This window comes from Sarcophilus harrisii, chromosome 3, assembly GCF_902635505.1.
Source record: "Sarcophilus harrisii chromosome 3, mSarHar1.11, whole genome shotgun sequence".
Classification (NCBI taxonomy): Eukaryota; Metazoa; Chordata; class Mammalia; order Dasyuromorphia; family Dasyuridae; genus Sarcophilus; species Sarcophilus harrisii.
The window spans coordinates 350,263,208-350,335,296 of record NC_045428.1 but is presented as its reverse complement, the minus strand read 5'-3'; positions in this window follow the sequence as shown (position 1 = coordinate 350,335,296).

The window sequence follows — 72,089 nt, the reverse complement described above, 5'->3', positions numbered from 1 at the left end:
GTGTTACTAACAACTAAAATCAAAATGTAAAGAAGCTCTATATGAGTACTGTCAAGTCGCCTTACAGGGAACAGATGTCAAAATGAAGGTATGCTAAACTTGAAGCTACTCACAGGGATTGAACCTTCAGGTAGAGTAGGTGAAGATGCAAGGAAAGAAATGAAACTGTGGCATGGCAGATTTCTGATGGGAAGGACAGACTCTTTCATTGATGTGTCAACAGAGAGAATTTTTGGCTAAAAGATAATTTATGATCTTTGGAGAAAAAAATTGTGAAAAAATGGGAGAGGTGCTCCAAAGATGAAGAGTTATATCAATTTATTAAAAATATTTGAGTTATGAAATTGTAGGCCAGCTACTTTGACTTAGATTCCTATCAGAATATATAATTACAATACTAATGAACATCTATAAAAATAAGCTGTAATCACTAAGAGTTAGCATAAATCAACCAGCCTCTGAGGAAGGCCAGCCATCTACCCAACTGCCACCCATAGAACAAGCAAGCGCAGTCTAACTAAAGTGGGAGAGCATCCTTAGGAAAAGACAGAAGAGACAACAACTGCCAGTCATATCAAACTACTATTACCACCTTGACAACTATCTCCTCTTGGATCCTGACAGAGACTGCTCAGGATCATGAATCTAAGAGCTTTAAATTTCTACTTAATACCCACAGCCATCATCCTGGGAAGCAACTCCTACAGAGATGAAACCTTTCAACTTCTACAGGTGCTAGAGAAACATTTAGTAAAGACCCAGAAAAGAAAGTTCTTTTTATCACAATCCATGGTACTATCAAATGATTCAACCCTGTAACTGATGTGGTTATATGAATGGAAATGATATTGAAGAAGAGGCATTGCTGTCTGATTTGATTCTGTACTTTAAAGACCATAGGGCCTTTTCATCTGAACCTTTCTATTTGTGTTATTTCCCACCATTAGAATGTGAGCTTTTTAAAAGCAGGGATTATTCCATTTGTATTTACTGTGCCTTGTGCATAGAAGTGCTTGAATAAATGCTTACTTCATTCAACGACAGGTCATATGGATTAATTTAATTTTCTTTTTTGTCAAGGTTATAAAACTGGTAGATAAGGCTATGTTTTACTTGGACTTTACCTGTATTTTAGCAAGTACTTCATGAAGACCTCTCTCTCTCTCTTTTTTTTTTCCTCTTGGAGGTAGTCTAGAAGATAGCTGAATTTGGAATTGGATGAATAGGCAGACCCAAGAGTAGGCAGCAATACTTGAATGAAACCCAGGTCTCAATTATAGATGACTCAAATGGCAACATGGCATGATTGGTTAAAATGCTGCAACTTAGCATGATTTGTACACATGTAATGACATAAAAAGCATCACCAAAGACATGAATTCCTGGGAAAAGGGGGCTGGTATGTACAGAAAGGGAGAGAGAACAGATGGATAGACCATGTGCTTTATCAATACCTACAAAATATTAAAAGACCAAGAGCAGGTTGGGCTGGATATTTTAGGGAGGATTTATTAGGCCAAGAATACCACAAGATAGGAAAGTATAGATGGGTTGCTATCAGAATAGTATTTATATTAAGGTGATATATATTAACACTATGGCTTCATTAAAACACTGAAATATTATAATTTCTAGATTCATAGAGTCATAACATTTCAGACCGGGAAAGAATATTCAAAGTTTTCTAATGCCAACACTGACAAGAAAACCGAAGCTCAGAGTTTGTGACTTGCCTAAGATCACACAGGACCGTCTGTATTTCCATACACGTTGTCATGTTAACAGCACTTCAAATGACAGCTAGAAGAAGGTGTTTTTAAAAGTATCTTCATTTAGGAGGCAAATGCTTACACTCTATAGTATCTTTTCTCCCAATGTGTCTTGTACATGGATTATTATATGCTATACTTTAGTATATAGGGTAGCAGTTTATTTTAATTAGGAAATTTCTCCCATCAAAGAACTATATTTACTAATTTTTAATATTTTATTGGAGCTGTAAATGATTAAGTTTCCCTTGCTATCCAGGAGTAGCAGCTAGGATGCATTTATGAAGCATACATATCATCATTTGAGGATAACATGGAAGTAGAGATGTCAGTCCCACAAGCACTCCCCCTGTTGTCTTCCAGAAGATCTGATTTGAGCTTTTGTTTCTGATTTCTACTTGTCAAGCAGCATCAGGCTAGAGTCTCTCTGGCTTTCTTAGGGTGTTACTAACGACTAAAATCAAAATGTAAAGAAGCTCTATATGAGTACTGTCAAGTTGCCTTACAGGGAACAGATGTCAAAATGAAGGTATGCTAAACTTGAAGCTACTCACAGGGATTGAACCTTCAGGTAGAGTAGGTGAAGATGCAAGAAAAGAAATGAAACTGTGGCATGGCAGATTTCTGATGGGAAGGACAGACTCTTTCATTGATGTGCCAACAGAGAGAATTTTTGCTAGCAATATTCTGTGAGCAAAACACTTAAGAGAATGTATGTATACAATAGTTTAAAAAAACAGGGTTACTGACACAGATGCCAATTTGGTAGGGCATATGGAACATTTACACTTGCCTTTTTCTTTCTTGCTTGCTACAGCTGGTGCTGATTTAGTATGTGAAATTTTACTAGCAGGAGTGCTAATCAAGACAGAGATTCTGTAAGGATTTAGTCATTTATGTAGGGGAAAACTACAGGGATCATTAAAAAGTAGAAGATCATCTCACGGAGGAACATTATCATTATCGACCTCATTTTTAAACTAAACAGAGACAATGGTACTGTAAGTGTTGCTTTAGCTGCAGAGGACGTCAGAATGCTTCCCCTAGAATGATTTCAGAGGATAGTACCCACAATAGAAAGTTCGGATAGAGGAATGTTAAATATGTTTAAACTTTAGAAGTGTGAGAAGAACATAGGGGCAAGCAATTAGTGGCAGAGTTAAGTTAAATTTCTTTGTTTTGCAATTCACCACAGTTGTTCTTTGGAAATCCCAACGTATTTTAATTGTTATAATGATATAAAGGGAAAAAAAAGTGAAATTTTCCTTATCTTGCTCTGAGGTTGTAAAAGGTAACTTATTTCCAGTTACACTTGAGGGGGAAAATCATTGCAAAGTCCAAATTTACATTTTAAAAAATAACTTAAGATTTGCAGAATTTCAGAGCACAATTAAAAAAACTTTCACAAGTAGCAACAGAATCGTTGCTCTATATTAAATATGTTGTACAGGTGGCTTGGTAGTATGGGAGACCTGAACAACAGCAACTAGACATCTGCTGCTGGAGGAGACTTGCCACATAGCAGAAGTGGTATTCTCAGTCCCCTGTGGAAGGGTGCCAGCTGCCTGGGCCTTCAGCATCAATTACTGAAGAATCAAAAATGTGGTTTTAGAAGGAGCTTTCCATGGTCTTCTTTCCTCTAAGTAAAGGGCTTTATAGGTTATGGAAAGAACTTAAAGTGAAAAGCCAGTGTAGTATTGTAAAGTGAGTGATAGATTGTACTCTCAACTGCCTAGGCTTGCCACTCCCAGGAAATAGACATTTATACTGGCTCTAGCCTTGACTTCTTTGGAATGGTTTTTCAAATTCAGTATAAATGAATGTCCAAAAGCAGTTTTAATATGACAGATATTAAAGCCTATTAATAAATCAAAAAGAAAGAGTAGAAAAGAAGCAAGGTATACTAAAGGGATGTTTTTTTGAAGTAACAAAACATTTTGTATTAAATTATCTTTACCTTTTACCAAATATTTGCATTGGAAATATTTTATAATCTAAACATAGCCTTTCCTTTATTTAGTCTAAAATGACTTTTCCCCCCCAAAAAAGGTCTATTGTGCACTGGACTTTCATTTAGAAAGCCTAACTTTTGAGCCCAGTTTCAACAGCTCCTTAATTATTATAATCTTGGGTATATCATATGACTTCTTTCAACTTCTGCTGGATAAAAAAACTTGCATTACCTATCCTCATAGAGATCAAAAGAGACAAATGTAAAGGGATTTGAAGTCATAAAGCATTATATAAAAGTGAGTTATTTAGGCTTAAGACATTGAGGATTAATCTGTCTATAAGCATTTATGAAGTGTCTACTATGTGTCAGACTCTATGCTAAGCTCTAGGAATACAAAAAAAAAGTAAAACAATCCCTGCTCACAAAGAGCTCACAATCTCATGAGGAAAACAATAAACACACACACACACACACACACACACACATGCACATACAAGCTGTTTAGGACTTAAAGGAAGGTGATTTGTATTGTAGCCATGGTCAACCAAATCATTACATCAAAAATTCTGAGGATGTATTCTGAAGTCTGTGAAGAAGAAAAGAAAATGGATTAAGTATATATGGATTTTATTTTTTAAAAATGCTAGTTTTTTCCTTCCTATTTTCTTTCCAACCTCAGAATCCCTGTATCATTTCAGATCCTATGAGGTTGATGAGTCTCAACTCTATCAATGAATCAGGATTTTAGACAACCTGTTAGGAAGTACAGGATTAGAAGTACAGTAGAAAGTCAGATGGAGGAATGATATGCTAGATACCATGGAAGAGGACAAGGAAAATCTATCCGTGTGATCTGGGGCCACATCTTCAGAGAAGGAGATAGTCCTATTCATGCGCAACATGACTACCAAAGAAAGTATTAACCATTGCAATTTAGCTAGAAAAATTTCTTCAGGTAAATAAACTAGGATAATAATATGTAAGAATAACTGACAATTATATAATACTTTAAAGTTTGCAAAGCATTTTAGGAGTGGAGGGTAGGGAGAGAAGAAAGGGTGAAAGAAGGGAGTAATTGCCACATTTTCTGGGATCTCATACCTAGAATTAAAGGTTGGCAAAGTAAACTCTAGAAAGGTTTAAATATCATCAACCTTATCAGATCAAATCCCCTGGCTAATGAACCAGAACTGGTTGAATAGCCAATCTAAAAGAGTGGATCAGCTGATTCATATGATAAAATTAGACTGAAGTGGGCAATCAGGAAGGAAGAGGCAGCTAAGAAAGAGAAGTTCTCTAAAGCAGAAGGACTAAGATTGATTGATGACTTGTCATTTCCCCTTTTAATTGTTAATGTGACTCCTTGTCTTCATTTTCCTCCTGTGCAGACAGGATTTCTTGTTGTTATTGTGAAAACACACAACATTTAGGAAGGATTAGATGCTATGACCAGGGAAGAGTGCCAAGAAAAAAAGAAAAACCTTCTTTAGTGATTTTATCTTGAATGTCATCTACCTCTCCTATAAAAGGATCAAATTGCTACATGGAGGAAAGAAGTCTGGCTATAGAAAGTTTGCCAGTTTAAAAAAAATATCAAAATAAAAAAATCCAAATTTATATAAAAGGGCAAATTGCATGGGGCACCTAGTACAGTAGAAAGGAAGCTGGATTTTGCCTCTTCTCTAGATGGGTTACTGATGTAATCTTTCTGAACCTGTTTCCTCATCTGTAAAATTAAGGATTTAGGCTCTATCATCTCTCAGGTCCTGTCTAGCACTAGAACTGTAATCCTAGAAACCCAATCGAGAGAAGAGATGTGTTGGCAGCTTTAAACAAATATATCAGTTAGCCATGTCGTAAGGATTGCTGGGGTAAGAAGGTAGTGTCACTAGGGGGTATCCAGTTGTGCCCTATTGCAAGATACTTTTCACTTAGAAACAAGTGATAATTTTTATTGATATTATATTGATTTTAGGAATAAAATAATAGCAAAGGAAAAAGATAGCCAGTACATGGGAAGTTAGATTAAAAAAAACACAAACCTTTTTTGGGGGGGAGAGTTCTTAACTACAAAAAAAGAAAAACATTAATTGTTGATGTAAAAAATCAAATATGTTTAAAGATTTTTCTCTATGTATTTTATTTAAAAAACAGATGTTTAAATTATAGTGCTTTATAAGGACTCTGCAGTGTTTTCCTTTAGTAATTCAAATAAAGCATATTTACTTTTAGAAATAAACCTTTTCTGTAGCTACTTCGATTGAACAATGTTTGAAAATGTTATTAAGGTGGCTATTCAAATAGAAAATATCTCTTGCATTAATGCCCTATTGCTCACAAAAGTTAGCTTAAAGATATTGGGAAGATTTTGTTTACTAACATTTCAAGTAAGATTTGTTCACAATTCAGCAAAATTACTTGACTTTTGACTTTAGTTATTTGCTCATATTCATGAGTTTTCAGGGAAGAGAATTAAAAAAGCCTCCCAAAGATACTGGGAAAAAATACCTTATTCTTTTAAAACCCTCTGGTTTAGTCAGTTGATAATAATAGGCATCTTATAGAAACTATTGAATTCAAATATGATATTTGGACTGTCATACCCAGTTTTCTTTTTATTTTCATATGCCCTGGCATCATTACTTAGTGTGGTCATTTGTTATATGCTGTGTAATTCATATTATGTATCAAATGATACTATGTATGTTATTTAATTTTTTTAATCTTTCAAAGCACTGTATATATGTACACACATACACATGCATATATCTTTACTGCCATTTAATTAAAGTATTTATTAATCACCTATTCTGTGTAACATAGTATTGTAAAAACTAATGATATATGAAAACAAAATAAAAACTGCTCCTATCCTCAAGGTGCTTACGTTCTGCTGGGAATATATGTTTACAAAAATAAATTGAGGAAGAAACCATTAGAAACTAGGGAGATTGAGAAAAAACTTTCTGTAGAAAGTGACACCTGAATTTAACCTTACACATTTCCTATGGTAATGAATAAAAATTCAGCGTTTCAGAATCATAGACTAGTAGAGCCAGAAATAACCATAGAGCTATTTTAACAAGGGTTCTTCACCTAGGGCCTTTTAACTTTTTTTTTTTAATGAATTTTTTCCCCCCTGAGGTAACTGGGGTTAAGTGACTTACCCAGAGTCACAGCTAGGATGTGTTAAGTGTCTGAGGTTAAATTTGAACTCAGGTCCTCCTGACTTCAGGACTGGTGCTCTATCCACTGCGCCACCTAGCTGCCCTTGTTTTAAAATATATTTTGAGAACTATTTTCAATAGAACTCATTTCCTTTATAATCCTATGCATTTTATGTTATGCCTTTAAAACATTCTGAGAAGGAAAGAAGGAAATAAGCACTTAAGTGTTTACTATATGCCAGGCACTATGATAAGTACTGACGATAAGCAAAAAGGAAACAGACAGTCCCTGTCCTCAAGAAGCTTATTCTAATATCCTGAGAAGTCCCTGTCTTCACTAGACTGCCAAACAAGTCCGCCACACACAAATACAAATAAGGTAAGAGCCTCTGATCTAGTACAAGTACTTCATTTTACACATCAGAAAGCGGTCTGAAGGAGGTAAAGTGATGTCTGTAAAGTTGCATGCATCTGTAGGTACATCTGGAAATGTCTATTTTGTGGCATTATTCAGAAAACATCCTCAGATAAACTGGATTTCTTTAATTGTTGTTTCCCAATTCCCTTATGCAAGCTATATGTCAACCTTACAAAATACTATGCATAGAGAACCATAAAAATGGAAATGTTTTATTTTCACTTTGTTGCTGTATGAGGAGAGGTGAAAGAGATATTGCTCTATGTCATCTCTGAGTCTTTTACCTATGTGCAAACACACTACTTTCCTTCTCACCCCCAGAGAACAGTAAATTATCTAGTATGTCTGAGACTGCATCCATAACTTTCCCAGGACATTTGTGCCATCATGTAGTAATTGTAGCCATGTCACAATTTTTCTGATGCTGTTAATTTCCTCATGACTGTTGATCCTCAGTCAAATTTCTGCCAGCCAGCGGAGCTCACCATAGATTAAGAGCTGGAAGGTACCTAACAGATGATCAAGTTTTGAGACCTATAAAAGTAAAATTACCTTTGTAAGGACAAACAGGCCTATATATTGCCAAGCTAAGGTGAGAGCTCAGATTCTCAAACTATAAATCTTATGTTCTTTCCCATCATACACTGATGACCTTCCCTCCTTTTTGTGGCTAGGGGCACTTGGTTTATATCCATAAGAGATTTAGGGATTCCAGGAGGGAAACCAAGAAGGCAGCCTATGTTAAAGGGATGGGGAATAACAAATACACTCATTTTTTGGTCGTACAACTTCAATTCTCAATCAATTCCAATGATGCTTTCCTGACTTTAACATAAAATATAAACTCCTTTGTTGATCCTTTAGAGTCAGCTAGATGGGGCAGTGAGTAGAGTTCTGGGACCTGGAGATAGGAAGACCTGAATTAATATATGGTCTTAGATATTAGCTGTATGACTCTGGACAAGTTGTTTAATCTCTGTTTGCCTGTTTGTAATAATAACATCTATCTTCTTTTTTTCTTTTAATGGGACAGATAATATTTTATTTTTATTCCAATTTTAATATAGTCAATAGGCACTGAAGGAAGATATACTGCAATGCTATTCCTTTTTTTTTTTTAAATTAGAGTTTTTTATTTCTCAAAACATATGTATGGACAATTCTTTAACATTAGCCCTTGCAAATCCTTGTGTTCCAGTTTTCCCTCCCTTCCCCCATGCCCTCCCCTAGATGGCAAGTAGTCTAATATATGTTAAACTTGGTTGAAATATATAACATCTATCTTTTGCAGTTGTGAATATCAAATAAGATAATAATTGTGAAACTTTTTAAAGTTTGTTAAAGTAACTGGTACATACTAAATTCTACATAAATATTATTCTTATTATTATTATTACCTTCTACAACCTCATTCCAACATGGTTTTCCAAACTCTTTGAATGCTACTACTTCCATTGCTCTGTGATCCAGTCCATCTAGCTTTCTCTTTGCTCTTATATTCAATAATATATTTCCAGTTTTGGTGTCCTTATATAGTGGCTGTTCCACATACTTGGAATGCTTTCCTTCCTTATTCCAGCTTCATAGAATTATTTTCTTCCTTTGAGGCATGGATTAATCACCTAATATATGGAAGCTTTCCTTATCTAGTTCATGTATGAATGTATATGCATGTATATATGTGCACATATGTGTATATCTATAGGTATATATGTATATATAGGCAATATATAATATATTGTATTATATAATATATTACTCATGTATACATGTTTACACACATAGAAACACATATCTCCTTTCTTTGTGTACTATCACCAGGACTTAACAAGGTGCCTGCCATATACCAAATGCTTAATAAATGTTTTTTGATTGACTTCATATTCGGGATTGTTTCATTTTTTTGTTCATATAGCCAGTGCTTAGCACATAGTAGGTATTAATGAATATTTTTTTTCTTTTTTGCTTGATTGAGTCATTTACTAGAAATGAAGTGTTAGACTGGAGCCAGATTGTGAAGGACTTTTAAAGTTTAATTCTTTGCTAAGGAAGACATAAGAATGATAACAGTGTTTCACAGCTGACATTGGGATTCAATATAGGAAATGTAGGAAATAGAAGGTAGACACTATGTATACAAGAGTCTTAAGGTATGCTCACAGAGAAGTGCACATCACCAAATGGACAATTGGAAGAATAATTCAACTATATAGGGATTACTGTTGACTTTATAGACTTCATTTTACCCCTGAATTATCTCAATGAGATAGAAAGAAATTATTTTTGGAGTCAGAAGACCTGAATTTAAATTCTGAGTCAACAACCTTTGTGATCTGAGACAAGTCACTTAATTTCTCTATTCTTCACTTTCCATAAATTTAAAGATCTTTATGGCAAATATTCTATTTTGACATGAACTCAAGCAAGTAATTTCATTTTTTTTATTTACTTTTTTGATCTGTGAAATGAGGAGGTTGGACTAAAATATTTTTTAGGTCTGTTCTATTTCCAATATCTTATGATTCCATAAAATTCAGCCTTTCAATTTTTTTCTAAGTAATGGAATGTAAGAAACTACCCCCATTTGGTAGATGAGGTACGTAACTGAGGCCCAGAGAGACCTGATAAGACAACAGTAGAACTGAGATTCAGATTCAGATCCATTGCTGCTTCCATTATGTTACATTGCAGCTCAGTTTTTCCCTTAATTTCTTTCAATCTTCAGCTGAAGGGGATGGAGTTGATGATCTCTTAGGTCCCTTCCTACTCTAATTCCTATGAGGTCAGTGGACACAGCAAAGCTGCCAAGTAAGTGTATGTATAAAATGGTAGCCTTTGTGAGAAAATATGTGTGCATGGTGCCCGAGTTGTTTCTGTTGTGAATGGCTGCCTTCAGAACAACTTTGGTATTGAAAATACGTAAGGAGTGAAATGTAAGATCTGAGGAAATGTTGCCCATTTTTTCAGGGCCAGGAAAATCCTGACAGCACTCCAGGAAGAAATCACTTGCCAAAACATCAGCTTGAACAAGTGGTTCCATCCAGCTCAATTGTAACGCCACATAATTTATGCTGGAGTGGCTTTTGGAACAACAGAGAATGGCATGTGCCCATATTGAGGAGCATAAGATTGGAAATGTTGGTATTACCCTCATCTTCACTTCAAAGATTCTATTGCTTCAGATATTGAAAGCAATCAGGTAAGAATCTATTAGGATAATGACACTTTGCTGTTGAGAAAAAAATGCAGGAAATTTAAGAAAAAAATCAAACCTCTCTTTTTTCTTTTAGACTCTCCTAATGTCCAGAATCCTTATTCCATAAACAGAGAACAATTTGTTAACATTCATTTGCTAACCCTGCATCAAACATCTATTATTTACGAGATATGTTTATTAAGCAACTAGAGACAGATAGATGATATAATAGATAGAGCTCTGGAGTTTGAATCGGAAAAATAAGAAATCAAAATCTAGACTCAGATATTTTACTAGCTGTGTGACCCTGAGCAAGTCACTTAACCATGTTTGCCTTGGTTCGGACCTCTATGAAATGCATTGAAGAAGGAAATAGTCAACCATTCCAGTATTTTTGCCAAGAAAACCCCAAATGAAGTCACAAAATCTGGGGCTCAATTGAAAAGCAACTAAACAACAAAAAAATTGTGACTATTTTTGTGCCTGTTCTATTTCACTTTGCATTAGTTCACATGTTTTCTTCTCATGATTCTCTAAACCCTTCCCATTTTTATGGTGCAAAAATATTCTATGACATTCACATTACAATTGGCCACTTTTTAACTAATAATTTATTTAAAAAAATCTCTTATATGTTTATCTCTTTAAATTAAAACATACATCTGTAAGGCAGATCGGGTGGAAACTCTATAGGTTTGAAAAGGAAAAAATGTGAAATGTTATTTAATTGTGAATAATGGGGCAATACTAACATGAAATTAATCATCTGAGCACCAAATAAATTGTTCTAAATTTCTCAAGATTGGGATAGTTTAATCTTATTATGTTTCTTCTCAGTTCTAAAATTTTCATATCTGTGATAAATTTAATCACTACCTTCATCATCATAACTCACAGAAGCACCAGTTATTAATTTCAAGATCAACAGAAGACAGTTGCTGCCTTAAAGGAAAATTCTTATGAGGGTTGCAAATGTTCTAATAGGAATTACATTGTTTAGGGTTAAAGGATACAACACTCAAAGAGTCTGTCGTTTAGATCTGTGTCATAGACGTGAATCTCAGAATAGCCTTAGACAAATTGTTTAGCACCCAAGTTTTCCCCCCAGTGCAATCTGGTTCGTAAAATAAGGTTGATAATATCTCCCAGGCAATTTTATGTTATCAGGCAAGGTTACTATTTACTTATATCCTTCAATGAAAGCCTTTTAGAATAAACCTCTATAATTATGCTAATATTACTTGAAAATGAAGCTCAGTTAAATTTTTTTAAGGTTTGATATGTCAAAGGGAAAGGAAAATGAAAATTACCTTGATTCTGGTTGTTTAAATCTTGGCTTATTTCTTTCATTTTTATTTATGAAAGAGTGAAGCAAACTCAGTTCTCCCAATTATTAATGAAAGATAGTATGTTGACTGGGTATTTCAACTATTGAAATTCCAGCTAGAATAGAGATGTTAATGCTGACAGTCCCTGCAAAAACTACCTTGGATTTCCAAAGATAGCTGCCATATCAACATTCTGTGCAGATATTCCAGTGGAAGCTAGATCAGCTGCGAAAAAGGAAGTCCTTGCATTCCTTAAGAAAAAATAAAATTAACTACCTAGAAAATTTGTCAGGTGGAGCATTGATTTCACCATTCTTACTTTGAACTAAGACACTCAGCAAAACTGGCAATCAACAATTATCAGTTAATGAGTGAGATACCCAAGTGTTCTGCTTCCCAGTGACAAAAACTTGTGTTTTGGCTGACTAGATGAAAATGTTGCTTTTACTATATCAATTCAACAGTTAACTGATATACTTTGGGTTTCACTATAGAAAGCACTAGATGCCAGCGTTTATCTTAAAAGACCTGGGAGGAGAATCCATTATAAAAGGGGCAAAAAACCATCTAGAGTTGAGTTTGGAATCTCTTTCTCTTCACAGAAAGCCTTTTATCTCCTTTTACATCGATGTACCTTTTTTCTTCTGTGCTCAGGCTGTGCTGAATGCTAATACTGTAATACAGTCTACAATTTTCAATGTATTTGCTGTGGATTTCAAGTGTTTGCTATAGATTCTGAGTTCTTGAGGAATTTTTCCTAACCAAATTGCATGGAATATTTTGGTATATCTATGGGTTCTGGACACTAATTGTTTGTAAAGAAATACTGGAATCATAATGTGATGGTCTAAAGGTTTCTCAGCTGTTTCTCTCTATGAAAAATAGGTAATGGAATATTTTGCACGTGACAAGTCCATATTTTAGAGGCAGCACATCAGTGTTGTGTAAATTTTATGAACAACTTCTATTATCTTTGAAACCACAGAAGCAACAAACAGTTATAATTATAGCCTGAAGAAGCTATAGTGTTTCAAATCTGCCTACAGTAGTGGTATTACAAGGAAAATGTTCTGTGTGCCTGCAGCTCTCACTGTGCTTAGTGACATCACAATTATACTACACTTTAACTGAAACTTCTGTCCTTAAACAGAAACAGCTTGTCTAAAACCTGAGGTTATTTTTTTTATCCTTCAAAATTCTTTGATTCTTCACCAAATAAAAGGGGTAGGAATGGTAAATATTGTAGTTTACTCCTTTCTTTGTTACTATGTGGCTGCCTTTGCGATTAGTAAGTTATAGGTATTCTCTGGAGTGCCACATGGGGAATGAATGTACATTATTTAGAATTTCTTTATATGCATCTGCTACTTGTCAACTCATGATCTTCTGATCCTTGAAGATTTGACAACCCTGTGATTTGCTATAATGGAATTACTGAAAAGTTATCAACAAAGGCATTGCCATGCAAGAATGCAAAGTAACTCCTCAGATGTTTAGAGGAAAATCAACTTCAAAAGGGAATGAGAGATCTCAAAATAATACCTACCTCTTGCATATTTTGGGTTTGGGATGCAGCTCTGTATGGTTTTCATTGTGATCAGTGTGAGTAGACTTGTATACTTCAACTTTAACTTTTTAAAAAATTGGTATTTATTTTCTTGTAGTTATTCATCAACAACTCACTTAATTTTCTCTAAGAGTAGATTGCATCTCAGTAGACACAGCAGCTGTTTCTTTTCTTAGCTTTTTAAAAAAATCTAATTTTAAAAGAAATATATTTTAGGTCAACACTTAAACTTTAAGACTCATTGTATACCAAAGAAGTAGCTTTGTAAAGAGGAAAATTTCCAATGAGGATTATGAGCATGTGTAAAAAAAAAAAAAAGAGGGGGGAATATTTGAATACTTAAAGTTTTTTCAATAAGCACATAATTGTCTTTAAAAAAAAAAACTTCTCTAGATATGAGTTGGGTACAGAATTGAACAGGTAGAGTATAATGAATGGGCTAGGTTGCCTAAGGGAAATTGCAGAGCTCCTTAATTACCCCAAACTTTTCTTTAAAATGAAGGCTCACTTTTAAAAATACAAATATTTTGTCCATGTTGTATGGCTATTAGTCGCAGAATGCTTTATTCTCCATAGAATAAAAATTGGATAAAGCTCAATGGACTAACTTATGGTAGGTGTGAGCAGGCTATAATGCATTCACGAATGGAGATAATATTTCCACTCCCTCTCCACAAATCCCCTGCATCCCTTGGAGCCCATGTTGAATTGAAGTTAGTTTTTTCTAATTGTTTCTGGGGACAAATTTGCTCAGTGCTGAAGGACTTTGGAATGACAAAAATTCTTTGGTCATCTTCTCATCCCCTCATAATGGGAGGGGGAAAAGGGAGTGTGTATTAAAGAAAGAGTATTGGTGCCTGAACCCAAAAGAACAGTCCATTAAGTAGACCTCAAAAAGAAAAACTAGCTTCTGTCACTAGCTCTGTGTCCATCGAATGTGCAAGCTTTTCTTGTACTTCTTATGCAGTTATGGTACCTGCTCTCACTTGACAAAGGGTACATATGCTAGTAAGGCAAGTGTGAACTTAGGCCTTGGACCCCTGTTTTCTAATACACTTGTATTTCATTCTCTGAAAAAGGGTGAACAAAAAGTGATTTTCAGATGGAGTTTTCTGGACTATCTAGAGTTCAAAAGCTCCCGAGTCCTGAAATTAGAATCGACTAAAAACAGAAAAAAATGTTTGCAACTACATCTTTTTCAGAGAAAAATGATCACTGAGAGGAGAATGTCCTAGTTTGTTAGAAGACAGATTTTGAGGGAATTATTTGGATAGTGCAGAACTGAGGTGAAATGGTCATTTAGTCATCCTACAAAACATAGTTTGTTTCAAGTATTAACAATAGGAATCAACAATATGGATTATTGTTTCATATTTTAAGTCTTTATCAATGCATTCTTATATTTGTCTTGTGTGTGTTTTAAGTGTGTGTGTGTGTGTGTGTGTGTGTGTGTGTGTGTATAAAACCACCTGATACTTGGTACATTGAAAACTTTTCTCCTCCTTTTAGGAACAATTTAGATATGAACCAAATAAGCTTTCTCTGAGTAATTTTCCCCCTACCCCACCCCCCTAGAATTTCAAGGGGAGAATAAAAGAAACTGAAAGAGCTTAATCCCACTCTTTGGAAGTAAGATTTCCCCAAGAATGAACACAATCCATGTGAGGCTAGAATTGGGACTTTTTAGAGGATATGCCTAGCTTGGTAACCCAGTAAATAGAGTGTTAAGCCTGGAGTCAGGAAGACCTGAGTTCAAATACATCTTCAGATACCAGATATGTGACTTCAGGCTAGTCATTTCTGATTTAATTTTTCTCAACTGTAAAATGAGGTTAATAATAGCACCTACAATGTATTGTGGTACTGTGAGGATAAATTGCTCTATTACTTAGAGGTAGATATAGGGAGGGAAGCACCTTAGAGACAAACTGAAGAGACTCCCAGGGGTTGGGCAGAGTACTTACCAGGATAGTTGCTTTGCCAACAAATTTGTGATAATTTGTGCTGTTATATATTTAGGTATAGAAAGAAATAGTTGTAAAATTTATTCTATTTAAAAAATAAAATATGAACATTAACTGTATAATCTTAATGAGTTCATATTCAATATTAGAACGGAGGTCAGGAAGTACCTGTGTTCACTACCTCCAATTGTTTTTAGCTGTATGACCAGAGGCAAGTCACTTTATCTTTCTGAGCTTGTAAAATGATTCTAATATCTGTGGTTTTATTAACTAACAAAGTTGTTGTGGGGATCAAGTGGGATAATATTTGTAAAATGATTTGTTAACCCTAAGGCACTATATAAATGATAGTAGTTATTATGAGTTTTCAAAGATAGTGACTAGTGGCTTCAGATTTTATGTAGCTATGACTTTCCTTCCTCATCTGAATTTACCTCTTTCAAATATTCTTAAGTTATTCCTTCTATTATTTTAGTGTGAATTTTTATCCATCCACACAACACATCCTAGTAAACTGACTGGAGGTAACTATCATTAATATAACAGAAGGGAGATTTCTAAATGTACCAGTCACATCCCATTGAACATTTAGACAAACTTATGTTTGTTAAATGTGTAAGAAGGGTGTGCCATAACTCTGCTTCAATAATTACAAAGTGCCTGGAATTCATGATTGAATGAATCAATTAGAGGTATGAACTAGGTGTGAACGTGGGCTAGATATCTCTGTTGAATTAATCAATCAAAGGCATTAAATTAAGTTCAGCCAGTGTTGTTAATCAAGTGGGAAGGATGCTTATGATCATAGATGAGATGAAATGAGATAGGAAATGTATTGGGACTGGCCTTTGTCCCATGATCCATAACTGGGTGACTCATAGGTCTCCTATAAAGAAGTAAGCTAGTTTCAAACCTGGAAATTGAAAGGCGAACCTGGAAAGGACAATTCCAGTCAAGTACCTGAAAGAGAATTGCTTGGATGGGGGAGGAGAGCCTCTGTCTCTTCCAACCCTCCTCTTCTCCCCCAGTCCCTTTAAACAGTGGGGAACAAACTTTGAAAGGTCTGGTCATCAATGTCTTAGTAATATCACCAGAACATTAGCACTGGCTTCAATGTCTGCAATGGAAGTTGAGAACAAACTAGATAAATTGAGAAAAAGCAGTCTCAGGGCTCTACCAAGGAGCCCAGTGGAAACTGTACCTGGGCAGCACTTCTGAGACTCCACAAAAGGTGAAATGAACTATAAGCAAACAGCTATGAATCACCCCTTTACTACATATCCTTTCTGAGTCTGAGTCTACTTTTCCCAGGACTCTGCATGTCTTTATGGGAGAATGTGTCATAAGCCTTTTGAGAGATGTTTGTATCAACTGTTCTTAACTCTACCATAAAAGCCCCCATCTTTTTTTTTTTTTTTTTTTTAAAAAAAACTGTCTTTCTGGCTTATTGATGTTAATTTACTATCATGAGCAGACATCATCTGGTGAGATTTTGTGAGTTAGAGTTCTAGGGAACTATGAATCCCTTAGGACTTATCCCTAGAAACTCTAGGGTATCTATTGTAGCCATCTTCTGGAAAGCCAACCTGTGGCAATTGGAAATTGAGATAATAATCTCAGAACATGTACTACAAATGGATGAGGTAATTTTAAAAAGTCTGTTAAAGAAACAAGGATTGCCTTGCTTTAAGATTTTTTTGGTTTTAAGCTACAACTAGGGGGAAATTCTCATCTTTATATATGTTAGGTTGTCTCTCACTTTTATCACAGGATTATTGAAGAGAGACAGAACAGGATTATTAAAGAGAGACACAAGAGACATCTCTAGCATCTTCTCTCTCTACCTTTCTTCAAGGGAGATTTTAGGTTCACCTAGGAAAAAAAACAGAAGTGATAGGGGCCAGAGGCCACCACTTTTCTCCTCTCAGAGAGAGGGAATGCTGGAATAGAATTATATCTATCAGTTGCACTAAATATTAGTAGTCTAGAGAATATGATTGTTCAAGCTAGACTTCTGATTTCTTTTAATTAAAGAGGAAGGAGAACCCTCATTTCCTTCCTCCTAAAATACTAATTCTACAATGAATACACATAGCTGATAGCAAAGAAAACTATTTATTCAAGAAAATGGTAAAACAGAAGTCAGAGAAAATATATACAGAAGAATATATACTGGATAATATAGAGTAAAGGAGCTTTCTCATTGGGAAAGAGAAAGCTCAACCAAAAGAGAATCCCACATCTCACTCAATGGGATGGTCCCCAAAGTCTATAGTATATTAAGGTATGGATGGATATGTGATGAACACTGCTTACTCCTCTTATGTCAGCTTCTTTTCAGAGTCATCCTCCTTTCAACAACCTAAAGTGTGATTTGTGATTTGTCACTGTTCATTTTTTCCCTTGAAGTTAGCAATAGGAAATGCCCAAAGCTGTTGAAGACTCTCTCTCTCATGAGACTCCAGAACTTGAAGAGTCTAAATCTCTCTTTGACATCTTACATGCTCCATATGATATCTTATTCATGCTCAAAGCATTTACTTGGCTTACTAGTAATGCTTTAAAATTTTGCAAAGCATTCTCCACACAACAACCCTGTGAAAGTAGGTATTGTATGTCCTAATCATTCCCATTTACAAAATGGAAGAACTTGGGGCTCAGGCTGAGATCCATTTCTCAAGGTCACATAGCTACCATATGTCAGACCCAGCATTCAAACCCAAATTTCCTGACTTCAAATTAAGTCCCCTTTTCATTAAACTGCATCATCTTGCCTCTTAACATTTATATTGCTGGTAACTACTTTTTTTTTTCCATAGGCGTGTCTTATAATTCTAGGAAAAGGAGTTTGACTATAATCGGGACTGAGTATTTTAAAATTTTATCTGTCATTAAAAAAAAAAAAGCCTAGGGAATCATCAAAGCAAACAAACATTAACCGTCTGTAATTAATAACATTTTGGCAAATTTCCTTTTATACATTATATTTCTTTTGCCATATACTTTTTTTTTACACTGAAAATTGTTCTGAATATTAGTTGTGGTTTTGGGCTTTTTTTGACAGTATTTTGTTTGCTTGAAGATTTATTTCTATGCATGTATGTGACATATATTAAAAATAAAAAGTGTCAAGCTCATTTTTAAAGGAGGAAGTTTGACTGAGAAGTGAGAGGATAGAAAGTTACATTCCATGAAGGAGAAAAACGACATGTGGGATGACTTGGAAGTAGAGCAGAAAAAGATGTGAATGGGGACAGGAAATGCCCTGCACATAAATAAAAATATTTGTACAAAAATAAATATATCATCATTTCTCTGTGAATGATTTCTCATGTGGAGACAGGATAAAGTTTTTGGATTTTTTTTTAAAACCACAATCCCATATGGTAATCAAAACTCTTAACAGATTAGTCTTAAAAACTGAGAGAAGGGACAAATTTATGAAACCTTTACATCTATGATTTCCAATTTCTTTTCAGTTCTCAGTCTTAGAAATATTCACTTTGAAATGTATTCTTTTTATAATGCTCCTTTGAAATGATATCTTAAATTGTGTCTAGATAACAGTGAGGATCTCTATGACAGAAAAGAATGGTAGTATGGGGATAACTGAATTACTAACCTGTTTTTGTTTATTTCTTTAAAGATTACCTTTTGAACATAGTATAAGCCAATGTTTTCATTCCTGATTCAGTTCCCAAACCACTTCCCTTTCTCTTTGTTCTTTTATTAGAATATAAATATTTTTATATAGTGTCATAAGTGGATTGTCCTATTCATTTCCAAACCCTGCAGCATCATATCAAACAATAGGCAGAGGTACTGATTATGGCCCAGATAATGTAGTTGTTAATGATCAAGTTGATGTTAAAAGCCATCACTAATCATTGACATAATTCTTAGAACATTATACTGTAGAAGTGCACCTTTTGTGTGGCAACAGAATGACAAAATTGAAATGTTAAAAGTTGAGTGTCTGAATAATAGCCTGTGAAATCATTTAGACAAGAGCATTGTTGCTGCCATTGTAAAAGGACTAGAGAGTGACAGAATGAGACAAAAACAAAATGGAGAAACACCACAATGTCTCTCCTTTCAGGTTTGAAGGGAGATGTAAGGTAAAGAGGATTCCTATTTGTCTGTTTCCTCTCTCTCTTCTTGGAGGGTCTTCGCCTAACAAGAGAGCACCCTCCTCTGGCAGCTTGCCAAAACACGAAAGCCTGTCTCATCTTCAGATTGGCAAGTACACAGCGAGTTATGTGGGGAGGGGGATGGTTACAGAGCCCTGGCTGGAAAGCTTTGCCCCACTACAATTTTGACTGAGCAGAAGTGAACCTTCATTGGTTATACGATGTCTTCTTTCTCCAAGCTTCTGGCACAGATCTTTGAAGTCACAAGACCTGGGAACTGGAAATAGTTATCACAAAATCGCTTCACAAAGGTAGATCTCTTCCCAGTGAATTTACCAGCTCTCTCTGGTGCTTCAGAAAGACAGCTTTGTTGTGTCACATTGGATTACAGACTTAGAACTGGAAGCTGTCTTAGAGGTCACCTTGTCCAACTTGCTCATCTTATAAAAAAAGAAGCTAAAGCTGAGGTAATTTCTTGTTCAAGGTCAGACAAGGAATAAAGAAAGGAATTGGAATTCAGGTCCAGGCCTTTGACTCCAAATTCAATATTCTTTTCACTGTACCATCTAATCTCTCAAAATGTTGCTCTTGGGTAAGACCAGGTCTTTTTAAAATTTTTCCACCTGTGACTCCTTTTTGCTCAAGAAATTTTATATAAATATAGAAAATAGGTATACAAATCAAATATTTTAATGGTAATCTTGCCCTCTCTTTTTTATTTATTAAAGCTTTTTATTTTCATAACATATGCATAGATAATTTTCAAAATTCACCCTTGCAAAACCTTGTGTTCCAAATTTTTTCCCTCCTTTCCCCCCACCCCCTCTCCTAGATGGCAAGTCATCCAATATTTTCACAATCATCATGCTGCACAAGAAAAATGATATTAAAAAGGAAAGAAATGAGAAAGAAAACAAAATTCAAGCAAACAACAAAATAAGTGAAAACACTATATTATGATCCACATTCAGTCCCCAGTTTTTTCTTTGGGTGCAGATGGCTCTCTTCATCACAAGATCATTGGAACTGGCCTGAGTTACTTCACTGTCCAAATCAAATATTTGCTGATAATAAATAATAATTTTATTACTCCTACATCCAGTTACATGACTCCATATGGGGTTGCAACTCATAATTCAAGAATTTTGGGTTAGACTATTAGTTCCTGTTACTAATGATTGATCAGGAGGCAGGCATTAGTGAGGTATATAATAGAAAAGAGGGAGAGCATAGTGGAAATAATAGTAGGGAAGAGAAGGAAGTTCTTGCCTGGTTAGCTCACTTGGACAGGCTTGCTCAGGCTATTGGAGCCAAAATTATACATTTAATCTGGACATGTTGAGTTTGGGGAAGAGAAAGTGCAGAGAAAGGACATGATAATTTTTTTAAACTACTTGAAAGGCCATCCTGTGGAAGAGAAATTATTCTTGATTTGTTGATCACAGCAGAACAAGCAATACTAAAGGAAAGTTGCAAAAAGCACAAATTTAGGCTTGATATCAGAAAAATGTTTTTAGTTATTAGAGCTATCCAGAAGCTAAGTGAGCTGCATCCCTTAACTCAAGGTTTAACTCAAGTAGCACCTCATTTGAGTTGTAATTTTCTCTACCTAGTATCTAGGACTTAAGTATTACTTCCATGATCATTAATTTGTTATGTATATATCTTGCATTTACTTTTCTGTGGATGTGTATATTTCTGCTGACAAATATTGTTATTCTTCCCGATTCTATATTCAACTTTCATATATCTATATCTATATATCTATATATATTGATATATATCTATATCTACATCTACATCTATATCTATGTCTGTATTTATGTCTATGTCTGTATCTATATCTATCCCTTTCTCTCATTGACAAAGCCAACCTGTTGCCTGGAATTTTGCAATAACCTGTCTGACTGGTCTAATTCAAGCGTCTCCATTTTTTTCATCTATCTTCAGCTTAGCGCTTAAGTGATTTTTGATAATGCACTGTTCCAATATCATCACTTTTCCTGCTCAGTGAACCCCAATTGTCCCCCTTTTAACTCCAGGCTCAGATATAAATTTCTCAGTCATCTAAATGCTCTGCATAACCTAACCCCTTAATACCTTTCTGGCATTCTTATACTTTCTCCCCTCCATGCCCAGCACAGTGCAAGTACAAACCTATAGATTTGTAAATTTTATATATAAAATGTTCATACAATGCTTGCAGGTGTTCAATAACTGTATAGAGAATATGTAAACAAAAATATTGCTGTAGAATTGATGGTGCATATTGATAAATTGCTTTCCTCACAATAAACGTAAGGGGGTGAGGTGAGATTCTTAATCTGAGTCTTAACTTAGAAGGAATCTCATGGATAGATTTCAGGAAGCCTGTAAACTTAGATGGGAAAAAAATAAAATTCATTTCTACTAACCTTTAATTGAAATTTAGTGTTTCCTTCAGTTATTGAAGCATTATTTTGGAAGGGGGTCCCTAGGCTTCATCAGATTGCCAAAGGGGGCCTCTGATACAAATGGGTAAGAATGCTTACCTTGTGGGAAAGATCCAGGAATTATGGTGGGAATTATACAGAAAGTTAAGGCTTGATGTAAGGAAAATTTCCCAGTAGGGATATGCCAAGGGGATATGAACCATCAAGTTATAAGTCATCAAGAAGATGCTATGGCAGCCCTACGTGACCCTTGCTCTTGGGCCCCTCAAAAGCAACTCTAGGTACTTGGTACGGCAGATATGTTGCATAATATTTTGTTCAATTTTTAAACTTTAAATATATTTAATTTTAATATTCATCTCTCCCCATCTATGCAGAAGGCAAACGTCATATATGTGGAATCATGCAAAACAAATATTCATATTAGCAGTGTTGTTTTAAAAAAGGCAAGATAAATAAAATAAAAAAAAAAGTCTGCTTCAATCTGTACCCTGAATTCATTAGTTCTTTCTCTGGAAGTAGAGAGCATTTTTCATCATAGGTCCTTTGGAATTGTCTTGAATCACTTTCTTGATCAAAGCAGGTAAGTCACAGTTGATCAAAGTTGTAATGTTGCTATTACTGAGTATGATGTTCTGGTTCTGCTCATTTCACTTTGCGTGAATTCATATAAATCTCACTTTGCATGAGTTCATATAAATCTTGTCTAAACCCCAACCCTGTCATTTTTTTGTACTATAATATTCTTCATAGTCATATCATAACTTGTTCAGCCATTATGGGCATCTTCTTTCTCATTTTCCAATTTTTTGTCACCTCCAAAAGAGCTACTATAAAATTTTTATATGAAGAAGTCCTGGTCTTTTCTTTTCTTTTTTCTTTTATCTCTTTTGAATACATCCCAAGAAGTGCTACTGCTGGATCAAAGGATATGCATAGTTTTTTATATCCCTTTGAGCATAGTTCCAAATAGTTTAACAGAATGGTTAAAGCAGTTCACAACTCCACCAACCATGCTTTAGTATACCTATTTGCCCACAGCTCCTCTAATATTTATCATTTTCTTTTCCTATCATGTTAGCCAATCTGATAAGTGTGAAGTGGTACTATTCAGCCAGTATATATCAGAGATAGCACATGAAGCAAGATCTTTGAGGCTATTTATTTAATTTAGCATGCCTCCAGTACATCCTTTGCAGTTGTTATTATCTATCTCACTTGGCAAAAATGGTAGACTTGGAGATGGAAAGATTTGCATCCTGCTTTAGAACCTTGTTAGCTGTGTGATCCTAGATAATATATAGCTTCTTTAAGCCTCAGTTTCCTAATTTGTAAAATGAGTATAATAGTACCTACCTCATAGGGTTGTTGGGAGGATCAGATGAGATAATATATATATATATATATATATATATATATATATAATTATCTGCACATTTTAAATCATTATAAAAATGTTCTTCTTATGAGCAACCATTTTGGAAGAAAGGACCTCTATATCTTCAAATTCTACATTAGCCACCAACTAGCTGCTACCAATGTAGTTGGCAAACCAGCCTAGTTGAAGCTGAGCTGAGAGAAAAACAGGAGACAGGATGTTCCTGACAGATGAAATCACTTCAGTCACCACTTCCCTTCAGATTTTGATAAAGATTGTCCAGGTGTCTGGACCTAAGAGCCCTGGAAATAGCCATGCTCCTCAAAACATTAGTCTTTATTCTAGATTAGCCCTTTTAGTCATAACTGAGGGGAGAAACCTTTCAGGAGAAGGGGTCCAATAACTTTACTGGCTAGCACACTAGGTAGAGCCAAGATCCCTGGGAATAGAAACACCAGACCACTGGCCTTGCTTCCAGCCTAGTCCCAACAGCTATAGCCTAAGAAAGCAACTTATGTGGAGATTTACCCTGGTAGTTGTGGGAAGGCACTATCCTCCAGCTAATTTAGCAGCTGCAGGAACTAAGGACTCTGAAAAGAAAGTTTTTGTTACCAAAGACCTAAACAAACAAAGAGAAAGGCCAGATAGATGTGGTCTTATTAATGCAAATCACATTAAAAAAAGAGGCATCAATAGCTTCTCAGCCCTTTTAAATTCTGAGGAACACAAAGCTTTAAATCCAACTTAGAACTGAACTCTCCAACTCATGTTGAAACCCTTCATTAGCATGTAAGCTTCTTGAGGGCAGAGATTTGATTTACTTTTATACTTCTATTCCAGTACTTACCAATGGATTCTTACATGTGAATGCATTCATATTCATTCATGCATTAAAATATCCACAGATATTTTGATCCTTGTGGGTTTTGAAAACTAAACCAAATAATTAATGTTATAGACTTTTAAAGAGATGACTTTTAAAAAAATCTTTCCTTGTAAAACACTTATTGCCCCAAGAATTTGGACACAGAGAAACTGAATTGCTAAAGATATATTAAAATCAGATCTACTTACTGTTAATGAATTGGGGTATATTGACAAAAATTGCTTCCAATCCTAAGAAGAATAAATTGCTTTTTTGGAAAAAGTAATAAAGTAAGCCTAAATCTGTCTTTTGTTGTGGGAATATTGTTTTTCAAAGTTGGAACTTTTAAGCTTTTGTCTGTTGAAATTTTGTATCTCTTTTCATTTACTACTAAATCCCCCATTTCTCTTCCTTCCTTTTCTCCTATGGAAGCCTGGATTTTTCCATTCTGCATTTATTTAGTAACTATTCTGTGCTAGACTCTGAGCTAGACACAGGAATGAACATGATACGAACATGATATAGTTCTTGCCTTTAGGATATTTTTTCCCATCAAGAGCTTTGTTTAATAGCTTCTTTTCTGGATCTAGGTTGTTATGTTTTTAAAAAAATATTATTAATTGTTATATTTTTCTGATTATACATGCATATTAACTTTTTAAATACACATTTCTTTATGAATCATGTTGGGAGAGAAAAATCAGGACAAGAGGGAAAACCATGAGAGAAAAAAAATAGAAAAAAAGTGCACAAAGGATGTGTTGATTTACATTCAATCTCCACAGTTCTCTTTCTGGATGCAGATGGTGTTTTCTATACAAAGTTTATTGGGATTGCCTTGGATCAATGAACTGCTGAGAAACCCAAATCTCTTGGAGTTGATCGTTTCACAATCTCGCTGTTACTGTGCACAATGTATTCTCCTGTTTGTTATTTGAATGAACTGTTTATTTTTTTCTTTTGAAGCATACAAGTTGGAGCATCTCTTACATCTCAAGAGTATAGCAAGATCAAATGCATTTTTTTTTCTGGTATACAGGAGATCAGAACAATTGTGTTTAAATGATTATGTACAGATACCTCACGTATCAATGATTTTCTTCACTTGAGAACTCCTTCTGAATCAACCCAAACGGTCACCTTTAGGTGACTTAACCATCTTAGAGGGATCAAATGACTTACCAACAAAGAGCTAGCAAGTGCTCTTCTAATTTTAACACAGTTTTTTCTGCTTCCATTTTCAGTCCTAGATGTATTTGCTAGTTTAGTTGCCTGCGTTTCAAAGAAATTGGGTTCAGAGAAGTCAAGCAAGTTACTTGACTGGAAGAGGCAGGTTGACTTGCCTGTGGTCAGAGGCAGGAATTGAATCCAAGTCTTTCTGATTTTCAGTCTAACACTGACTGCATCCACTTTCCCCATACTGTGATTACATACTAGAGAATCTTGCTTTGAAGAGAAGCCAAAGCTTGAATTTGTAAGTCATGCTTAAGTAAAGGTAATATGAGAAGGTATTGTAGAGTTATAAGAAGGGAGTTAAAAGTGGGGCAAATGGAATCAAAACAGGGATTCTGAGAAGTTGAGAGAGAACCCTGTCCCTCTCCTACTGCCAATGTTTAGATCTATCCATATAAGTTTCTGAACTCTGGTTCACCCAATACTAATTCTAATGTCTGTGGGAAATCCAGACATGCAGTTGCTTGCTCCCAAAGAGTTACATTAGGATCTGATCCAGTCACTGCTAATGTATCAGGGGGATGCATTGGCAGTAAACAGATCTACTCCTAATATAACTTGAGGGGGAAGCTTAGTGCATTAGCTTTGCCATTTGAATTTTTTTGTTTGAAAAAGCACATGGATTATTTGTAGTTCACCAACTAAACCTAAGGGGCTCTAATAAGACCATATACATTATATGGCTCAAAGGATTTTATCGAAATAATATCTGAGTCTGCTAGCTTTAACAACATTTTATATGGATATATGAATGTGTCTTACATAGCATATAGAAAGGCTGCACAGAATGAAATTTTATATTTCATTCTTGGGTATTAGAGCAACATTACTAGGAGGAGAAGGAAAACCAAAAAGAAAAAAAGATAATTATGGCTTTTGATATTTTTTAGCTCTTCTCAAAATTATTGATCTAAAGTAGTAGATGATTGAGGTAGATTTATGGGACTCACTGCAAGAAGGCTTCTTTTCAAAAGCAAGTAACTTGTGTAGGGGCCCCAAAATTCTCGATTTTGATCCAGCCACCTCAAAGGCAACATAGCTCAGTAGAAAGAGCAACAGTGACTTTGGAATCAGAGATTTGTCTCATCTCTGTCCCTTTGAACCAACAGGTCTCAAACCCATCAGTGACTTGGGAGGTTGCCTACCACAAGCATGTGAAGACTTCCCTCAACAGAATAGGCAGATGAGAACAATTTATTCCAGTGAGCATGAAGGTGGCTAAAACAGGTGCTGTGGAACACTTAGAGCTTGGTCATAGATGCTAAGATCATCCACTGCACCCTGGGCGATGTCTCACTGTCCTGACTTTTGGCTTGATACCAGACTTGGATGACTCTGGAAGAGAAAATAAGACTGATGTCTTTGTGCAACTCTGCCTCATTTAAAGCCATTTCACACACAGATCGAAACACCATCCCATGATGTCATTGTCCTCTTTGAAATGGAAGAACCTTTCTTGGTCTTAGTTTCCTCATCTGTAAATTAAGAGCATTGGGCTAGATCAGAGGTATCCAACAAGTGGTCTGTGGTTGAATACAGCCCATAACACTCTTGGATGTGGCCTGAATCAGAACAAAATGTAATTCGGAAACATTTAACAGAATAAATAAAAATGTAAAAAAAATTTTTTTAACTAAGTCAATATGCAGTCCATAAGGATTCTTATGTGGAGTTTGGTGGCTTCTCTTTTTGAATTTAAAAGCACTAGATTGGAGGCCTCTCAAGTCCTCCTTAAGCTCTAAATTTGTGATCCCAAATAAATTTAAATGTTTGTCAATCACATATACTCATTCACTGAGAGTTTATGCCCCTTTTCTTATAATTATGTTGGCAAAGCAGGCTAAGGCTTGCCTTTGTGTGTATATATGTGGCTTCTGGTGCTTACAATTAATAGAAATTATGCAATTACCCAAGTTGTCATAACTGGAGGCTTGTTTCTGAATTACTTGTTGAATTGGTTTTTATAGCAGTTTTCTTTGAAGAGTTCAAGTTCAGATGGTTAACTTTTCTAAAGATTCATCTGATGTACTCATACCCAGACACTTGTGGCCATCCCCCTTCCTCCCTGCCCTGCCACGTAGGTGATTTGTATGCCTGTCTGTTTCAGCAATGTGGTTGTCTCCCTTTTCATGATGAGAAATCACTGACCCCATTCACTGTAGTTCAAAATTTTAAAAAACTTTCCAAAGGTCTGCCCCAGTTTCCCCTCTTTTTTTTTCTTGTCCTGACCCAGAATTCCCCTCTACATAATCTTATCCCTGTCAAAGAACCTTCTTCATTGCAGCTGTCCCTTCCATTTACACATCTCACTTGAAATTTCATTTTAAATCTCTGGTCTCTGCCTACACTTCTTACTCATTTTTCCCTCTGCTACCATTTATTTAACTTTATAGTGACATTTTTCTAACTCCATAAAGCCTTTTGAGGTAACAGTCTCTATGAAATACACATGAGTCTATTGTGTTATTTTTCCAAAGGAGAGCATAGCCAGAAGGGAACAGTAGGGAATTGTTTTCTTCCCAAAACAACAAAATAAATAGCAAAATCACAGACTATTAGATCTAGAAAGGAACCATAAACTGTGTCCAAGTCAACATTTACCTTTTAGACACGTGGAAACTGAGGTTCAGAGATATAAAGGAAATTATTCAAAATCCCTCAGGTACTTAGTGGCTGAATCATGACTAGTATACTAGTGCACACTGTAGTGTGGCCAGAGTTAGTAGAAATTAGTATAGAAGTTCATGACATGCTTAAGTCCTGCCTCTATCTACTTAAAATTCAGTTTCATATAGAAAGCACTGGGCACAAATTCTAGGCTAAGTAGTTATTGCTTTGGTAGTTTTTTTTTTTTTTATCCTGAAATACCTAGTGACCAATTTTGAGAGCTTTTAAATTATGCTAGATTAGGCAGATTTATAGCAGTGGAATTTTGTCAGAGTTAAACAGTTGTTCTTCTCAATATACAGGTGCAGGAATTGCAGGTGCAAGAAATTATCCAGTCAAGGTCCTTGGAGAACAAGGCCTTCAACATATCTCATTACCCCCTGGAAAAATGAAGCATGTCAGTTCTATTCCAGAGGAACATCACTTAAAATGATTCTTGCAAGGGAGGGTAATTTTAAGCCTAAATAGAGTTATCTTTTTGATCTAGGTACTCTTGATAAAATGGTCCATCTAAGGAAATGAATTATTTTAATTGATAAAAATAATGAGGACATTTTGGTGAATTAGAAAGACTGCTGACTCATGAAGTCAGATGATCTGAATTCAAATCTTGCTTCTGATACTTATTGCCAGTCTGACTTTGGATACAACCTCCTTTGACCTTAGTTTTCTCAACTGCAAAATGTGGGAGTTGGACTAGATGTCTTCTGAGAATTTTTTTTTATCTTTATATCTATGCACTCTATTTCCCCCCTAATTGGACTATGTCCATTCAACATTACAATTCCAAGGAATTATCTGGGAATCCTATGGAATCAGTGCCAAACGGTGCCAAAGATAGGTCATCACACTTAAGAAGTTAATACACAAAATGCTTGGATAGGTCAATATTTCTTTGCAAACTCATGTCCTAGATTCCCAGTTCTTCTTATAGGAAGGGTAGCCCATTTTTTGACCTTTGCAGCCTGTTGCAAAGTCATTGCTAAAGCTATTATTTCAATAGCTTGAGGTAGAATAATGTTCAACTCAGCTTCCTGGAGCTACATTTGAAATGCAATTAATTGACTGCTGTTAGTTGTCAATTAACATTTATTATCAATTAGTTCATCAAATTGATTAGTTGGCAGGACCTTAAAGCCTAAATGCACTCCTTTCCATTATAAATATGTCTATAAGAGTAAAAGCTACTCACTAATTGATGTCAAACTGGAATTGCTTATATTGTCTTCAGTCTTGTGCCCACTGCATTTTAAAATCTATATCAAATGTACTTGGTGGAAAAAAATATATAGAGTTCACACTTTAAAAAAATTGTACACTGTAGTCTCTTTGCATTGTTATCTTTTTGTTTTTTTGGTCAATTATAAGACACCAGGTTGAAAGTTTTCTTTAGTGAGAAAAGTGATGTTTTATGAGGCTTGCTATCTTTTTTTTACATTCAGACTTTTAGAGTAAGTTTGCAATATTTTGCAGCCTCTGTGTACTTATTAGAGTTTTGAATATTTCAAAAACATTTTTTATGGAGCAACCCATGGTACAAAGGATGATAGAGTTTCAACACATTTCTTGGGGAGGGCTCAATGACTAAATGTGGCAAATGGGTGTCCATTCTCTTGAAAGCTGTATACACAATTCATTTTATTTCACAACCTTCTAATTTTTCTATCTAGAAATAATTTCTGATAAAAATAACAGATATGTATCTCTTTCTTGCTTGTTCAGAGAAAATAGCACCCCAAATGAATCTGCTTTTTTTCAAAAGGAGGTGGTGATGGTAAAAAACAAAAACAAAAACAAACCCTTAGTCACTGATATTTATGCAGTATTCATTCAGATGGCTAGGATAGCTTATTTTCTGTATCATTCCATTTTGGATTGAACAGGGGAATCAAACTACAAAATACAGTCTCTTTGCATTTATTAGAATATAAGAAAATACCTGCAAGGGTTTATTCATTTTTATTACATTTGTGCAATAAAATTATTCCTTCCCCCCACCCCACCCCCAAACAAAACAAAACAAAACAAAAAACAAAACCAAAAAAACCTGTGACCTAAATATGGCTGAAAGACACAACATGTGACCTGCTTAGTGCTGCCTGTCAGGGCCTGGAGCCACAGCAGGAACTCTATTAGTGGGAACAGCACAGATGCTACCAGATGGCCAACATATTGTCCAGAGATGACCCATGTATAATTGCAGAAAGTTCAATACATTCAGGTTTTGAATTTAATTGCATTGACCATCTTACCTACTGATGCTGCATGATTTAGTTTATTTAAGGTGGAAACTTTTGAGAGAGAGAGAGGGAGAATTCCTCATCCTAAAGTCTTTTTGGCTTGTTTCAAATACTAAATGTAACATGCCTAGAGGCATTATTGCAGACGTGCCAATCTACCTTAGCTACCAACTTGTGACATTTTGCTTGACCACAGTTCATCTGAATGAAACTCTTCATTTGCAGCGATCAGCTACACAGACTGCATTTCCTTACATGAATTTTATTTGTTGGTGGTGGGGATTCCACACTAGGAGCTTGTTGCATTATTTTGCTTTGTGTCCTTGTTTATATTAAATTTGGGTGGATGTTAGTTAAACCATGAGCTACTGATCTCTTGTAATGTGAATCATCAATGGGTGATTTAGTCCCCATTCATCTCTATTTTTGTTTAATGTAATAAAAAAATCAGACAAGAATATTACATTGATTTTTGCTGCATATGCATATGGTCACTTAAAAATAAAAACCCAGGCATTTAATTACCATGGATTTAGAAACTTTCTCATTTACAGAAATATAGCAATTATATGTTATATGAGAGTGTAGAACTATTGTTTCAGTTTCCTTTTGCAGGCTGTTATTTCTTAAAATGTTTCTACTAACCAAATGTAATCACTATGGCATGCGTTATTAATTCAAAATAGCTTCTCAAATGGTTCAGCCTCAGAGATGGTAACATGTTTTGTTGCAATGTCATTTGTCATAATTCTTTGCACTTATATACTGCTTTTTCTCCAAGCCACTAACATAACACATTTGTTTTGTGTCTCTGTTCAAGAAAAAAGAAGACTCTTCATTTTCTTAGAACTTTCCAATCTATTGCATCTTTTTATATTTACCCTACAGAGCATCTGCTGATAGATCATATTGGGTTCTCTGATAGAAGAAAAATCTTTGAAAACATCAAAATACAATTCCATTCCCCTGATAGAATCATATTTCAAAAAATAAGATGGAATCATTTTTATAAGGCATCTAGTGCTTTTTAGATAATTGTCATTATTAATTATGAGTTATAAAATAATTTTTCTGAAATCTGATTCCAACTATTTCTACTGATGGGTCTATAATCCTAATATTCCAATAATCTTTTAGTTTTTCTTTTAGGAACTAATTCTCTTGGACACACTTGAAACTGGAATATTGTCTTCTTATATTTAGTTAATAAGGAATTCTGTGTGTGTGTGTGTGTGTGTGTGTGTGTGTGTGTGTGTGTGTGTTTTAGGCTATTCTAAATATTGGCTTTCATTTTGGACATCCTTGATAAGCTGTTTAGGGAGCCAAAACCTGATTGGGTGGCGTTATTTTAAAAGCAGAGAGGCAGCTGCTGTCAAAATTGTCTGCACCCCCAAAACTTGCTGTTTATTCATATCCCAGCTAAAGCTGAAACAAACAACTGAAACTAATCACGCTTGAAGTTGGGTATCGCCTTTGTGAGCTTTATGAGCCTATTTTTCTGAAATTAGAAATTGCCTGAGTGAAATGTTTCTAGCTAAACTGCTTTCTACTGAAGTCATGATTTTTACAGTCAGATAAATGCCCCTTAAGCTCCATTTGTGTAAGCATCAGTGACATCCAGTGGCTAGCAAGCTGATCACAAGAGCCTCTCCCCACAGTGTGAAGAGCCCATGGTACAGAAACATGGCACTAGAATTGAGGTTCCATTTGGATAATTCTGCTTCTTCTCAAGAAACTTAGGCTTACTAAAATGGATCTTCTGATTAGGAGGAGCTAAATGTTCCACTCAGTTTCTTTCTTTCTTTACTTTCTATTTCCTTCCTTTTCCCCTTCCTTTCCTCCATTCCTCTCTTTCTCCCTTCTTTCCTTCTTCCTTCCTTCCCTCCCTCCCTTTCTTTCTTTCTCTTTCCCCTTCTTCTTTCTTTGCCTCTCTCCCCTCCCTTCTTCCCTCTCTCTTTTCCCCTTCTTCCCTTCCCTTTCTCTCCCTTTCTTTCTCTTTCTCTTCCTCCCCCTCTCTCCCTGACTCTTTTCCCTCCCCCTATCTCTTTCTTCTTCCCTCCTTCTTTTTCCCCTCCTTCTCTCCCTGTCTCCCTTTCTTCCTCTCTTTCCTCCCTGCCTCTTTTTCTCCCACCTTCCCTCCCTGTCTCTCTCTCTTCCTCTCTGCCTTTCTTTTATTCCTTACCTTTCTTGCCTCCCTCTTTCTCTTTCTCTTTCCCTCCCTCCTTCCCTTCTCTCCTTCCTTCCCTTTTTCCTTGCCTCCTTCCCTCTCTCCTTTCTTCCCTCACCTCCCTTGACTTTGAGTCAGCTTTAAAAATGTGGAGTTAAAATATAGAAGTAAAATATAGACGTTTCACATATCAAAACAGTATTTTTTAGAAACTACAACTAGCATCACATGCTAGAACTTGAAACTTTAAACTCAAGAGGTATCATTTAGAATTGGTGATCTGAGAGTTCACTTGGCTTTTAGTTATATGAAGGCTTGTAAATTCTAGCAGGATTGGTTCATTATCCAAAGCTAGATTAGGTTACCATTTGGGGCTTCAACATATGTGCTTTGGGAAGTGGTCCACCTTAATTTGAAAAAAGGTACTACTTGCAATTATGTCAGCTACGTAAATTTATTTGCAGACAGTCAATTCATATTGATCATAAACCGACCTTACTGTGACCTTGAGCAAAGGTACTCTGTGACTGCTATAGATATTGAGATCAATACCAGAGTGCAATTGACTACACCTAGTTACTGATAAATGAAGTAAAAAGGTACACTATTTTCAGAAACAAAGATAATAACAGCTCATTTAGGCAAGTGTTTGTAAAGGTTTAATATTGATACATGTAGTTATAATGACATCCTCGGGCATTTTCGAATGGTGGGAAACAATAGGGTGCAGAGTCACTGAGCACATTAAGTAGAAACAATCATTACTTCCCAACTTCAAATAAGAAATTTCACGATATTTATGTCAACATTGCTGCGAACCAGGGCACTTGCTAAGCAGCCCAGGAAGACCATGTTACCAACTGCACATAGTTTTTCCTTTGTTGTTTGTTTCTTTATGGACGTGCCAGGTCTAGTGAAACGAAGCACCCTATTACATGGGAACAAAGCCTCCAGGACCACATATTGTACTTTAGTACTACCCTCTCTTGCACATTTGCAGCTGAAATAGCTTGCCTATCCACAGGTATAACCAACTGTAATCATGAGGAAGAGATCATTTGGTCTCAGCACATCTGCTCCACGTTGATGCATTTCCCTCTGCTAGCTCAAGTTAAAAGAAAGGATGTTAACACAATTATCCCCAATTGTTCCTTTCTCTTTGTTGGGAATTCCACTGAGCAAGGATTTGGCTGGTAACATGGAACCTAAGGAAATGAAGTCCATTGGCAAAGTAGTAACAGGTTGTTTGGTTTAATTGGAAGGCTTAAGTTCAGGAGCCAACCTGGTAACTGTTGCACCCAGGTGGTAAATTCTGCCTCTGGGGGTGGGAGTGGGGTGACTTTTGCAATGAACTATGCATGACAAGAGACCCACCAGCGTGATCCAAGGACTATTTTGACATGTACTTTTTTGTTTGTTTTTTACTCAAAAAAAAAAAAAAACTTTTCTAATTTAGGTCACTGAAAGAGGTATTACATTTGTAGTTCTAAACCCTAGGTCTGCAATTTCTTCTCTGTAGTCCCTTTGTGATCTTGGTGAGTCACTTAATTTCTCTGAGTCCGTTTTTTCTTATTTATAAAGACGGAGGGGGAGAGGTGAACAAAATAGTCTCTGAGATCCCTTTTTACTTTAAATTTGGAGAATGTTATCTTCAGACGCTTGTATTCTTAAGAAAAAGGCATGAATATCTAATGATGACTTTTTTAAGAAAAAAGTTATTAAAATATTTGTGATTATGAAAACCTGTAAGCAGGAAGGAAAAATCCTTTCTCCACTATATTGCCACTCATATTTTTCCTATATCCTTAAATGTCTTAGCTGAATCCATAAGTTAATTTCCTGATTACATTTCTTAAAGCCTCATGTGTTTCTTCCCCATTCTTGCCCACACCCCTTACGTCTTATATTCTAGTGAAGCTTTTATTAATAAACTTGTGTTTTCAATACAGAACTACATCAATAAACCACCAAGTAGTTTAGTTAGTCAGCATTCTGGGAAATCCTATGCTGTATTGGAGAACTGTAAATCTCCATTATTGCTTCCCATAGCACAAATAAAGAATACGCTCCTACCTCCATGACATCGTCTGTTAATTTTTAAGGATGAATGCATATGTTCATGGAATCCTTGCTAAGTGCTGAAAATCTTTTGATCAGCTACTCAGGCAGGAGGCTTTGATGCTGTTGAAATCATCCCAAAATGTTTATGAGCAAAACACACGCTAATATGAAATATTCAAGGTAGGATGCATAGAATTTAGAGACAGGCAGATCTGCATTCAAATCCTTCTTCTGACACATTTTAGTTGTATGACCCCTCTTAATCAATCAGTGCCTTTAAGAGGCTCCCTATGTCTGTAAATTATAGATGAATTGGCATCCTGCATTAGTAGAAGGGAATTTTCACACTGGAATTTCATCATACTGATGAAAAGGGATCAGGCAAAAAAAAAAAAAAAAAAATGAGGCTAAATTATTTCAGTCACTAAAATCTTCTTTTGCCTTTCAATAAATTAACTTGAGATTTCTTTGGAATTGGGCATTTTTAGGCTTAGAACTATGATTTATATCCTAGCAAATGTGTTGCTAGCAAATACCTAATAAATGCCAATAGTCAGAAATGTAGGAATAAACTTCTATACATACATTCCCTGTCTAAGGTTACCTGACCAGTGTTGCAAAAATATTGTTACCTTGTACCTGAACTCTGCCATAGAGTTGTAAAAGTCCTTCATGTAACAATCCTGAGCCAGTCATATATTTATTACATTTCCCTTAGGGAACTGTGTGCTCCTGTAATGTCATCTTGTTCACTTAACATTATATTTTCATGTAACCAATTAACAATGTTAGGCAGGACATGCCTGTGTACATTTTCAAGTAGAAAGAACAGATCTTAATCCTTTTTCACTCGCCAGAGAGTAACTTTTTTGAGCATCAAAGATCATGGTGGGATCCACTGTTTCATTGTTGAGAAAGGAAAACTTGACCCGGTAAAGAAGAAAGATAATTTCCAAAATCCCACAATATAAAAACAGGACAGAAGTTAGGTAGAAAGGAGGGTCTTTCCATTAGATAGATGAAGGGTTGACAGTTTCCCAAGAGATTTAGGGATGGTGGTGAAGTGAGATAATAAGAAATCACAAAAGAATTTAGAAGAGAGCATCTTATAGGGGTGACCATCGAACCTAAATTTGACTCCCCCCTTAGAGGTTCTGATGTTAATGATTTTGAGATGTACCCATGGTCACTTATTTTATAAAATGTATGGTGTATGTAAGGTGAAGCCTGGGCTGAGTCATCAGGATTGTTTCTGTAGAGCAGAATCAGCCCAAGCCAGGTTCCTGGCATGGCCATAATGATAGTTGGTTAGAGATAGTTTGGGAGCTTTGAAAAGGAACTGAGTTTTAGTTTTTGCCCTGTTATTTACTATATGACTTTTGAAAAGGCATCTATCTCAATACAGTTTCTTTTTTAAAATGCAAGGTAGTAGTAGGTGGGGGTGGGCATAGAACAGACAGGGCTTGTTAACCTGGGGTCCATAAATTCTTAAAAAGTCTAAGGATAAATTTCAGGAAGGTCAGGAACTTGTATGAGAAAATTATAACTTTATTTTAATATAATTGGTTTCCTTTATAATACCAAGTATTTTATTTCATGCAGTTAACAGAATATTATTCTTGGAAAGAGTCTATAGGCTGTCAAAGGGATCCAGGACATGAAAGTTAAGAACCCCTGAACTACCTGATCTTAAAAACCCCTTTAATTCCAAAGTTTATGATTCCATCATATCCTTTCTGTATTTGATTTTCTTTCAATATATTCATTGGCCTTCAAGTGTCTACAACCATCACATTGCCCCAGCGTTTCTCACCTTGGTCCACCCTTCACAGGTAGTCTATCAACCTCAGATCCTTCCTTCATGAACTTTTATCTAAGAGTGAGGGCGAAAGATATAAGTATGGATGGGAGAGTTACTCTCCTTGAAAATCTGAAAACATATCCTATGTTACATTTCTATGGGGGCTTTTTTAGAATGCTGGTTATATGAAATATTAGTTATTGTTAATCATGATGATAAGATATTAGTGCTTTCAAAATCATTTTCATTTAGCAGCACTCATATATATAGAAATTCTTTTATTCAAAGAAATGAATCCTAATTTTGGGGGAAGGAACAAGAGGAATCATAGGCATTGTGACAAGGGTGGGGAGGTATGTAGACATATAGTATTTAAAACACAAACTATCTTTTTTAAATAAAGGTACTTTTTTGACCAAAGTACCCCTCAAATGATGCTATTTAAAAGATCAGATATTTCCTCTGTTCAAAAGACTGATCCTGAAGGATCCTGATTTATTTTTTATTTTTTCAATTTTAAAATAAGATACATCCAGGGAACAATTACAATTTTATATCTGGAAAAATAGATACATTTAAAAGCATATTTCATAAATTATAGGATTTGAACTTGAGCAAAAAGTCCTATGAATGTCTAATTCAATGTTTTCACTTTTTAGCAAAGATTACCTTTATGTTTTTAGTCCTATATTCAGCCATGATGTGCTCAAGGGAATGCAGAAGTAGGAAGAGGTAATTAAGAAGGACAAGGTGAACAGAGCAGGTATATACCTTTTGACATGGTCACTCTCATTTTACCCATAACAAATACCCATTTTCAGTCAGCTCAGGTTGCTAGAAGTATATTCTGAATTGTGTCTTATGGTCATTCAATATAATTAAAGTAGATACAACTCCTTTTCTGGGGTCCCTACACCCTGATAAGGAAGATCATTGTGGAAGACAAAGAAATTAGAGTAATATAAGCTTTCAATTATTTTCCTCACCCCAGTGTTTTCAAGAAAGTGGGAAATCCCATCAGATCTAGACATTTTCCAAATGCTTAAAGCTTCCTGTTCCCTTGATATCATTATATTCCAAAATGGGAATCCCAAAAGTCCTAGGACACTGAGGATGCTAAAAGATTCATATTTTCTAATTCTCACTGGAGGAAATTGCCCCAAAGAAAAATGCCCTCTGTAGATTCTATTCAGGCTTCAACCTTAAGAAAAACCCAACAACTTAGATTTTAAAAGATGATAAAATGGCAAAAGCAATAACACTCGACCATATTAATTAATTTTGAATTACAGCCGAACTCTTATATAAGTGCATATGACATCCACGGTAATGCCAAATTAATTCTTTATGATCAGTGCTATTGCAATCAATACTAAATGAATTCATAATGATAAGATACTTAAAATAAAGAGTTACCACAAAAACAATAAAAAGACCATCTTCCTCAAAGCTCTAGCATGCTAATAAAATATTAGCTCAATAAACTAGTGCTAGCCATGACAATCAAGGGCAGATATTTAATTTATTTCTGGTTGTCCAATTTTTGCATTTCCTGTAAAAGTACATTCTTTGGATGTTGTTATAAATTGGGCAGGGGGGAGGAAATATATTCCTAGTATTTTTAAATAATGTTGCTTCCCTCTAACCTTTATATAACCTCTCACTTGATCACTGGTCAGAGGAGAGAGCAGGATACAGTGGAACGAGTAGTGTAGTGGAAGGGGCCTTAGACCCTTCCTCAGGGTTGCATTAGCTGTATGACTTTGGGCAAGTCATGTAAATTTGGGATGATTAGTTTTCCTCTCTTCAGAAACTAAAGGATTTATACTAGATGGCTGATAAAGTCCTTTTCAGTCTCTAAAATTCTGTAATTCTATTACAGATACTAATTCTCCAAATTGGACCCTCTCATCTCCATTTCCTTCATGAGACATGAATCATCCTATTTTTATTTTGATAGATGATGATGATTAGACACAAAATCTACAATGAGTCATACAATCCTGGTGGACAAATATTGAATATCTTGGTTGAAACCATTTCCTTAGGTTGTGAGCTACTTTTATCTTGCTGTTTTAAGTCTTGCTCTGCAAAAACAGAAAATGAGACTATATCACAGTTACCCTTCCCTATTTCAGAGGTTCAATCTTCAAATTAAGTAGAATGATGATTTGTTTGTTTTAACCCCTATTTACTTACTAGTTGCAAGCTCTAGATTGGCACAGGAGAATAAAGTGATCCATTATAAAGAAATATCAATTTAACCCCCTTCGTCCCTCATATATACACTGGTAAAAGGAGTTTTAATATTGGAATTTTTGTCCTGAAAAGAGATCAGGACAAAAAAATCGAGACTAAGTTATTTCGATAACTCTCTAAGTCTTTTTTTTTTTTTTTTTTATCTTTCAGTCACCAGTAAATTAGATATGAGATTCCTTTGGACTTGGGTATTTTTAGGCCTGGAACTATCAGGAATGATTTTTTCTTGTATACTCTGGCTTCCTTTTTGTACACTTTAGAGTCTTCCCAATTCCCAGACCTGATTCCAAGGCAGGTGCTCTAGTCAGTATGCTACCTAACTGATGAAATGGGGGTAATAATACCTACCACACATATCTTGCAGGGTAGTTATAAGGATTAAATTAATTAATGTTTACAAAGCATTTAGTATATATTAAAGTGCTATGTGAATGCCTCCTGCACCTCTTCCTACTTTCTCATCAACCATAAGGGACTGATGTTAGATTTAGGTTCAAATCCTGCTTTTATCACATATGAATGAGCCTCAACCTTTGAAATCTTCCAGGGAATTCCCTCTCAGACTATACTTATAAATGTGTTTTGATCCATAATGTATCTACACTGAAACTTCTCACTGAAGAAATCACAGGTATAGACTAAGTGAGAAGCAAGCAAATAAGCAATATGTTTAGAAATGCACCTTTTTGTCAGTTCATGGGGACACAGCACATACTGGGGTGGTAAGCTTAATTGTCATGAATTCAGCATATATGAATTTTGAGTAGTAATGCAGTCATTTAATTTCTGGATGATCATGGGCAAATTATTTCACTCTAGGTCACAATTTTCTCACCTATTAAATGAGAATAATCATAATTCTTACTACAAATCTTATAAAATTCATAGCGATACACAGTTTTAGCTTTAGAGTTAGGAGGGACCTTAAAAGTTACCTAGTCTAACCCCTCTTCTCACCCCACCATTTTACTGATGAGGAAACTACAGCCTAGGTCACAAAAATGGAAGAATTGAAATTGGAATCATGGTTTTCTGAATTGAAATCCCTTATACTATGTTTTTTTTTTAATGAATTCTTAACATTAGGTAAATGACAATCACTATTTTTGGAACATTTAGGAACAGACAGCAGTATTCAATATATGTGTTAATTTAAATAAGTGGATAATCATGGGATAGGTTAGACCTAGAAAAGACAGTGGAAGGCTATTAAATCTAATGTACTCATTTTACAAATGAGGTAACACCCTGGAGTTAAAATGACTTGCAGGATCAACCAACTTGTAAATAAGTGAGGCAAATTTGAACCCAGGTTTTCTTAAGTCCAGATTCCAGGTCCAGTGACTTATTCATTATATCATGTTGCCTCTTTTTGTCCTTAACTTTCAAATTGAAAAGTTACTTTTCTGGATCATATATTTCAAGTAATATATATATAGTCTTGGTCTCCTATCTTAAGACCATTTAAAATGGTGACAATATATTTGTTCACAAAACTGATGAACTTTTCAAACTAAGGGAAATTAAAGAATTTGGACAACCACAGAAAGCTAATCATCATATCTCACCATATCTTTGGGCTAATGATCCATCCTAGAGTTTAAGTTTTGTGTTGCACAGTCCTACTCTATTCCCATTTTGTATTATAATAGTGTGAAGTTACCATCAGATATAAAAATGCTGTCCAATCATCATACCATCAGGTAAAACTCAGAATCTACTTTATGATGCTTGGATAGAGGGGGTGTGGGGGTAAATGATAGAGGAACAGTTTAGTGCTTTTTGCCTGCCAAACCACTGACCATCTTTGCTTCTTTATTTCCCTCTCCCCTCTCCACAATTGTCATTGAAAATAACTAGTCATAATGCCTTTGTGAATCACAGCTCAGCCTCAGCTCTGTGTAAATCTTGCACCCAGACTGGGCCCCTTGGTTTAGAGGCCTTATTGTGCAAATGATTTAGGTAGAGGCAGGATCATGAATAAAGAACACTCACCCTCTTCTTCTTGTCCTCTTCAGGGGCAGAGGGAGGGAGAGTAAGAGAGAGTCCTTCCCAAACATCTCTTTTCATGTGCCAGTATTTGGCTAAGGGCTTTAATTTCATTAGACAAACGGGGAGCTGGGTTTTTCCATGCATTTCTCTCTCCTTTTAATGTGTAAATTACATGGGATTTGCCACTCATTACAATATTGATATGATTATTGACCTCAAATGGACCCACTGCACTGGGGGCCCCAGTCCAGTGCTAGGCGGGTTGAGGAGAAACATGTGTGGGAAAAACAGGTTTCCTGGCATTCAAAAGAATTATATCCAGAAATTGTAGGGTTTTAACTTGGTTTTACTTTGTGTTTTCTTTATGCAAAGTAGCTTTCCAAGACATAGCTAGAAGATGACATATCAGGAAATGGCTTATTCATAATTACAAAGCTAACTAGGGTCAAGTGCCAATATTTTGGCACAAAGTAGAGATAAATGAAGGTGGTACAGGTAGCATGCTTTCAGATTAAATAGATTCCTTTAAAATCACAATATTACATTAAATTATCCTATCTATCTATGAAAAATTATATCTTTTGGCAAGTAATGACCTTTGAGTATCATTTGTCACATCTACAAATGCAAGGAAATGGAGAATATCTTGTTAAATCTGGAAGGGACCATAAGATATCATCTACCTCAGTGGCTGTCAAAGTATGGTCCATGGATCTTGTAGTCTTTCGAACACTTTCAGCAGATTTGTGAGGTCAAAACTATTTTCATAATAATTGCAGTAAATATTGATAAAAATAACCCATATAAATTCATTAGTGGTCATCCATAATTTTTAAGAATGTAAAGTGGTCCTGATACCTAAAAGTTCGAGAACTATATATCTAGCCCATCCATTTTATTTTACAGTTGAAGAACCAGAAACCCATGGAGATCATGAAACTTATTCAGTATCATACTGCTAGTTTGTGGCAAAGCTGAGATTCAGTAATACATTTCCTAATTCCTAGCCTAGTGTCCTTTCCACAAAGCTTTGATATATACTCCTTTTTGGATTTGAATGTCTATAATTCTATGACTTTATTCATATTGAACACAAATCTCTATTTTAGAGACAACAAGAAATACTCAAATGCTGGAAGTTCTGATGATTTGGTTTTAAAATGATAGTTCTGTAGTCTATAGATGGTAATCTATGCTGCCATCACTTCTACTATTCCATTCTGACATGGACATTTCTTTTCTTCCTCAGTGCCTATCATCTATATCTAGCTGTAAGAACAATAATTTAATTTATTAGAAAGAATGTGTCAGTCAATTGCTTTGATGGCTCTACTCACTATCTCTTTACCTCTTTGACTTCTAGGATCAAATCACTCATGCCTGACCTGTCCCTGTAACCCTATATGCACCATATTATTTTTCCTTATTGAAATGTGGGTGAAGGTAGATATAGTGAATAGAGTTCTAGGCCTGGAGTAAGGAAGACTTTATCATCCTGAGTTCAAATCTGACCTCAGATACTTACTAGCTGTGAAACCCTGAACAACTCACTTAACCCTGTTTGCTAATTTCCTCATCTGTAAAATGAGCTAGAGAAAGTGGCAGACCACTCCAGTATTTCTGCCAAGAAAATCCCAAATGGGGTCATGAAGAGTCAGACACAATTGAAAACAACTGAATAATAAAAACAAAATTGCTCTGAAAGCTCCTAGAGGACAGACACCATGTTGATTTTTGTTTCTATTCTATAGAATAGCATAGTGTCTATTACACATTAAACACTTAATTATTGCTTTTTCATTTATTCATTCTTTGCTCACTTGTTCTTCCTTTTTTTTTTTTTTTATTAAGAAGGATGAACATCCTATTGTTGATTAGTTTTTTCATTGTTTAAAAGCCTTGGTTCGTTCATAGAAAATAGAATTGTTAATAGATTTGAGCAGAACTGACTACCAAGAAGCTGATTAGAAAAGAGCTTTGAAAACAAGAGATCCTTGAAGCAATGTCTTATGGGAATAAGTAGATTAGTGGATAAAGATTTAAGGACAGCATAAATGTTGGTGATTTTTGTTTTTACATCCATATGAAGCAGGATAAATTGGAGGCATCTTTTACTGAAGTTTAAAATTCATGAATAATTCTTTCAGGATAAAATTGAGGGAGTTCTTTGATACCTTGGTCTCATGCTATAAATAAATATTATATACTTATACACATATACATATATTCATATTTATATTATGTATAGATAATATGTATATACATAGGCACATATATGTACACATATACATATATAAGGTATCATATATCATATCAAATAATTTGAGTATTTTTTCCTAGTAATGGGTATGGGTTGGTGCTGATTCAACTACATGTTATCTTTTTTCAAAAACTAGCATTTATGTAGTTCTTTAAGTTTTAGTAAGTATTATCTTTACTATTACCCTGGTAAGTAAGTGTTACTATTATTCCAATTTTACAAACAAGGAACCTGAGACACGATTAAGTGGCTTTCCATGGCCACAGAACTCATAAGTGTCTAAGGCTAGATTGGAGCTTGAGTCTTCCTGATTTAAAGTTCAGCACTATAGCCTCTGTAAGGCACCTACTTGCCTTGTTCAGTCAGGATTATAATCAGAGGTAAATTTTGGAGAAGACAGATTGGATGGCCTTAATGGTGCAGTCAGTAGTGATGAGATAGAGAAAAACTACCTGAGTTTTTTTTTTTTTTTTAAGAAATTTAACTTATGCTATTAGCTTTTTCCGGCACCAAACCACTGAGCTAAATAGCTATAGGCAAAATTAAGTTACATTCCATTCTGACTTTTGAAAATTCCGCTGATCTTCAGTTGTATACCAAATATTTAATCCATTCCCTGCCTTAAATGATTGCTTTCCATTTGATGAATCCTTCATCAGATGCTTTCAGAGAAATAACATTATACAAATTCAAAATATCCTTTTTATTTCATTATCTTTACTGAAATCAATCACTTTAATTTTCAATCTTACTATATTCTGAACTGCCACAGATGGTGTAAGTGGCAAATATTACACATTTGGTAAGGAAAAAAAAATCATAGATATAAATACCCTTGTCTTTTGTACTCAGATCACTGGAGATCTTTAAGAACAGGATAAATACCCATCTGCCTGGAATAATGCCTGGAGGCAGGGGGATGGACTAGATGCCCTATTTAGATTATTTTCAACCCTATCATTCAGTGGTTCTCTAATGTTGCCTACAGTGTCACAAGGGGTTACAGAAACATCCATGGCTTGAAGACCCTTTTGCATCATTAAACACTTAATATCACTGAAGATTTTTAGTTGAGTTTTGTTAACACAACAGCCTATCTTTTCTGCCTGTAGCAATATGGTCATTCTGAAAAGCAATCTGTAGTCCTAATGTGAGTATATGGGGCTCTGTGAGCAGAATTCTTGAATAAACATCTTCATATAATCTTTGTGGTGGGCATTAGCCTGTTAAAACAAAAAGTACCGAAGGAAACTACAATTTCAATACTAGTTAGATTCTCCCACAGTCTTTCTCTGAACCTGAAAACTAAGTGTTCTCTTCCTTCTCAAATGTTCGTAGTGAATTTTGTTCAGATCCCCATTGTTTTTTTTTTTTTTTTTTTTTAATTTAATAGCCTTTTATTTACAGGTTATATGCATGGGTAACTTTACAGCGTTAACAATTGCCAAACCTCTTGTTCCAATTTTTCACCTCTTACCCCCCACTCCCTCCCCTAGATGGCAGGATGACCAGTAGATGTTAAATACATTAAAATATAAATTAGATACACAATAAGTATACATGACCAAAACATTATTTTGCTGTATAAAAAGAATCAGACTCTGAAATATTGTACAATTAGCTTGTGAAGGAAATCAAAAATGCAGGTGGGCATAAATATAGGGATTGGGAATTCAATGTAATGGTTTTTAGTCATCTCCCAGAGTTCTTTCTCTGGGCGTAGCTGGTTCAGTTCATTACTGCTCCATTGGAAATGATTTGGTTGATCTCGTTGCTGAGAATGGCCAGGTCCATCAGAACTGGTCATTATATAGTATTGTTGTTGAAGTATATAATGATCAGATCCCCATTGTGTTCAACATACTATAAACCTATCATGTTAATTGCCATATTTATGTCATCCTTTTAGATTTTTAACTCCTTGAATTAAAGAGCTCTGTCATTGTCCAGAAATTGTATGTTTAGTGTCTGGCACATAGTAGGTACTTATAAAAGTTTTTTTTAATTGAATTTGTTGAGTCTTGAAAAAAAATCATTTGGAATTTGATGGCAATTTCTGTTAGCGGCCACATACTATTTCTGAAAAGCCATCTGTTATTATCTGAATGTGTGCATGTGTGTCTGTGTGTGCCCATGTGTGCATATGCATGGATTGTGGAGAGAATGTTCTTGTGATCAAACCCCAACCTCCTTTAATAAGCTATCAATTATTCAGTGTATCAGACACCATATCTTAGTTATCTCAGTATTCCTTGAAGTTTCTAATACAATAACTTGCACTTAGTTCAATAGATGTTTGTTGACTGAATCTTCAAATACCTCTGAGGGAATGGTCCACCATTTTCAATGTGGATGCTGATTAGTTAGTTAACAAGTTTATAATCCATCAACCTTTTTGGGTAACATGCTAAACCATACTTGAAAAATACTTGAAATATTGGTGGGGAGAAAAGAAAGAAATATGTGCTGGTGTAGGCATAGGTACACATATGAAATAGTTATTAGAGAATAATATGTATGGCATTATGGCAGGGGTTTTTAATTTTTTCTGTGTATCCTGGATCTCTTTGGCAGTTTGATGGAGCTTATGAACCTCTTCTCAGAATAATGTTCTTAAATGCATAAAATGAAATATGCAGGATTACAAAAGAAACCAAAATGTTGTCAGACTCTGGGAGGTTAAGAACCTTTGTATTATGATAATATTCTACTAACAGTGGTATGTTCTGTAATATAAAAGGGGTTGTTCATACTAATGTTCAACTTTGTAAAAGATATTGTTCATGCTAATGCTCTATACATTATATACACTTGCACATACATGTATGTGCATATATACATATAAAAATTTCCATTTTATAAATGTTTGAAATGAGGCTCAGAAAGGATAGATGATTTTCCCAGACAAATAAGGGATATAGCCGGGCGCTTGCCATATCAAGAGATGTACTTAAGAAAGTTCCTTACATACAGAGTACTGTCAGGTAGTGGTAAGATGGTTTTTCTGAAGAGCTGTGGTTAAGGAATTAATTGTCACCAAGCTATTTTTTACCTTTCTCTTCTTCAGATTTCCCAAAAGAATTCAATATTTCCCCCTCTCAAGCTAGAAACAAATTCTCTTCTCTCTTCTCTGGAGCTCAGAAAATTGTCAATTGAATGATCACAAATAGTCCATATGACACCAACTGTGACCAAGAGAGTGACTGACACTTTTGGGGGTTTTTGATATCTATGAGCACTTCTGCAAATAGTTATATGATTGTCCATCTCTTACCTCTATGTGTCCCATATGTCAGGAATGGGATTCCTATTCACCTCTGTCTTGAAGAATCTTTAACTTTTCTTCAAAGCACATTTCAGCTCCTAATTCATGTAAGAAAATTTTCTTGACCCATCTCTACCTTCATTATGTACATTCTCTTATTTTTTGAAATTATTTTGTGTATAACTGGTATTAGTTTATTTGTGTATATGATATAGATTTTTGGTAAATTATAAGTTCCATGAGGGGAATGAGATGTTTGTTTTTATCTTAGTAGTGGTCCTTGAACATAGCAGATATTTCTAGATGTTTGCTGAACTAAATTGATTGAAAGTATAGATGACCTGATAAGAGGGGTATTTATAACATGAAGGATATAGTTACTAGTTTTGCTGTTCAGGATAATTGCTATTCAATTTACCCACCTTTAGAGTTCACTTTGGTGTTCTGGATGAATTCCAACTTGGGTAATTGCATTGTGCTGATTTAAAGTTCTCCTGTAGTTTCTTTTGGAAGAGTTAGCCTTCATTTCTCCCAGTCCACATTGGTATACATTAACACCCAGTGATTATTGCATTCAACACAAGAGTTAGTTGCATTTTACTTAATAGGGAAGTGATCCCTAGGTATACATATATGGTCTGTGAAATTCTCTTCAATTTGGGAAACATGAGACAAACCAAAGCAATAATAAATCAATGCTCTCAAGAAAAAGAAATACATGTATTAGGGGAAAAAATCATTTTTCCTGGTAAGCTCAGAATTTAACATGTATTTTTTTTAAAAAAATAAAAGGATATATCTTATTTTGACACAAAAGACATTTTCCAACAAATACTCCATGAGAGCTCTAGTTATAGTAAATTCCTTGCCAAATAGACAATTATTAAAGGACAAATGGATGTGTTCTTTATTTCTGAAAGTCTGACACTAGCATTGACTCACAATTATATAACAATTTTTGTTGCCTCTCTATTTTGACTTAATTTTCTTTGTTATAATCATTGTATGTGGTTCTTTTTGATTCTGCTTTCTTCCCTCTGCATCACTCCCTTTATGTCCTCCCCTGTTTCCATGAATTCTTCAAAATTCATCATTCTTTACCACATGGTAATATTAATTTATGTTTATAATTTGTCCAGCCATCCTAAATATTAAGTACACAGTTTATTTCCAGCTTTTTTGTTAACCCAGATAATGCTACTGTGAACACTGATACTTTAATTATAATCTACTTAAGAACATACTAGTGTCACCAAAAGACATTCTCCCAAAAGATCCAAATTTATAAGATTAGAATAAAAATGAGTTTCATTCTTTCAATTTTTCCTTAAAGAAATTATGATGCAATACTCCCCATTTCCTGGCCCTGGTTTCTTATGGAACTTATATTTGTTGAACATCTTTCATCCCTACTATGCAAACAATGTCTTTTCACTACACACACACACACACACACACACATACACATGTAGTATTCCTTATATAAATGCATGCATATGCACACATGGGATAGAGATAAAATAGTTAGAAAAAGCTGGGTTCCTCCTTTCAATTTTTCTTATAAGAAATTATATGAATACTAACATTTACTAACTAGTGCCTCTAGATTTCTCTAGAACTTAGATAATAGTTGTAGAATAATCTATTCATGCCTATTGGTGGAGCATGCTTTCTGTACTTAAGCTACACACTACACACATAAAATGAATATTCTTGATATAAATGCATGCATATCACACATGGATAAGAATGAGTGTAGATAAAAGCTAGGGTTCAGTCTGTTCTTAATAATATTTTAGTCTTGGAATCATAAGTCTAGTTAACTCTAGTATCTCTACTAATTTCTTAGATTGAAATATTGTAGAATATTTATTCTGTATAGTGGAGGACTAATTTGTAACTTAGAGTTACTATATAAATGTGCTATCATTTATGTATAGCTATTAATCAATATACATATAAGATGTATGTTTCAAAAATCTATTAGTTGTAGAAATATTTATTAGTCATTGAATCAATAAATAGTTCAAGTTATTCTGCAATATTTACTTGTTTAGGTGAAAATCTATAGTTTCTTTATCATACTCAATTAATTTTATACTTTATATAATGTCTAATTTAGTACCAGTAGTAATCATATATACATAAAACTATTCAAAATTACAGTTTTAGTTTATAATAATAATAAATAGTTCGTTATTTCAGAATTCATCATTTTGGTCAGAAAATAGAGTAGTTTTCTTATCTAGAAATTTTACTTTTAAAGTCAATTTGCACTTAAGAGACATATTTTAACATCAAATAGAAATGATATATTACATTGGGGTTCAGAAATTTAAAACAAGATGGATAATTCTGATATTAGCAATTATTAAAGGTCAATTTGCAAACTTAGAGAATTTTTCTTAAAATAAACAAAATGACTAGTGTTTTGGTGATTAACATGGGAAACGATTGCAATTATAGGCTGAGTCAAACTTTAAACTTTCTTAAAAACAAAACTAGTTATTTCTGATTTACGTATTTCAAAGCTCCCACAGCCAAAGGAGGGAGATTTTCTAACAGTAGGGGGTTATCCTATTAAAATTCATCATGATTCTCCTTTCCGAAAGAAATAAACAGGAATCAATTTTCCTTAGTAAAGAAGTTGGCTAAGATGCAAGATGATCTAGGATAGACTTGGTGGGTTCACATAGAAGGTTTACAAAATAATTCAAATACAGGGTATGCAATTTGTGGGGAATTCCTTTTTATGGGGAGAGGGCGTGCTATCTGTATTTCTCAGAGAGGCAGGAGAGAGAGATGCAGTCCAGCATATGTACACACACACACACACACGGATCCTCTAGCTTTTAATTTTGTTAAGCCACTGGTACAACAGAGAAGATGAATAGAACTGCAAAGATCTGGCCAGATCCGTGTAACTGTATCTATCGAGTTCAAGAGAACACTGTTAGATGACAGCAAAGATTGGTTTGTCTTTAGGGGTCAGACAGAAACTTCGGATGACCTTTCTCCTCCCTTCTCCCCATGCCTGTTTATTCAGTCTTTGATGGGGTCCCCATTTTCATAAGCACATGAAATCATATACAGTAACACTGTCTTTTTGCTCTTTGCCAACGGGATCCCTGGAGACAATGTTCCGCTTACTTGGGCCCCAGAGATTAAGCCTGCACAGCCCTTCCTTCTATTTGAAGTGTATGATATTGATATCAGTGCTTTGGGAGAAGGAGGACTCTGAAATGAACATATCACGCCAGGCTCCATAAAGTCTATATAGGCTGAGATGGAGAAGGGCCAAGTCAGGCTTTTGCTCTGGAAAGCAAGTATTATGTAATGAGTTAGTGCTTGTTTCCTGGCCCCATCCTTAATATTTGGTACATCTTCATGAAATATAAAAATAGGCCTAGATTTCTGAGTGATGTTACCCTGGGCTCAACCACAGCTCGCCCATTGTCATTTCCTAGGTGCTGGGGATGCCATCAGTATTAATGTTCCTTTCTTCATGCTGTCTTCTTTAAAAAAATATAAGCACCCCCTCCCTTTTAGATGCAATTGGAATCTATTTTCATGGAGTTTCTCCAATCAGGACTACATCCAAACCATTTTGTTTTTTGAGCCTTTCATACTATATTTACTGCATGTAATGAAAAGCTTCGATTCTCCCCATGCTAACTGGTGAAACGTGTGATGGTTGAAATATTCCACAAGTCCCACAGTATTTATGGAAAGAGACAAAACACACAGAAGATGTGTGGTTATTAAGTAAGCTCCTTAATCTCCTGATTCTTGCACATTCTTTCTTCTATGGGCTTTTCATTGCCACCAAGTTGTAAAGGTTTTCATTGTTTGGAGCCTGGCTTAGGGATCCCAGGAAAGCTCAGCTCCAGGCAGGTTTGCCTTGTGCGTTTTAGCATAAAAAATGCATGACACTTCTGCATATGCTCCATATTAAGCTTAACCAGGTTAACGCCCCTTTGCTTGGGTTCTTGGAAGAGAGTCCCATATTGTCACATGTAAAGGGGGACATTTCAGTGCTGACTTTCATTTCCATGAGATTAAAAGTGAAACATGTAACCACAAAGCTGGTTTATGTCATCCCCCTGTCGGAGCCAGCAGTAATGCCAAAAATTAGATATTTGATAGGTTTGTGAGAGAAACAGATGCAGAAGGATGCCATTCCCACAATTTTAGACTCCTTATCTTTAAGCTAGAAAGAACATTCCAGATGAAGAAAATCTATTTTATTGGCTTTAAAAAATAGCAAAGAAAATGCAGAAATAAAAAGAAAATGTTAATTTAAAACCGATGTCATTCTTGGGGACTTATAAACTGCAAATTGGTATTCATTTTTTTCCTTTAAACAAAAAAAAAGTTGTTCAAGACATGCTTATTCGACTGTTTTCATTTATTATGCATTTTTTCAACCCAGCCCCAGAGTTATAATTGAGAGAAAATATCCTCTAAACATATTCATGTGCTGTATATTTTTTGGAGTGGGGAGGGAGTGGTGAGGAGGAAAAGGGGAGAGACACCGTAAACCTCTAAAAGACTAAAACATCCAAAAAGTATTCTTTCAGCTTTTTGTTTTGGAAGCATTTTGTGTTCCTGTTCTTTTCTTTTTATTTAATTCTGCCAGCTGTCTGCTAAACAAATCTAGCCAGGTGGGGCTTACAACCCATGACTAAAAAACCTACTAGTGCAGCTGTCCAGCTTGCCCGGAGGAAGAATTCAAACAAATGGCAGGAATGAAAAGATTGGTTTTGTTTTCAAGAAAGTAGCTACTGTACCTTCTTTTGGTTCAGTTTTTGTTCTGTTTGCTTTGGTTAACTCATGGCCTTCTAAGGTTTTTTTTTTTAATAGTGAAATGAAAAATCATTTCCATGTTTCTAGCATTTTGTGTATTTGGGTGATAATCTGGTTTTGTTTAATATGGTCCCTTAACACTCCCTTCCTACCCCTCACAGAAATGCTTTATTTGACATTAGACCTATATAGCACAGGTTGGACGTTTTGAAGAATACTAAGAATGCATTTGGGGGTACAAATTATCAGCTAAGTATAACTGGACATGATTTTCAAGTATTCAGTAATTGACTGTGTGTAGCTATTGAAAAGTAGTGGTGGGCATTGTTTCTCTAAAATCTGAGGATAAGAACAGACTTCTTTGCACTGCATCATCAGCCGACCTCAACTGTAATTTTTCTAGTCAGCAAATGGGTGCTTTATTCTGTGTGTCTGAGTATAGCAAAGGAAGAACTGTGCTAGGAATGACACATTGCCATCTGATCCATGGCTCCATGGATGAGAGATTAATGGGCAAACCACTCAAGACAATTCTTCTTTTATCTGATACTCATCGACTCAGCAAGTCCCTAACTTCTGACAAACATGCTTCAGCTCATTATTATTTTTCATTGAAGAAAGAAGTTGTGACCAAGGCCTTTGGGCCCAGCACCTGTTCACTATCTATGGATGTTCCTAACAGCTCTGATTTCAGTTAGACATTTCTAATTTCCCACAGGGAGCAAAGCCCTACCTGGAATGCCATTGGATCTCTTTAGTCCCTCAAATGAGCAACTGGAAACAGAACATTCTTTAACCTGAAATCAAATGCTTCCCACTCCACCAGCCAGTTGTCATTTCTTCCTATATTGGAAAGAAAACAGGGCTAAAGGGGCATTAACAATTTTCCTTAAAATTGCACGCATTTTATTTTCTTGATATATGAGGAAGTTTGGATAAATCTCATTTGAAGCAGATTTAGCAAAGAAACAAAGCTGAGAGAATGCAACCTTGTTCTTCAATGAATAAGGACACTAAGAAACTGTGCAATTCAAAATGACTTTCTGAATAAGCAGGCAGGGCCAGAAGATGGTGGAGTTGACTTGATTTCCTTTTATTTCATAACAACCTTTGAGTATTATTGACCTGAGGTGCTCACAAAACCAAAAAGAAAAGGCCATTTTAAAAAATAGGGCAAGTGAAGTGCTGATGCAAAAATAACCCTCTTAACTTTTTGTTATTTAATAAAGATGGAGACATGGAGAATTTGAGGCTAAAAAGAAGCAGAAACACAACTATAATGCCATTAATTGTTCTATAGAGAACTAATAAAGACACTTGAAGGTTGTAAATTAAAGACCCTAAAAAAGAAGCATTTGTGAATTAATTTAAGAGGATAGGATATTTTCCTATCCAAGTAAATTTGAAATGCTCTTTTTAGTATTTTGCCATTCAAATCAACCAAAAATGATAAAAGTTTTATAATGTGCCAGCTACTATGCTAAGCACAGGGGATACAAAGAAACAGTTCTTGCCCTCAAGGATCTGACATTCTAATGAGAGTCAACTTATAAGTAATGAGGTATAGAGAAGATATATATGTTGTATATGAGAGGTTATATGAGAAAGAGAAATGTTTAGCAGATTTTGTTCTACTATTACCTGTATGTATTATAATGAAATCTCTTTCTAGATATTGCAAGAAGCCAGCATATTATTGCAATACTTACTTTGGGATTAAATAGCAGTGTACCAAGTCTAAGGTCTTGAAAATTTTCAATATCAAGTTAATTGCTCTTACCCAGATGTATTTATAACATGGAAGAATTCATGTTTTGCACACTACTTTCTTTGTGAGGACCAGCTTTTTTTATTACATTTGTTTCTAAAATTTTAATTTCCAGATTCTTCCCTTTTCTTCCCGCACAGCACTTCCAGCCTCACCAAGGATCATGTGAAGTTGTGTAAAACATTTCCATAAAAGTAATTTTGCAAAAGAAAACATAGATTTCCTCTCCTCTCCACCCCCCCAAAAAATCTTCAAGAAAAAAAAAGAATAAAAGAAAGTATGCTTCAGTCTGTATTCAGACATGATCAGTTCTTTCTTTGGCTATGGATAGCATTTTTCATCATAAGACCTTCAGAATAATTTTAGATCATTATTTTATTGAAAATAGCAAAGTCATTCACAGCTGATCATTCCACAACTTTGCTATTACTATTGTACAGTACATTTCACTTCGCTTGAGTTCATGAAGGACTTTCTAGGTTTTTCTGATAGTACTCTGCTTATCATTTCTTAAAGAACAATAATATTCCTTCATAATCACATACCACAATTTATGCAGCCATTACCTAGTTGATGTGAAACCCCTCAATTTCCAATTCTTTGCCTTAAGAAAAGAGCTCCAATAAATATTTTATACATATGGATCCTTTTCCTTTTAAAAAATTTTTTTCTTGGGATTTATACCGAGTATTGGTATTGTTAGGTCAAAGGAGATGTATGATTTTATAATCCTTTGGTAATAGATCATATCTTTTGATGATTTATCAATTGGGAAATGGCTTTTATTTTTTTAATTATAAATTTGACTCGGTTCCCTATATGTTAGAGAAATGAAGCCTAACAGAGACACTTGCCTCAAAATTCTTTTCATAATTACTATTTGCTAAGTACATATCCCCTCTTATTTATTCTATTCTTTCTTCCTTTTCACCTCTGGGGACCAGTTACTTAATGAAAATTTGAAAGAAAACTTATCCAAGATGTCTTTCAGTTTCTTTTCCCTTTCTCTCTCCATTCCATCATATACATAAAAAACAAATCATATATGCACTTTTTCCCTTTTCTTATTTTTTTCTTGCAATATCCTTCAGTATGGACAGAGAAGTAGGGTGAATTAACTTCACAAAGGAGAGAAATATTTTGTTTCACAAACCTCATGAACCTTGTGATATAGAAAATCCACTCATTAGATATGGGTACTTGTAGATGAAATACACATGTGTGTAAAATAGTCATGAAATATAAGTAATCTTAGAAGGTGAAACATTCAGGAGTTATGATTAGTTTATGTTTTGAATTGTGAGTGATCAAGAAAAAACAAATATATAGACAATAGAGTGGGAAGGCAGAGAAAACTTTTCAAAGTCAATTTATAAAAATTAAAATAATTATCCCCTTATTGCAAACATTTTTGAAACTGACAACTTGCTACAGAAAATGACCAATGTAATGCATTCAGCAGCAATCATAATTATTTGTCCTATCCTTTGACACTGGAGTTATAAGGATATTAACCATATAACAGTTTTGGTTTCCTCTTGATCCTGAAAATTCTTGTTTGTGCTTTCAAAAGTTCCAGTCAGTTTTCACTCAACTTCCTTCCTTATTTAGTTCTGCATTGAAATGCCATTGTTTTTCTCATATTCAGATCTTTGGAAGTTCAAGAGGATTTGAATCTTTTATATTGTATTTCTTTAAATCTTAACTACTTTTCTTCATGATGAGGAAAATACTTCAATTTAAATATTAAAAATAATTTTTGAAAATCTTTTTCTTTCTTGTTCTCTGTCAACACTCTTAAAATTATTCTACCAAAGCATGCAAAAATGTGTCCCATTAATAGCATATTAAATATAAATGTGGAAATTCTATGATTAAATAACTAAGGGAGAATGAAGCAGAAAGCTCTAGCAGGTCTTCAATCCTCAAGCACTTATTTTGGCATCTTTTTGATTATAGCCCTGTGTACTAACAGTATGTTTCTGTATCACACAGGTGGAAGTGAGAATATGAGGCTCATTTAACAGTGTGAATTTTCCCAATGTATCACAATTACAGAAACACCTGTGCTTTCTAACTTTTTGCTGATCCAATGTGAAAATTCATTGTTTAGTAACTGAATTGTCAATATACTTTTATTTCCTATGCTATCTTGATCCCATTCCTTCCTTCTCTCCTTTCCATTTTCTTCTTTTTCTTTCTTTCATAGCTTTCCCATCTTATCCCTTCTTTCTTTTCCCTCCTTCCTTCTTTTTCTTTCTTTTCTTCCTTTCTTTCTTTTACTTTCTTCTTTTTGTCCATTATGCCTCTTTCTATTTTCTTCTTTCTCTAATTTGCCTTTACTTCCTTATCTCTTCATCCTTACCTTCATTTTTCTTTCCATTTTTAAGTATTCTATCCTTTTTTTTTCTTCAAGTTCTATCTCCTTTCTTCTCCCTCTTTTTCTTTCTTCATTTATCTATTGCTTATATTATCTTAATGTCTACAGAGGTCAAGATCTTTTGTTTGTTTCATTTATCCATAGGGTAACTGGCAAACAAAACCAGCTAGTCTACCTATCCTAGAGTACCCAAATTGTCCCTTATCAATGATATCACTTAGGAACAATGATAGTCGAGAAATATTTTGGGTGATTTAAGTTTCTTTATGAAATGTTTCCCTTTTCAGGGATTGGAAAATGGATTTCAGATGATTCTGAATAGACATATTGAATAGTCGTGCGTAGAATTTGCTTTATATTGCAGTGCCAGCCCCTGTAGAACAAAGTAACAAACCTTCCAAAAGCCTTCTCATTTTCTACTGTTTACAAGGCAGTACTATACTTCTGTTTAACAGTTCTGTTTAGATCTTGTTACAGTTATACTTAGATCTTTTTCCTCGTATAATAGATTTTAATGAGAAAGGAAAGTGTGCTTTCAGTTTGCATTTTCAGAAGAATGTCTGATTAAACTTAAGTTATTCATAACTATAGTTTCACATATACAAGAAATGGATACATTTCTAGGGGAACAAAGTCCCACCTGAATTTTAAATGGAAACTTTTTTGGTGTTTAAAGCAAATACTTATAGTATCTTTCTGAACAGCTTTCCTACCTTTGGTTGAAGTCCATCTAAAAGTCTCCAAAGGTCTGTAAAAGCTCTGGCGCCTCGATCATCTGTAAATCCCACTGCTGTAACCCAGCTAGGGTGGGACTGCATCTTAAGACATCTGTGAACCAGAGAAGTTGGCAAACATTTTGGACCTTTTAACTTAAGCGACTACACCAAGCCTGGATGCAAGGATATTAGACCTGAGATAACTACTTCCACATATTGGCACCCTGTCAGTTGAAGTTTGGACGAGAGGGCATGCGAGAGGGAAGAAGCCATGGACAGGGGAGAGCTAAAAAGGAAGTCTATGGAATGGAAAAGAAAAAAGGAGGTATTTACAGGAAGAATATATTTTTAAAGCAAGTGAAGACTTTGAATGATTATTTTGATTTTGGTGTCAGTGATAACTTTATAATGAAGTCAATGGATTTCAAAGATATATTTGCCTAAATGTATACAGGAAAAATTCAAAGTTCCAATAGTAGTTTCAATGGTCATGCTGGATTTTATGAAAAACAGACAGCTTGTGTTGATGGTTAAATAATAGGACTGCAAGAGACTTTGGAAGGCTATCTAGTCCTACCTTTGGGCATGATTCCAACGAAATCATTCTACAGATAACCATTGCTAGAGGCTGAATGATCTTCCAACCCTTCTAAGTATGAATGAAAAAAAGACTTTAACCTTTATGGAGAGAATAAAACAAACCATTGCTTGAAAATATTCTATTCAAGTTACATGAGAATAGAGATAATGGAGGCAGATAAGAAAGGATAGAAGATAAAAGGTGAGGAAAGAGAAATTGAAAAAAAGGAATGATAGAGGATAGAAGAGGGAGGGAAGGAAGAAACAGAAAGAAAGAAAGGAAGAAGGGAACAGAAAGCAAAAATATTTGGCAAAGGAGGGGCAAGTAACATTTTTTAAAAAATACTTTATGTATCTTAGGAAGTAATAGACATTTTCATACTAAAGAGCTTTAATTTCCTCAGTGTAGGAACTCTCTCTTTTGAGGCAAATTACAACCCAGCTATAATTTAGTAAATAAATTCTAAAGACTTGTTCTGGATTATTGAAAGATTAAATAACTTCCTACAGCTAGGAAGTGTCAGAATTGAGACTGGTCTAGAACTTTCTTGATTTATACTCTAATATCCTATCATCTTCTGAAGTTTCTATGGTGTTTTCATCATCCAATAATAGCATATTCTTATTTAGATCAAATAAATGGATTCAAAATGTGGTCTTTGGTCATGCTAATCTTTACTCCCTGGCCTTTGCAGTATGAGAATACCCTTGAGCATTATTGCATTAATTAGTAACTTGGTAATGGTATTGGTAATAAATGGACAGAGAGCAACAAAGCTCTGCTTTCTTCCAAAGAAACTTGCTTCAAAAGAATTGTAAAAATTCAGCTAGATAAAAGTTATTTTTTTTATCTTATCCATTTTGTCTATTACCCTAAAGAACTTCCTTTCAGTTATCATCTGTCCACTACTGACTATACGTGATGAATTTGATGAATTTCTTTTTCTAAACTAAAAAATGTAACTTTGATGTTGATCAAGAGAAAATGATGTTGATTTGACTGCCCAGCATATTTTCCCCCCTTTTAACTTGTCTGATCAAAAGGAAAACATGTTTGGTTCAATGTAAATGACTGAATAAAAAAAAATTATCAAGTGCATAATGTATAATAATACCAATCACTAATCTAAGGATTGGGGATACAACTACCAAAGAAAAAAATGCCCACCCTCAAAGAGCTTACATTCTAAAAGAAAACAGATTGCCAGGGAAAAGGTGCCTTGGTTTGAGAAGGCAAACACAGGAAGAGTAGTCTGAGAGGATATGATAAATTTTCTGCTTTTTCTTATTTTGCTTTTTCTAATAGCTAAGGCAGTGCTGATTGGATTACAGTATGCAATGGAAGAATATGGGAGAGGCAGAAGCCTGGGGTAGAATGCAAAGCTTAGATAGGGCCTACTAGGCAATAATGTCCCTGTGATCTTAAATTTATCAATCAGTAGTATGAAACTAAGCTGTTTGGAGAGGTGAATTACTTTCCATTTGGGAAAACTAGAATCTGTGTGTGTGTGTGTGTGTGTGTCTCTGTCTATGTCTCTGTTTGTCTGTCTGTTCTCACCATCCATTCTCCCTCCCTTCCCCCCCCCCCAAAAAAAAACCCTCCCCCCAGCCACGGTTTGCAAGTTACCTAAGTAGGAGTATAAAATAAAAGAAGATTCTGCAAAATTGCTGTTGTTTGTCCTTCAGGAAGATGATGCCATGACTTGCAAGTGAATTAGATTTAAGTGAGGAAGGGCTGTGCAAGGTCACCTGCCTCACTTTCCCCTCCAGAACCTTTTGAGTCCAATAGCAAGATATAGATCAAGAAGACTGAAGATGGCCCTGGATTAAATGAGAGACTTTGACCTCTTTAAGCTACTGTCTTCAACAAGTCTCAGTCTGACTGAGGCTTCACCCATTCAGCAATTAAGTATAGGTAGAAATTGCCTGCAAAATTAAAAAGAAAAAAAGAACAAAAAATCTTTCCTAATGAGAACCTCAGTGTTAGGTGGGCATCTGCCACAAATGTGAATATACCTATATATAACTATGTAAAAATAATAGTCTAAGTCTGCAAGAAGAGCCCTCCTTTACTTTTAATTCGAGCAGGGTTATTGTTTTTGGAAGTCTAACTTGATAAACATCTCAGTGCTGACTAACCAATCCAGAAAATTCAATATTAAATTACCACTATGATTTAGCATTAATGCTGGAATACATATCCAGAAGTGTTCTAGACCATCAGCTTAAACCCAAACAGGTTGCTGAAAGGTGCATTTCATCAGTAGGCAATTTAATTCATATCAGAGACTTTACCCAGAGTCAGTGGCAACTGCCTACTTGAAAAAAAAATGGTTAGCTCTTTGAGAAAGGAGCTGTATTAGTTTGAAACAAGTGGGGGAAAAAGTCAACCACCCAAACTATTTAATGCTTGCAAAGTAATTTCCTTAAATTCCACAGCAAACAATATACAAGAAGAATCTAATATTTTTGTATCTTAATCATGCTCAGTAAAGAAGTCCTTTAGATAATTGGCACTGCTTCTGTACTGGGCCAAACTTTCTTTTAAGTTACAAATACTCACAAAAGGTTTACATTATAAGGAGCTGCTTTGGAGATGTGCAGATTTAGTTTGTAAGTACAAAGTGAACATGCAAATTGCCTTATCTTGTGGGATTCACAAACAACCATCATTCAGATTGATTTAATACATAGCTTTTTATCTTTAAAAGTGTTAATTAGAAAATAGGGACAGTTCTCTGAACACTTAAGAGTAATAAATAGATCAAAACAGCATCCATGCTTCTGTGATGAAACTTCTGAAGACTTTGTAAAGGGATTAATACAATTGTCAAAAAGACCACAGTATACATATTTAATAGTGCTACCAAGCTACAATTACATTTTTAGGACTTTATTTGCTAAGCTTTTAAACACTTATTATGCTGGAAAAGAAACTGGGAATTTGCACAACTTTTGTACAAAGCTGGGGGTTACCATATGAATTAATTTTTTTTTCTTCCTCCAGAGCCCAGAGGTTCAATATTTTAGATAAATTCTTCAAACTGTAAGTCAGCAGCAGTTCTTCCAGGGAAAATGGGACTTAGAGTGAGGAGTACAGACTATGAAATGTACTCAGGTTTAGACACTTTTTTTTTTTTAAAGGAAGAGCTCAACTGATACACAAAGTATCCACAGTGATTTAAAATGGAGAAATAAAATGTTCTGAAATTTCTCATCTTTTTTTTCTTTTTAACTATAGCAGTGTGTTGGATAATGGGATAGATATAACTTGGAAGCAAGTGAGATCATCCTTGACTCTGACTAGCTGAGTGTTCACTGAGAAGTCACAGAACATTTTTGAGCTGTTTCTTCAAAGATAAAATGATCATAGTGCTTTCAGAAATAACCATCTCATAAACTTTGGAGCATTATATTAATGTCAGTCATCATCACTGGTGTTGTCATCATCACCACCATTGCTATCACCACTACTGATTTATATAGAAATATGGTCATCATCAAAAATATTTACTAACATCTATATGAATTTTATAGGGCAGTGAGATGGCACAGCAGATAGAACAATGGGCCTGGAGTCAAGAAGACTCAGCTTCCTGAGTTCAGAACCAGCATCAGGTCCTTATTAATCATATGACCCTGGGCAATTCACTTAATCCTGTTTGCCTCAATTTTCTCACCTGTAAAATGAGCTGGAGAATGAAATGGCAAACCACTCTAGTGTCGTGTTAAGAAAACTCTAAATGAGACACAGAGTTGGACATGACTGAAAAACAAATAATGATAACACATGAACTTTATAAAAAAAAGTTCATGAACAAAGTCCAGGATTCTAGTTTCTAGAGTTCCTCACTTTCAATATCTTTTATTTTCATTCCATTTATTGATAGGGCTATCTTGGATTTCCTTTTTACTAAGAAGTGCCTCCAATTTCTCAAATTTTGAGCTTCCTCTGATTTTTGAATGACCTTTGATAGTGGACTTTATTCTCTTAGTCCATGTTACAGCAGGAAAACTCATTACAATTTAGAAAACAAATTTAAAAAATGTTTTTATTTCATATATTTGTTAGAAGACTAAGCATGAGAAGCATCATTTGATATATAAACATATGCTCCCAAATGTGAGCTATTTCCTACAATACTAGAATATAAAAAAAACGTAGCATTAAGTGGGGGGTTGACAAGTTACTCTTGATTGGGTTTCACTGCACTTGAGTAGAGGGCAGACAGTAGCTTCCAACTGGCTATGACATCATTGGCTTTCAGATTTCAAGGAAATATGGATTATATTTGTCTTTTGATTTCCTTGCATAAGAATTGGGTTAAAGGACAGAAAAACAAGGTTGGACATGAGAAATGACTGCTCACATATATTTGAATGGGATACTTATACTAAAATAAAATTATTCATTTCAAGAAAGGGCAAATACAGTGTCCCCTTCTTTTTCCTCTCTTACCATAATGACAATTATTGACTTTAATAGCCTCTCAACCCAGTCAGAAACAGGTCATTTAAGTGATACTCTCCTGTCTCCAGTTTCTTTACCCCTTGACTTCTTACTTTTCTCATTACTGTTGTTGACCAGTCCTTTCCAACTTTTTGTGACTCCATTTAGTATCCTGGCAAAAATATTAGAGTGGTTTTCCATTTCCTTCTCCAGTTTATTTTATAAATGAGGAAACTGAGGCAAACAGGTCACACAGCTAGTAAGTGTCTGAAGCCAGATTTGAACTCAGAAAGATGAGTCTTCTTGACTCAAGGTTTAGCATTCTATCTACTGTGCAGTTTAACTTCACTACCCTGCCATGTCCCAAATTGCTAATCCCTAATTTTGAGTTGACTATGTTGTGTGTATTTTTTGCTTCCCATCTTATAGGGCTGAGGATTGGTAGAAAAAATCATAAAATCATACTGATTGACTTTACTACAAATTCATGTTATTTAACTGTAATTGGACTGTTCCTTACCTTCTCAATTCTCCCAATTCCATACTGGCCTGCTCATTCTCAGAAGATGAAGAGTAATTTGCTGAAATGATTCAGGACATTTAATGAAAGACTACCAACTTCTCTTATATATCTTCATCTATTGTTTCCTTCTTTCCTCCTATTCCCAGAGCAAAAAAAAAAAAAAAAAAAAAAAAAAAAAAAAAAATCCTTCACCTGTGCATTTCACTCCATTTTGCATCATCTGTATGGATCCTTAGTTCTACCAGTTATTTATCTCTCTCTTTGATGTTCAAATCCTCCCTACTTAACTGATTCAAGGGTTTGCTGGTAAATGTTTAATAACCAGCTCTCTCCTTTTCTCTTCCAACCCTCCCTCAACATCCATATGACATACTTTTGAATTTAATTTACATTGTTAATATTTTCTCCTTTACTTGAAATCTAGAAAATCAATAAGATGATAAAATCCTGATTTGTATTATTTATTGATTCAGAGATTTAAATACTCACAATGAAAATTTAACAAAAGCTCTTGCTAGCTCCAACATACCTTTATATATCTGGCTCCTTTTCCTGTACGTAAAAATATGGTCAATGCTCTTCTATACTAAAATCTCTACAAATTTCACTATTCCATCCTTATCTTTTGAATAGCTCTCTTATTGCTTTTAAATATCACAAAACAAAATTTTCAAAGTGACCTCTACCCTATCTACCTCTGCGTCCTTATTTCATTCTATTATTCTTTAAATTAATTAATCTGGTTTATATCTTCATCAATCCATAGAAAATCTTCTTCTAAGGATCAATATTGATTAATTGCTAACTTGAGTGACTTCATCTTGACTTCTTATTTCTGATAACTGACTACTTACTTCTTCTTGAAATTCTTTCTACAATCACCTGGTTCTCTCTGGTGTCTCTGTTGCTTCAGTAATTTATCCTTATTTTTTCCAAGCTTCTACCTTATTCTTTTCTCCTCTTTGGTGATCTCTTTTATTCTTGTGTGTCACCCCATACCTCAGGTTAGTGACTGCCAAAACATAATCTTGAGCTCTCTTCAAAGCTCTAGTCTTAAAGTTTCATCTGCCCCTCCAGTTCAACATGGGCCCTTTCCACTAACCTCTTAAACTTAGCATGTCTGAAACTAATCTTATCATTTTCCTCTTAAAACCTGTCCCTCTCAGTTCCCTCTTTGTCAGTGCCTTAACTATCAAACTAGTCAATCAGGTTTGAACCCTTAGAATAATACTTTAATTTTTGCTTTCCTTTACCCCTATTTTTAAAGTAATGTTGCATTAAAATTAAATAAAATAAAAAGTTCTTTCCTTCACAATATTCTTCAAATCAATCACTGCCAATTCTTATTGAAACAATCGTGCTCACTGATCACATAGATTATTTTTATTAGACTTCCTAATTTCTATTTCTACAAATTCAATCCACATTACATATTAGTTCTATATTAATTTTCCTTAAATAAACTGAGGTCGTGATAAATCAATGGGTAAGAACCTTTTGAGGTTCCTTCTAGTCTCCTGATAAACTACAAGCTTCTTATTCTTACATAGAGCTTCACCTAAGCTCTATTTATCTATCTAGTTTTCTCTCTTTTGTCAGTATACCACCTAGGTTCTAGCAAATTAAAATTATTTACTGTTCCCCATTAATACTTTCCCACATCCATTGCTCATGCCCTTTCCTCTTTCTTATAATATTCTTCTCTGTTAAAAATCCTAATTAAATGCTACTTTCTTTCATGAAGCCAGATTGATCACCCCAGCTTCAAATTATCTAGTTCTCTTCTAATGAACTTTGCATTTCTTTTATTATATTTATTACATACTTTCTAGGAATCTGGGTATCAACAAGTATTTCCTGTGTACTTTCTATGTGCCAGGCATTATTTTGGGTGTGATGACTACAATTATGAAATCTCAAAGGCAAAACACACATTCACATGTAAATAAATATTACATATATATTTATGCATTTAGAGAGAAAAATAATTTCTTAAATGAGCAATGCAAAGAAATAGAAGAAAATAACAGAATGTGAAAGACAAGAAACTCTACTAAAATTAGAGATCTCAGGGGAAAGCTTTGTGTAAAACTGGGCATGGTAAAAACAAAACTAGTAGGAATTTAACAGAAGCAAAAGAGAGAGGTGGCAAGAATACATAAAGGAATTATATACGAAATATTATCACTCTTAATCATGATGGTGTAATTACATCTGAATCCAGACATCCTGGAGAATAAAGTCAAGTGGGCCTTAGGAAGCATGACTAACAATAAGGAAAGTGGAAGACATGGAATCCTAACTGAGCTATTTAAAGCTCTAAAAAGATGATGCTGTTAAAGTCCTGCACACAATAAGCCATAAACTTTGGAAAACAATGACCAATGGATTAGAAGAGAGCAGTTTACAATCCAGTACTAAAGAAGGGCAATGCCAAGGAATGGTTGAATTATTAAATAATTGAACTAATTTCACTTATCAAGATTATATTTAAATTTCTGCAAGCTAGATTTCAACAGTATGTGAATTGGCACTTACCTGAAGAGGAGGTTAGTTTGTGAAGAGACAGAATAACTAGAGAGCAAATTGTCAACATTTAAGTCTTTTTAACAGCAAGAAGGTCAAATCAGTCAATAGTTAAAGAAATTAATCAGACTATTTAATGAAGGTCAAATGCTAAAGCTGAAGCTTTAATTATTTGGTTACAGTGAGAAGATGGGATTCCTTGGAAAAGAACCTAATATTGGGAAAGATTGAAAACAAATAGAAAATGGGATGGCAGAAGATATGGATAGATAATATCATGGAAAGAATGAACATGAACTTGGACAGACTTTGAGAGAGAGTAGAGAATAGAAGAAATTGGTGTGCATGGTCCATGGGGTTACAAAGAGTTGGACTTGACTAAAGAACTGAACATCACTGTGTTTATGCCATACATGTGTATACATGTATAGATAGATTTAGATATGTGTACACATATATGTATATACATACATATATATGTGTATTTTTATATACACATACACAGAAATATAGATAGATATAACACAAGGTAATTTTGGCAGGGACAATGGCAGTTGGGAGAGAATAATGAAAAATTACAGAGTTTTCCTTCAACTTAGCTTTGAAGAAAGCTCAAAGATAATAATGAGAAGACAGAGCATTCCAAGTATGGGAGGCAGATTTTGAAAAGGATAAGCAAGTAGGTCACTTTATTTACTTGTAAAATTAAAGAGATAAATCTGAACTCTTCTATTTTTGACACCTCGATGGTGTTTATGGCAGTAAGAGTGCTTTTTTTTTCTTGGTACATTACACTGCTGCATAAACTGAAATCTCTCTTCACACAAATTTGCCCATATGTATTTGAATTCACTACTAAAGTCATAATGATATCTAGTTGGTGAGATTCCTGGGTATACCAATAATGACTTCAACAATGAATTGTCTCTTCCTCTTAATTTCTGTGGAATGTATATTGACTTCCCTTGCATAGGTTCAAATTGTTTTCCAGAACTGTTGGGCTGACTTATAACTCAACCAGTAATACAATTGTAATCATATAATAAGTATAATAATTCATATATCATATAATATGTTAAATTAACTAACAATATGTAATATTACATAATAATAATTAATCTTAATGTAATTTCCACAATCCCACAAGATTAACTGTTGCTTTTTTAAAAAGTTAGACAATTTGATAGTTGTGAGGTAAAACTTCAGAATGAACATCATATTTCTGAAGATACTTATGGTTGATTCCAATTTCCATAGATACATGGAGCAGTATGAGGACATTTCTTATACAAATGCTATATATCAATAATTACTAGGGTGTCGGTCAGCTAGATTATTACTAAAATTGGCTTCTGGGATGCTATGATGCTTTAGCAATTTGATGTTGTGTTATCTTCCACTTCTTCCATCAAGCACTGAGGACTCCCCTTTATTGTTTTCTCAAATGTCTTCATCTGGAGCTTCATACTGTTTTCTGTAGGTCTTAGGTAGGAATTTCCCTTTATTGGGTTCAGGGCCTACATAATAAAAGTTTACTCTAGGTCAGTTTTCTACTCTTGTCCACTGGAAAGGAGGGGATCATTCTCTATGAGCATCTTTGCTATTAATAGAGGAAACCTCAGAGTTATTCTTAATATAATAGGGTTACTGCTCCTTACTATGGAACTTATAGCTATAACAATATGATGTGAGATAAGAATTCCTTTTTCCCTTTTTGGCACAAATTTGATTTGCATGCAGGATAAAATTTCTGTTTCTGGAATCCTTTCTAATGCTCAATATCAGAATCAGCCTTTCTTACCCTAAGGAATTATTTTTCATCATTATGGGCTAAGATACCCCATTTGGTTCTCAAATCTCCATTCTTAGTCAAGGTGGAGCCATTAAAATAACAAGAGGATGATGGTAGAGCTGTATTTTTCAGTAGCAACCTAAGTGCAGATGTTCCATGGGCCTGCCTAAAACTCCAGGTGAAGACAGACAAAAAGAGGAGAATATTAAACTTCAGATTAAACCCAGACAAAATAAAAAAAAGAAAATTCCTACTCATATTTATATTTTAAAAGATAGCTATCATATCTCCTCAGTTTTCTCTTAGGAGGAGAAGGGGAAAATGAATCTTATGAAGAGGCAGATTTTGGTTTTATATAAAAACACTTTCTAACTATCAATCCTATCACATTTTGGAGTCTGGAGACATGTTGGCATTGGCATGGGCTAAACACACAAACAAAATTTGCCACAAGGGAACATTGCTGGGAAATTTCAATAAAGGTTAGTCTTAGGGGAGACTCAGGTATAGCTGTGGAAGTGATAAAAAGGAAATTCTTCAGGGAATCTAGAAGTCAACAAGAGATAGAGACATTTATAACAAATGTGCTCAAGGGGTTAGGGGGTTCTTGGCATGAGGGTACTTTTCTCAGAGCCCTTTTCAGATCTTTAAAATCATTGACAGTACTTGGGCTCACCTGGTAAATTCGGCTCCTAATCTATTGTGTTACCACAGCTCTACTGCCTCTCTGCCCATCTGTATTCTATTTCTTTTGCACAGTGCCTTGTTAAATTTGTCTATGCCAAGCTTTCTCAACAAGCTGTCTTTCTCTCTTTCCTTGGCCCTCTGGTTGTCCTCAGATTGTCAGCTATAATTTCTATCATCATTGATGCTTTTTCTGTACCAGATGCATCACCAATGACACTATCTTCACTGATGCTTTAAGCTACCCATTTGTCCTGTCTAAAATCTTTGCTGTTGTTGCTACTGCTTTCTCTCACCACCTGCTTTGGCTCTGGGCCCTTCTCACAGTTGGTTGAACTGGCATGATCTGCACAAAAAGTGAGGAAAATTTACCAAACCACCATAAAAAAACCCCAAAAACCGAGACCATCATCCTCCATGTAATCTGAACATTCTTTACTACTGAGGAATCACACCCACTCTTGGCTATTGTTACTTAGACTGCCTATAAAAAGGGGTAATTATTTGTAAGACTGCTTTGCAATCTTATCCTAATGAATTAGTAGTCCCAAAACTTAATTAAATTCAATAAAACAAATTTGTGTAAGACAGTTTACTAAAATAAAATTGCAAAAATAGTCCCTGCCCTCAAGGAGATTACATTCCATTAGGCAATGATGCCATGGTTTGGAAAATGAATGTTATTTTTTATATTTCATCCATAAGAGTAGTGTCCTTTATTACTAAAGACTTTAAATTTGTTCAGTGATATTAGTTTTAGATATATTCCCTTCAATGACTTCTCTCACAGTAGATTTGACTTTTTTTCACAGAAAAGTTTGAGATTACTAAGGGTGAGATTCATCTCTTCATTCCTTACCTTCTTTTGCTTTGCCCTCAATGATCAAGTCTACTTCCTTTCCTCCAACCCCATTATTGTTGCCCTTTTCCCCCCATAAGTCATAAGTCAATCCTTTACCCCTTTGATGCTATTTTCCCTTAAGAACTTAATAATAATAGCTGATATTTTAATGAACATTTTCAAATTTGTACAGCTCTTTATATTGATTATAATTATCTTGAGATTCACTCTAGTCCTATGAAGTGGGTACTGCCAGCATTATTATCCCCATTTTATATGGGGATTTATGATTCAGAGAAATAAAGTAACCTGGCTATGGTCACACAACTACTATGTATTGGCAATGGAGTTGGAATTCAAGTCTTCCAGATTTTAAGATCTATTGCTCTGTACACTATGCTACATAGCTTCATAAGCACATATTGAGAACTTAAGTGTTTATATAAATTTGAGGTACTTTGAAGGAATATGAAATAAACAGAAGAGTATACTCAAAGAGCTTACAGAATTTTGGGGCAACTAAGATATATCAATAAGCTTGAAACATCTAGAGAGAAGGAGGAAATTATGGTAAAATATATTTCCAAGTGTTGAAATGATTAATAATCAATGTGTAGGTCTGATCATTCTTTTGTCTTCTAACCTTTTTCTTATATTAAGGACTGATTCTTTTTTTTTTTTGCAGTAATTTATTTATTTCTATAATAGTTTTTTTTATTTTCAAACTACATGCAAAGATAGTTTTTAACATTCATTCTTGCAAAACCTTGTGTTCCAAATTTTTCTCCCTCCCTTCTCCCAAACCCTCTTCCCTAAATAACAAATAATCCAATATAGGTTAAACATGTGCAATCCTTCTATACATGTTTCCACAATTATCATGCTGCATAAGAAAAATCAAAACAAAAAGAAAAAATGAGAAAAAGGCAAGCAAACAACAAAATAAAAAATTCTGTGAAAATACTATGTTGTGATCCACATTATGTCTCCATAGTCCTCTTTCTGAATGCAGATGGCTCTCTCCATCAGAAGTCTATTGGAATTGGCCTAAATCATCTCATTTTTGAAAAGCCATGTCTTTCAAAGTTGATCATCATATAATCTTGTTGCTGTGTACAATGTTCAGAATTTAGGTTTACATTCTCTGCTTCCTATCCACTTTTTTATATCCTTTAACAATTGTCTCTATTCACAAGTTGTTAGAAACTTGCAGAAGCTCAAATCCTATTCCCTTCATAACCAGCTTCTCACATCTGAAATTTCATTTATATGATGGATTCTACAATCATAGTAGGGAAAAGTATGGGTTTTTTGAAGATTTCCTTTTGAAAGTCTCAAAATTTTTTTTGTCCAAACCTGTGATTTAATTAGTGTAATAATAGAAATAGAAATTTTAGGGGGGAAAAATGTTATACCAATACAAAAGATTTTAAAAATATACCAAAAAATTGTCACAAAACTAGATATTAATTCTTCTAGGAATGATACATGTTTTCTATAGGATGTTGTGTCTGACTTTGTTTATCACCTTAAGTAATTAATATCTTTCTTCTCTACATAATAAGATTAAATATAAATTGAATTGTCATTCTTTCTGTTTCTTCCAGTAGACATTATCTTTCTTGATTCTGTTAAAATAGAAGCTCATTTGGGGGGAAAACACATTAAAGCTTTTGAGGGAATTTGCTCTATTAGCTTCAGAGTTTGGATATACCAAAAGCAAGGAAGAAAGTAAAGTTCAAATCAACATATACAGTCAGGTTTTGCAGGTCTGTTTTAATAGAAGGTAACATTAACTAAAATAATACATAGTTCATTTTTGATTCCTTTGGAATTTTTTTTTGTACATTTACATTTGATTACTGGTGAGCCTTATGTTGTGGTGATTTGCACTAGCCCAACAAGTAATGACAAGTAATAATAAAATAACTTACTGAAAAACAAGAAACAAAAATCCCAACAACTTGAAATAGCTGAAAAAAATTTCCAGTTCTCCTCAACTTAGCTTCCCATTACTGCTCTATTTGTATTTGTTCCTCAAATCACACTGGGGATAAACAGCATCAACTCTCAGATGCATTACAAAGTATTGGTCTATTAATCAGAGCTGCCCTCCCTTTCTAAATTTGCTATCTATTTTGACTTATACCATCACTAGGGACAAGGGAACTAATTTAGCATTTTGTTTTAAAATGCTTTTTTTCTTTCCTTCCATCTGCTGCTGAGCTACATTCTGCATTTAGAATAACAGTAAACAGAAATAGTGGTAGTATCAACAATAGAGTTCAGTAAGCAAAGCAACCAGTGATGATAATACTTCCATATTGTGAAGAATTCACAATCTCATTGATGTGGACATTCCCTCCACTGTTTGAGACCATAATCCATCCATGCTTGTTCTTGTCCACATCTTTATATAAATGTCTGACAAAGGATCAACTCTTGGTTGGTACCTTTATGGTAATTATTTTACTATTTAATGAAAAGCATTGCAACAATTTGCCCACTAACCTGTTATTCTCCATCCTTTCTACATGATCAACCTTTCTCCTTTTCCAGTCATAAATATGGACTTTTTTGTTACTACTCATATGCAAGTCATTTTGGGTACTATTCTGCAGCTCATTTGATTCATTGGATTTCTTTGAATTTCCATTTGTGTCACCTGCAATCTTATTTTTCTGAGATCATAGTATTAATGATTCATAGTCATATACAATTATTAAAGGATATTGGTTTTAAAAAGAAGGACTTTTGTGTTGGGGAGCATCCCCAGATATTGAAAAAATTACCCACTTCATATACATGATCCAGGTATTTTCCTGCTCTTATTAAATTCTGGGGTTATTTTATTAATATGTATATACACACATACATATATAATATATAATGTAATATACACATAACATATAAACATACACATGATGGCTACTCTACTAAGTCCATATACACTCATATACACAGGTATAGATACATATATACACACAAACAATATGTATTTAGATATATATATATACATAACAAGGCATGTAAGTATTTATTGACCTAGTAGGCTATAATCATCCAGTTGCATGTCATAATCTAAACAATCATTCTTCATCCACTTGATTTTTCTGGTGTGCATTGGTAGACCAATATGTTGAGTAACTGTAGATTGCATTGTACAAGCTTTGTTGTGTTCTGGGATTCAGTGGAATCAGAATAATGTCATATGCAAACATTAGCATCTGGAAACCCTCACTTAGACTTTAGTAAAGGCAGCAGGCATATGGCTTCCTGTTTTATAATTTTTATCACAATATCCCTTGATATTGACAATCAACACAATTGTCTCTCTGGGTACCTCCTCTATTCTGGAGTAGTATATGATCTCAATATTCATCTTGTCTCTCATCTTGCCTCTCATGCAGCATTTTGCTCTATTGAGTCAAATGCTGTTCCCCTGCACACTAATGAACAAATATTAATGACAGAAGAATCTGATTTTCTCTGCTCTAGTCAATTGTGTGACTATAAAAGTGTGTTATGTAATGGAGAATTATCTACAAAAATATGTCTATTTGTTTCTCACATTTTAATCAGAATATTTTTGATTAATGTTAATTCACATCAAGATTTTATGGCACTAATGAGATATGAGTTGTTGCTGACGTTATCTTGGCTACTTTATTTTTACAAAAGATGCTATCCATGATCTTTCCCATCTGTGGGAATCTTCCCCTCCTTGAAATAGCTTGACAGGATTTCTGAACACTACTAAAAGTGAATTATCCCTAACAGAGATTTCTTATTATGTATTTATTTGGTCAAGTCCAGCCCCTCTTAATGAATCCATATTTTTCTTTACTTTCAGTAGTACACATCATATACTCAGCTGGTGGATTCTTATTATGATGATTCTACTGTGATCAGTATTGAGAAAAGAATTATATTAAAGTGATGACAAATTGGTCCATTTTACTAACATTTGTCATCCTTTCTTTACTTTTTTTTGGTAAATGATCTCTGTAAAATTTGAATTGATTAGGTCAAATGCCTAACTTTTTGCAGGCTCATTTTCTTCTCACCTGCTTTTCACTCAATTAGGAAACAAAAATGTTTTCATCCATTTGTTATTCTCTTTAATTTATTCCTTTTTAATAACAACTTTTTATTTTCAAAATACTTGTAAAGATAGTTTTCAACATTCACCTTTGCAAAATCTTGTGTTCCAAAATTTTCTCCCTTTCTTCCCCCCATTTCCCTTCCCTAGACAGCAGATAATCCAATATATGTTCAACATATGCAGTCCTTCTATACATATTTCCACAATTATCATGTTGCACAAGAAAAATCATATCTAAAAGGAAAAAAACAAGAAAGAAAAAACCAAGCAAACAATAATAAGAAAAGGTGAAAGTACTATGTTATGCTTCACAGTCAGTCCCCACAGTCCTCTCTCTGGGTGCAGATGATTTTCTCCATCACAAGACCATTAGAACTGGCTTGAAATATCTCATTGTTGAAAAGAGGCACATCCATCAGAATTGATCATTACATAATCTGGTTGTTGCCATGTACAATGTTCTCTTGATTCTACTCACTTCACTTAGCATCAGTTCATGTTTTAATTTCTTTCAAATGAGCTTGTACCATATTATAGTGTAGCTCTTAAGTGCCATGTCTTGAGTGGCAAAAAGATTAAATGTTTACTATCTGAGGTAGTTTCTAGGTTCTCCCTAGGATAACTGTTTTGCATGGGTCAAACTTAAGAAATACTGAATAGTCAGATCCAATATCTAATTTTATCTATTTCCTATTTTTCAAAATCAACAACTTATTTAGATTACATTGTAATGTACTTGGCTTGGACCTATATTAACTGCAGCCATATTAATTATAATTTCTCTTCTCCTAATTTGGTGTTCAGTT